We start from the raw sequence: 72,089 nt of genomic DNA, 5'->3' as shown, positions 1-72,089 counted from the left end.
TCTAACCTGATTTGGTTGATCACCTCAAAACTACCTTGGGTTGCTTATAGACTCTGTAACACTCATTACATTTTAAATGAATATAATCATGATTGAACATGTAGAAACTAGCATGTAACTTCTATGATGTATAACAGCTACAACAATATTGGATTCATTGTATTTTTAGAATTAAATCTTGAGAGGGGTGCTAAATTTTTTTTTAATGGAGGCTAATATAATATCTCTCTTAATTTTGGGTGCTCTCTCAATTTTTTCCCTATACCCCTTGATCTTATCTAAAAGAGGAGAAGATAGTGTTGGGACCGAGAAGTAGCTAGAGGGGGGTGAATAGCTCTTCGCGTGCTCGTCGTCGGCGTTGCTCGTCGTCGGCGTTGCTCGTTTCTTCAGAGATATGCAGCAGAAATATAAGAAACAAAAGCATACAACGCTAACAAGGATGGTTTACTTGGTATCCACCTCACAAGAGGTGACTAGTCCAAGGATCCACACCTACTCACGCACCCTCCACTATGAATAACACTCCTTTATGGTAACTACCAAAGGCGGAGAAGACCTACAACACTCTCAATACAAGAAGAAGAAAGGTAAATACAAGATAAGCAAAAGCTTACAAGATGTGCAATAAAAACCCTAACCCTAACTTCTTCTTCTTGCTTTTGATCCGCCTCTTGACTTGGGAAACCTCCAAGAACCTTCAAGAACTGGCGATCTAAGCTTGAGAGAAGTGTGGAGAAGTCGCTGTGTTGATCTGAGATGAAATCGTGAAGTTCTGCCGAAGGAAATGAACGCCTGCGGCTTAAATCGACGCCAACGGTCGGATCCCGATCGATTGGATTGCTCCCAATCGATCGGGGAGGCTTTGGATCGATCCACGGATCGATCCAGAGCGCCTCTGTGCTTTCTGGAATAGCCTGGATCGATCGGTGGATTGATCTAGGGCTTATCGCGCATAAACAGCAGCTCCCAATCGATCCACTGATCGATTGGGACCTCTGGATCGATCCACCGATCGATCCAGAGGGGTTCTGTTCGCGGGGACTCACCGGATCGATCGGCCGATCGATCCAGATCTGCTGGATCGATCCACTGATCGATCCAGATCTGCTGGGTCGATCCACTGATCGATCCAGATCTGCTGGAAATGAACGCCTGCGGCTTAAATCGATGCTAACGGTCGGATCCCGATCGATTGGATTGCTCCCAATCGATCGGGGAGGCTTTGGATCGATCCAGAATGCCTCTGTGCTTTCTGGAATAACCTGGATCGATCGGTGGATCGATCCAGGGCTTATCGCGTATAAACAGCAGCTCCCAATCGATCCACTGATCGATTGGGACCTCTGGATCGATCCACCGATCGATCCAGAGGGGTTCTGTTCGCGGGGACTCACCGGATCGATCCACTGATCGATCCAGATCTGCTGGATCAATCGGCTGATCAATCCAAATCTGCTGGATCAATCGGCTGATCAATCCAGATCTTGGTTTTTGCCCAAAACCAAGTCCAAAGCCCCCTAAACCAACATCTAGTCAACCATGACTTGTTGGTACATAAGACCTAGCATCCGGTCACCCCTTGACCAGCTAGGACTCTCTCATCAAGTGTCTAGTCAATCCCTTCGACCCACTTGGACTTTTCTCTTCTTGCCAAGTATCCGGTCAATCCCTCTGACCTACTTGGACTTTTCTCTTCTTGCCAAGTATCCGGTCAATCCCTCTGACCTACTTGGACTTTTCTCTTCTTGCCAAGTATCCGGTCAATCCCTTTGACCTACTTGGACTCTCACCAGATGTCTGGTCAACCTTGACCCATCTGGATTTCTCCTGCATAGCTTCACTCACCAGGACTTTCCCAATTACCTAGCTTCACTCACTAGGTCTTTCACCTGGCTTCACTCACCAGGATTTTCCTCCTGCCTAGCTTTACTTACCAGGACTTTCACCTAGCTTCACTCACTAGGATTTTCCTTCTGTCTAGCTTCACTCACTAGGACTTCCTTCTGCCTGGCTTCACGCACCAGGACTTCCTTCTGCCTGGCTTCACTCACCAGAACTTTCAGTCAAGTATCTAGTCAACCTTGACCTACTTGACTTTCCTTCACAATCTTAACTGGTCAACTTTGACCAAACGGAAATTGTATCAACAATCTCCCCAAATGAACAACTGCACCTGCATTGTCCATATCATCTAAACCCAATATATTGTCAAACATCGAAACCCAAACCAAGACTCAGGCTTGGTTAACTAGGTCAACCTTGACCTAGGAAATATTGCACCAACAATCTCACCCTTTTTGATGTTTGACAATACCTCTTGTTAAGTTAGGAAATTAGGCTACTCCCATAGCCTCAACTCCCTTCATGCCAATATATGAATCCATAAGTTAAGCCCTTCATTCTCCCCCTAAGAGGGCAAACTCCCTCTAGGTAATGAAATCCTAACTTACTCCCTTAAATTCTCCCCCTATTGGCACACATCAAACCATGCCCCATTTTTGGGCACACATCAACAAATTCACTTGTTGAAAACTCTCCCCCTGAAGAGTTGCTCATCATTGTTCACAACTTCACTCGTTGTGATCAACACGATAATGAAGGTCTCATACCCTTCATTATCCTTAACCCTACATTCTCCCCCAATGTAGGTAAATGCCCATCCTTGAGCATTATCCACTTGAAACCACTTGAACAATGAGGACATTCACTCCCCATTAAAGTTCAAACGCTCAACCTTGAGCATGTTCTTAACGGAAGGTTAACCACCTTCCAAGGTTCATGAAAAATAATTTTCATGTCTTTAAAGAGTCCCTCCCCCTAAAGAAATGGTGGTAACTGTTGGAACCCCGAGGTGTTTTGATGTGATCAAACAAGTTAAGCTAGGTCCTGCGTAGTTTAACCCTTGTATCTAAGTGTGCAGGAACTTAGGAACACAGGAAGTCGAGAGGAAGACGCGGCTAGCGAGAAGGACGGCACGGGAGAGAGCCGACGGGCTCGGTGCGTCCGAGGGACGAGGTGTCCGCGGAAGAGTACACCGGTGGACGAGAAGAACGTGCGCGGCGTTCGAGGGACGAGAAATCGGGAAGGAAGGCTGCTCGAGGAGAAGGCCGGAACTTGGGTTCGGGTGAGCTAGCCGGATGGCCGAGATCACCCAAGCTAGCGAGACTGGAGCGAACAAGACCTGGACCAAGGAGAACTGAATTGGAGCAAAGAGCCCGGGCCAAAAGTCAACTGTGTTGACTTTGGGATCCGGGGCGCCCGGAACAGTCCGGGGCGCCCGGAGCAGCCCGGGGTGCCCGGAACCCTTCCGGGAGCCCGGAAGTTGATTTTCGAGCAGATCGAGCTTTGACTCGATCTGAACGTTGTGGATAAAATTTATCCCCCCCAGGGCGCCCGGAACCCTTCCAGGCGCCCCGACCAAGGCTATAAATATAGCCTTGGTCTAGAAGCAAGATTATTAATCAAGAACAACTACTTGTAATCCAGTACTTTCATTTGTTATTTCTTTCTGTGCTTTCAACGCTGTAAGAGGCTACTCCGCCCAGAGGAGAATCAATTAGTGCGCCTTCTTTGCCTTGGATTAGCAATCCTCTGATTGCAAACCAAGTAATTCCTCTGTGTCTATTTTCTGTTTTAATTAGTCTCTGCCCTTTTAATTACAAGTTCTTTTAAGTTAGTTGAATATCCGAGAAGGGTTTTTTTGATTTTATCTTGTAGGGCAATTCACCCCTCCCCTCTTGCCGGCCTCCAAAGGGACCTACAAGTGGTATCAGAGCGAGGACGCTTCAGGAGGACTAACCGCCAATCGAAGTAACAAGATGGCCGGACCAAGTATCGTCCCACCAAAATTCGAGGGGAACTTCGCAGACTGGAAGCGTCGTATGGAGGTATTCCTAAAAGCAGATTTTGAAATTCGGTTTATTATGAAATATGGTTTTATAGCTCCAGTAGATAAAGATGGAAAAGAAAAAGAAGAGAGCGATTGGACAAAGAAGGAGCAGAATGAGTCGGTAGCAAACAGCCGTGCGGAACATCACCTGCTGAGTGTGTTACCGCATCGGAAACTATGTGTCTGCTAAAGAACTTTGGGAGAAGTTCTTGGAACTCCACGAAGGCACGTCCGAAGCAAAGCTCGCTAGAAGGGACATCCTCCGTAACAAACTGATGAACATCCGTCTGGAAAAAGGTGAGAAAGTAGCCAGTCTACACGCGAAGGTAAAAGAACTAATTACTAGTCTCGAGAACCTCGGAAAAAAGGTATCAAATCGGGATACAATACGCTACGCGCTCAACGCATTTCCTCAAACTCCGGAGTGGACTTCAATCATCGACGCCTACTACATCTCAAAAGATTTGGAGGTAAGTACATTAGAGGAATGTTTTTCTACCCTTGAATTATACGAAACTAGATGTGCAGAGACATCAAGGACACAACCCAGACTATGGCGCTAAACGCAACCAACAAGGATGAACCCGAGTCAGACTCCGAAGACGACAAAGAAGCATACATGGTAAGAAACTTTAAAAAGTTTTTTAGATCTAATAAATTTAAAATGCAGAATCAAAAGAATTAAAAAGGTAGAAGAAAGGTGCGGTGCTACCAGTGTCAAAAGGAGGGACACCTAAGGGAAGACTGCCCAGAACTCAAGAAGGTCAAAATGAAGACACCCAAGAAACACAACCTAAAAGCAACTTGGGACGACACTTCTTCATCCGAATCAGAAGCTCAAGAATATGCTGGGATAGCGCTGATGGCAAGTTACGAAGGGCAAAGCTCGTCAAAACCTAGCATCGATGAAGGGGGAGCGACCTCAGATGAGAGCAGCGAAGCAGGGGGAGAGTCTGATATGGTAAGTGAGGTATGCCTCTTACCCCATGATCAACTTTACTCTGGCATTAAGGCAATGACTAAATCCATGTATAGATTAGAAAATGAAAATACCAAATTAAAAAATGAAATTCTGGAAACAAAAAGAATTTTAGCAAAATCATGTCTAATAGAGGATTTTGATAAATTGAAATTTCACAATGAAAAACTAAAAGAAGAGATAGAAAGATTGAAAAAATATAAAAGTTCAAATATTTCTACTTTTAGAAATTATAGAGGTTTAAATTGGTATTATAGATTTCATCAAAGTCAAATTAGAAATATATCAAAAATCTATGTACCTAGGAAATACTTGGTTAACCCTGTAGGTAGGAACCTCTACTGGGTTCCAAAAACCTGTTTAATTTAACTTAGCATTTTCAGCAAGGAAATTAAACGACTAATTTCATTATGAGGCTTTGTCTAAGGAAGTGGTTGTTGCTCCAATAACCAAGAAGGCCTAGTGCCTCGCCACGACCTGGAAGCCAAGTATCGAAATGAAAAGTTTAATTGACTAACTGAAAAATCATTAATTTAATTTACCTAATGCTTTAAAAGAGTTATTCAATTTATATATTTAAAATTAATTTATAATAAAATTTTTTTGTGGAAATTAAATTTTTTTTAATTGACTTAGAAAATTTCTGAAAATTATTTACTTAGAAATTTTCTGAAAATCGACTTAGAAATTCTTTTTGGAAATTGACTTAAATCTTTTTAAATTAACTTAGATATTTTTTTAACTTAGGAATTTTTCTATGAATATTGTCTTAGACATTTTCCTTTGAAAATTACCTTAGAAATCTTTTATAAAAATTCACTTAAAAATTTTCTGAATATTGACTTAGAAAATTTTTTTTCACTTAAATTTTTTTTACCTTAGACTTGTTTAGAGAACCCCTATTTTTTTATGTGATCAAAGGGGGAGAAGTATGTTAAGTCTAGGGGGAAGTATACACTTATTAAATTGAAATATCTTTGGACTTAATTACAAATAAATTGTTTTTACTGCATCTGTATTACCCTAGCTTAACTTGGGTTGCTCACATCAAAAAGGGGGAGATTGTTGGAACCCCGAGGTGTTTTGATGTGATCAAACAAGTTAAGCTAGGTCCTGCGTAGTTTAACCCTTGTGTCTAAGTGTGCAGGAACTTAGGAACACAGGAAGTCGAGCGGAAGACGCGGCTAGCGAGAAGGACGGCACGGGAGAGAGCCGACGGGCTCGGTGCGTCCGAGGGACGAGGTGTCCGCGGAAGAGTACACCGGTGGACGAGAAGAACGTGCGCGGCGTTCGAGGGACGAGAAACCGGGAAGGAAGGCTGCTCGAAGAGAAGGCCGGAACTTGGGTTCGGGTGAGCCCTATTCCGGATGGCCGAGATCACCCAAGCTAGCGAGACTGGAGCGAACAAGACCTGGACCGAGGAGAACTGAACCGGAGCAAAGAGCCCGGGCCAAAAGTCAACTGTGTTGACTTTGGGCTCCGGGGCGCCCGGAACAGTCCGGGGCGCCCGGAGCAGCCCGGGGCGCCCGGAGCAGCCCGGGGCGCCCGGAACCCTTCCGGGCGCCCGGAAGTTGATTTTCGAGCAGATCGAGCTTTGACTCGATCTGAACGTTGGGGGATAAAATTTATCCCCCCCAGGGCGCCCGGAACCCTTCCAGGTGCCCCGACCAAGGCTATAAATATAGCCTTGGTCTAGAAGCAAGATTATTAATCAAGAACAACTACTTGTAATCCAGTGCTTTCATTTGTTATTTCTTTCTGTGCTTTCAACGCTGTAAGAGGCTACTCCGCCCAGAGGAGAATCAATTAGTGCACCTTCTTTATCTTGGATTAGCAATCCTCTGATTGCAAACCAAGTAATTCCTCTGTGTCTATTTTCTGTTTTAATTAGTCTCTGCCCTTTTAATTACAAGTTCTTTTAAGTTAGTTGAATATCCGAGAAGGGTTTTTTTGGTTTTATCTTGTAGGGCAATTCACCCCTCCCCTCTTGCCGACCTCCAAAGGGACCTACAGTAACTTCTGTCATTGCACCAACAATGACTTGGAATCCCTAAAACTTTAGAAAATCCAATTTTAGAAGTTTTGAGGTTCAAATATTCAAAATTTGAAACAAACCTCAACCTAAATTTCAACTTAGCCTTCCTTAACCAATCCATCTTTGTTTTCCACACGAAAATACCCTTTTTATGTATACAAATGTATTTTCAGGGGTTTGGAATGGTTACCTAGACTAAAATAGGTTCAAACATGCTGAAATCAGACCTTCGATCGATTAGAGTTGGGTTCCAATCGATTGAACCCTGCTGAATCGATCCACTGATCGATTCAGTCTTCTTGGATCGATCGGCTGATCGATCCAGCGAGCTTCTGCTCACGAGAAATGGCTTCTCAATCGATCGGCTGATCGATTGAGGCACTCCAATTGATCCACTGATCGATTGAAGGTCTGAAATTGCTGAAATTCAATTTCAGCCAATTTCAAAAACCCCTAGAAAATTCTACAAAATTCTAAAAATTGTAAAAATTTGTGTAGACATTATTTAGGGTATAATTTATCATGGAAAAATAGTTTTCTATGAAAATACATCATATTTTCAAAGATTGACACAAACTTGAGAACTTGCAAAAACTTTAGTGTTTTCTTCAAGTTTGTGTCTAACTATTCAATGGTGATTACTATCAAAAGATAGCCTTCACCAAGGTTTTCCAAAATTATTTTAAAAACATTTTCAAAACCAATATCCCACCACATTACTTGGGCTTAATGCACATTACTTGTACATTAGCTTTCTCAATGATGAGAAAACCCACAACTATATGTTTTGATGAACTTAAAACTCAAAAGAATGCACTAAATCAACATCTTGAGTTTTGTTCATCATCCTAACATCTCACTTGTATCTAATATGCACTAAAACACATACAAGTCACCTTATAGGTCTTTGTGAGATGTAAACTTTGGTTTTACCCTAATCTAGGGATCATGCATATCTATCTAGGCATTTTGAGTGATGAACATCCACCAAGGATGTTACTTGTTGATGATCAATTGTTGGTACCACTTGTTGGTAACCAAATGTTGATAAAAGCCTTTTATCCTTAATTTTAGGGAAATAAAGCGATGCATGATGATGTTATGGCATACATAAAAAAGAAACAGCTTTCAAAAGAAAGATTCCTGTAGCTACATGATGTATGTATGACATGACATGGTATTTTTGTATTTTTCATAATAAATCATGAATACAAAATACAAAACTAAATATGATGTCATGGCATATAATGGGCAAACAATCATGGAAAGGTTTAGCATTAATAAGATACCTAGATTACCTATCTAAGTATCCTAAAACCTATCTAAGTGCCAAAGCTTAATTTGACATTTCTAATTCTCTTGATTAATTTATGCCAATTAAGCATATTCCTCAAGTGTTGGCATATTTCATATTTCCACAAGAGTAGCACTTCAAATTAAGGCTTAAATTGCCTTGAATTTTCTAAGAACATACCAAAATCCCAACTTGGTAGTTCTTATGATTTCCCAATATGTGCCATTTTAAAATAAATCAATACTTCTCAAATTTTGGCACATTATATTCTTTCAACGAGTAAATGATAAATTTATTTCATTTTCAAAGGTTAATAATAACCTTGAAAATGCTCCTTGAGTGTCAATTTCTTTAAAGTTGGGTTAACTACCCTTCTTCTTAGAGTTGACACTCTCTAACCCATCTATGGGGTAGAGAAGATGCTCCTAGGAACCCAAAACCTATTGGTACTCCTTGGATGCTCTAGGTATTCACTAGGAATAACTTCCCTAGATACCTTCCTAGTGACCTTGTTTGACTTCTTAGAAGCCTTGGTCACTTTTTCTAGGTCAACCCTAGGGATTGCTTCCCTTGTGACCTTGTTAGTGACTTTCTTAGACTTCTTAGAAGTCTTAGTCACATTTATTGCAAAAATACTCTTAGGAATAACTTTCCTAATATTTTTTACTTGACCACAAGACCTAGGGTTGGTTCCATAACTATATGGAACCCTATGGTAAGAGGGCACATTCTTCTTAGCCTTGGGTTTGTGTCCCAAACCTCTATGGCCATTAGATGACCTTTGTGCTCCTAGACCTAGGCTATGCTCATTTTGCCCTTTTAGGATATTTTCCATCCTTTTTAGGGTCTTTTCCATTTTATCAAGCCTTGACCTCAAGACTTGATTTTCTATCATTAAATCCTTAGATTTTGATTTTTCATTACACCCATGAGCATTTTTGTTTCTAGGCTTATAACTATGGTCCTTAGTGTGATTGCCTAGATTTTTATCTATCTTCCTAATCCTAGGTGTGGTAGTCTTAGCATGATAAGCTACATGATTTTCTTTAATTTTATCATGCCTCCTATTTTCATGGTAAATAGCATTAAAATGATATAAACTTGAATTAGCATGCTTTTTACCATTATGCAAGCGAATAGGCTCAATGAAAGTTACCTTTCTTTTTACCTTAGAGGCTCCCCCTTGAATTGAGCTTCCTCCTTGAGCCTTGACCATCTTCTTCCCCTTGGGGCATTGACTTCGGTAATGCCCCTTTTGATTGCAAGAGAAGCATATAATATGCTCTTTGCTCTTCTTTGTATTGGGGATGGTCTCCTTGAGCTTCACCTTGCCCTTTTGTGCCACTTGGCCCTTCTTCTTGGCCAATTTAGGACATTTACTTTTGTAATGCCCATGTTCCCTACATTCAAAGCATATGATATGATTTTTTATCATTAATTGAAATGTTTATACCTTTGCTTGTAGGGGTGGCATCTTCTCCTTTTGATCCGGAGGTAGAAGCTTCCTCTTGATCCGAAGATATTCCTCCATTCGATTTTGCTTGACTTGCGGAGGTGGAAGCTTCTTCATCCTCATCTTCTCTTGACCCGGATGTGAAGGATTCTTCTTGCTCTTGATCTGGTGTCAATGAAGATTACTCCCCCTCAATCCTAGAGGTGGAGGCTTCACCTTCTTCTTCATCCTCTTGTACATGAAACAAGGAATATGCTCCTTCCTTGCTCTTTTGATTGCACTCCTTTAAGGATGAAGCTTCTTGGACTTCCTCTTCTTCGTAAGTTGAGCATCTCTCAACTTCGGAGTCCTCCTCTTGATCTTGCTCCAATGAGTCGCCCTCTTTGGATTCCTCTTGATTCGGTACAGTGGAGGGTTCTTCATGGATTGTTGCCAATTTGCTCCAAAGCTCCTTGGCATCGTTGAATTCTCCGATTTGAGCCAAAATGTGGCTAGGCAATAAGTTGACCAAAAGCTTGGTCACTTTATCATTTGCCTCGCTCCTTTGAATTTGCTCCAAGCTCCATTTGCTTTTCTTGAGAAGCTTGCCCTTGGAGTTTGTTGGAGCTTTGAAGCCTTCCATTAGAGCAAACCATTGCTCTATCTCCATCATAAGAAAATTTTCGATTCTTGATTTTCAAGAATTGAAGCTTGTGGATGTGTACGGTGGAGCCACCCTTGTGTCAAATCCAAGTCCATCTTGGAATTGCATCTTGAAGTTGAGCTTCTTGAATTCTTTGACTTTGATGAATTTGCTCCAACTTCTTCACCCTCTAGCTTTGCTTGTTTTGTTTGCCCCTTCCGGCGATGATTCCGGTGAAGAGCGGCCTTGCTCTGATACCACTTGTTGGGACCGAGAAGTAGCTAGAGGGGGGTGAATAGCTCTTCGTGTGCTCGTCATCGGCGTTGCTCGTTTCTTCAGAGATATGCAGCGGAAATATAAGAAACAAAAGCATACAACGCTAACAAGGATGGTTTACTTGGTATCCACCTCACAAGAGGTGACTAGTCCAAGGATCCACACCTACTCACGCACCCTCCACTATGAATAACACTCCTTTATGGTAACTACCAAAGGCGGAGAAGCCTTACAACACTCTCAATACAAGAAGAAGAAAGGGAAATACAAGATAAGCAAAAGCTTACAAGATGTGCAATAAAAACCCTAACCCTAACTTCTTCTTCTTGCTTTTGATCCGCCTCTTGACTTGGGAAACCTCCAAGAACCTTCAAGAACTGGCGATCTGAGCTTGAGAGAAGTGTGGAGAAGTCGCTGTGTTGATCTGAGATGAAATCGTGAAGTTCTGCCGAAGGAAATGAACGCCTGCGGCTTAAATCGATGCCAACGGTCGGATCCCGATCGATTGGATTGCTCCCAATCGATCGGGGAGGCTTTGGATCGATCCACGGATCGATCCAGAGCGCCTCTGTGCTTTCTGGAATAGCCTGGATCGATCGGTGGATCGATCTAGGGCTTATCGCGCATAAACAGCAGCTCCCAATCGATCCACTGATCGATTGGGACCTCTGGATCGATCCACCGATCGATCCAGAGGGGTTCTGTTCGCGGGGACTCACCGGATCGATCGGCCGATCGATCCAGATCTGCTGGATCGATCCACTGATCGATCCAGATCTGCTGGGTCGATCCACTGATCGATCCAGATCTGCTAGATCAATCGGCTGATCAATCCAAATCTACTGGATCAATCGGCTGATCAATCCAGATCTTGGTTTTTTCCCAAAACCAAGTCCAAAGCCCCCTAAACCAACATCTAGTCAACCATGACTTGTTGGTACATAAAACCTAGCATTCGGTCACCCTTTGACCAGCTAGGACTCTCTCACCAAGTGTCTAGTCAATCCCTTTGACCCACTTGGACTTTTCTCTTCTTGCCAAGTATCCGGTCAATCCCTCTGACCTACTTGGACTTTTCTCTTCTTGCCAAGTATCCAGTCAATTCCTTTGACCTACTTGGACTCTCACCAGATGTCTGGTCAACCTTGACCCATCTGAATTTCTCCTACCTGGCTTCACTCACCAGGACTTTCCCAATTGCCTAGCTTCACTCACTAGGTCTTTCACCTGGCTTCACTCACCAGGATTTTCCTCCTGCCTAGCTTTACTTACCAGGACTTTCACCTAGTTTCACTCACTAGGATTTTCCTTCTGTCTAGCTTCACTCACTAAGACTTTCTTCTGTCTGGCTTCACTCACCAGGACTTCCTTCTGCCTGGCTTCACTCACCAGGACTTTCAGTCAAGTATCTAGTCAACCTTGACCTACTTGACTTTCCTTCACAATCTTAACTGGTCAACTTTGACCAAACGAAAATTATATCAACAATCTCCCCAAATGAACAACTGCACCTGCATTGTCCATATCATCTAAACCCAATATATTGTCAAACATCGAAACCCAAACCAAGACTCAGGCTTGGTTAACTAGGTCAACCTTGACCTAGGGAATATTGCACCAACAGATAGTGTTGGCTACGGGGGCTAGAGGTGGCTTCGATGTTAATAGTGTGAAGACTAGGGTTGTAAATGAACCAAACATTCGTGAATAAGTTTGGTGTTCGGCTTGGTAAGAGCTTGTTTATGTTCATTCAATATACATAAGATTAATTAAACAAACAAGTTTGAACAACTCATTAAGCTAAACAAATTAACAAGCTTGAACACATATGTATTCAGCTCGTTAACGTTCGTGAACAATGTTCGTGAACAACGTTCATAAACAATGTTCACGAACCATATTCATTAATAAAATTCTTTTCAATATGTTAAATAAACAATAAAATAAAATAAATAAATTTAAATTATCAAGCTCAATAACCAATCAAACAACTAAAAGTTTCAAACAATCAAACAAGCTTGAATTGAGAGCTTGATAACATCTAAACGAACCAAGCTCAAGTCAAGCTCTAACCAAGCTCAAGCCAAGCTTGAATTGAGAGCTTCATAACATCTAAATGAACCAAGCTCAAGTCAAGCTTCAAACAAGCTCAAATTCATAAAAAATAAACCAAGCCAAGTTTGAACATGCATTTCAAAAGCTTGGTTCATTTTAAGTTCAACTCGGCTTGGCTTGGCTATCTTATCAAACAAGCTTGAACACCCCAAAGCTCGGCTTGGCTCGGCTCGGCTTGTTTACAGCCCTAGTGAAGACTGTGAGCTGAAGTAAAGTGACACCAAGCAAACCTACGAAGCAGAGATAGGAACTGGAAAAAGGAAGCATTAGTTATCGGGCCAAGGAAGGGATCCCTGGCGGAGGCACTCCGACGCTCAAGTCAGAAGATTAGCAAAGCAAAATGGAGAAGAAGATGAATAATAGAATAGTAGAACAATGGTGCACATCCCTGTGTGGCGTATGCACGGATGCGTGGATGTTTCTGCATGTAAAAATGTACCTAGCTAACGGAGAGGATTCTCTTTTTATACTATCTCTCATACCTCCATAATAATGAGGACACAGAGAATGTCTGGTGTCAGAATATGTTGAGTGATAGAGTAGATACAACAGTCCTCCTTTAGGAAAAGAAATGTTCAATTGCATGGATATGCCAGAATAAGAGAATATTCTCTGATGAGTAGTTGTTATTCTCTAACAAGTTGTTACTCGATTCCTTGACAATGTTTTCTCTTAAAAGAGATCCGACCGGCTCTAAGACTGAGTGGAAGTAACTGGGAGTCGCGCCTAGGAGAGATTAGGAACTGAGCTTGGAGGTCCGACCAGCTCTAGTTCCAAGCGAATGTATGCTGAAAGACTTGCACAGGAGAGTGGGGAGTTGAGCCCCATATGCTCGTCCAACTATAGGGTCCAACCAGCTGTGCGCTGAGAACCTTACATTAGAAGAGTGGGGGAGCTAGGCACCATAAGTTCGACCAACTCTGTGGCCACTCGGCTGACTATATATTGAGAGACTTGTATAGGAGAAGTGGGGAGTTAAACCCTGTATGCCCAGCTGGCTATATGGCCTGACCATTTGTATGTTGAGAGACTTGCAAAAGAGAAGTGGGGAGCTAGGCCTCATATGCTCGATCGGATCTAGGGTTGCCTAGGTTTATGCTAGGAGACCTGCTTCTGAGAGGTGGTTCATCCTAATATATACACTCCTACCTTGACTACCACCTCACTTTGACTTTGACTTTAACACCTGACCTTGACTATGACCCCACCTTACCTTTGGGGTCACTTATAACATGTTATATCATAAGTCTCCCCTTCAAGTCTAGTTGAAGGAGGTGTGAGTCTGACTGACTAGACAGTCTATCTAAAAGTTTAAATCACTCCCAACTATAAAGTTAGACAGTTAGGCCCGACACATAACCTTGAGCAAGTTTGTTGTGGCGAGACCAGGAAAGTAGTAGTAATGATGTAGAGAGAGTAATGAAAGAGATATCAAACAAGCGATGATATGTGAGATATGCCAAGCGAGTGGAGATATATGATGGCTATCGATTGGCTAGAGATACGAGTTTACCAAGCGGGTGGCATTTGATGATGAGTGTCGATTGGTTGGGAGCCCTGCCCATGTAAATGGGTTCTAAGAGCCATGTCCAAGTGAATAATTTGTGTGAGCTATGCACTCTTATAACTTTATCAAGTGGCTCGAGAGTCTGGGGCATAGGTGTGAGGGCAGACTTACTTATTGTAGGTCCCGATGAGGTCAGCTAGAGGGGGATGAATATCCTACAAGTAAATGTAATACTTTCTTTAGCTTGATTCTTAACAATGAAAACATGTTAGTTAGTTAGAAAGAATAACATAAAATAAAGTAAGAGACACATAAGAATTTACTTGGTTACAACCGAAAAGGTTGTTAATCTAAGGCAGATGAACGTGCACTATCAACCTCCTTTGTTGGAGGCGGAGTAGCCTCTTATAGCGTTGAAAGTGTAGAAATGTAAACACAAAATTAGAAATGAAAGTACAGTGTTTGTAGACAAGTGTTGTGTTTAACTAAGAGGGTCAGGGCTCTATTTATAGCTCACTAGTTGAAATAGTCATTTGATGATGTGGCAGTCTCCAGCGCCTAGACCAAGTCCGAGTGCCTCCATTGGTCGCCTCAATCCTCTTCACAATGACTTTGTGGCAAGGCATTTATCCTTGCTAGGGCACCTGGACCAGTCCAGACACTTGGATTGGTAATAACGTGGACTCCAAAAGTTATCGTTGCCGCAATGGTCAAAAGTGGCATCTGTTCTAACCTAGGCTAGTCTGGGGGTCTGGACTGGTCTGGCCGCTTAGACAAGTCAACTCTGTGTTGACTTGGCCAACTACTGCTCCAGTCGCTTGGGTGATTCTGCTATCATCTAGAGTTGAGCTCACCCGAACCCAGCTTTGGCTTTCTCCTTGAGTAGTCTTCAGCTCCATCTTCTCGTCCCTCAAAAACACTGCACACATCCTTCTCGTTCGTCAGTGTTCTCTTCCGCAGCACCTCATCCCTCGGATGCATCAAGCACATTGACTCGCTTCCCGTGTTATCCTTCTCGCTAGCTATGTCTTCCGCTCAACTTCTTGTGTTCCTAAATTCTTATACACTTAAACACAAGGATCAGACACAACAAGACTAAACTTAACTCAGTTAATTATATCAAAACTATCCCAGGATACTTACACTTATAACTCAGTCGGGCGGCACGAGAGTCTGGGACATAAGCGTGAGGGTAGGCTTGCTTATAACTTAGTCGAGCAGCACGAGAGTCTGGGATAGGTGCGAGGGCATACTTGCTTATAACTTGGCCGAGCGACATGAGAGTTTGAGATATTAGCATGAAGACAAACTCGCTTATGATTCTATCAGGCAGCGCGAGAGTCTGGGACATTGGCGCAAGGGCAGACTCGGTTATAACTCGATGGATCGGCACTTGAGTCTGAGATATTGGCGCGATGACAGACTCGCTTATAACTTGGTCGGGCAATGCAAGAATCTAGGACATAGGCACAGTATGTGACCCGAATGCCTTGGAGAGTAAAAGCACAGTGTATGACCTGAATGCCTTGGAGCTTGAAGGCATATTGTATCACCTAAATGCCTTAGAAATTAGAGTCACAATATATGATCTGAATACCTTGGAGCCTGGAGGCATAGTGTATGACCTGAATACCTTAAAACATAGGAGCGAGGGTATGCTCTCTTATAACTCTATTGGATAGCACGAGAGTCTAGGACTTAGGCACAATAGTAGACTCGCGTATAACTCGGCCGAATGGTGCGAGAGTCTAGGGCATAAGCACGAGAGCATGCTTTCTTATAACTCGGCCGGTTGGCACGAGAGTCTAGAAGCATGATGTATAACCTGAATGCCTTGAAGTATGGAGGAACAGTGTATTGTTGGGACCTTGATGTTCGCTAGAGGGGGGAGTAAATAGCGTCTCACCCAAATCATTTGCTTCCTATAATGTTAGTGCATAGTAGAAGACAAAACAAACTAACAAATAGAAAACTAAATTAAAACAAGAAGAATGAAGACAAGAAAACTATAAAGACACACTCGTTTATGTGGTTTGGAGATAAAGCTCCTACTCTATGATTGTCCGTAAGGTGGATGATCTCAATCCGTCCGTGGACGATTCTCAAAAATCTTCTGGCTAGCTCACGTAGTTCCTTATGGGTGGAGAAACTTCATCACAACCTCGTACAAGCACGCTTGATCACTTGTGTACTTGGAGACTCTAATTAAAGTTAACCACCACTAATTTCGTCAACTTTGCCAAAGCACCCCGAGCTCTATTAAATAAAGCTCGGAAGGAAAACACCAAGTTGTTTCCCCGCCACCAATCTGTAGGGGATCGATGGCCAGCTAGAAGGGGGTTGGATAGACGGTGCCCCCAAATCGATTACTTCCTACGTAGTTGTTAGTACGCAAGCGAAAATACAATAATAAATACAAATATGAATACAAACATAAACACGAAAGAAATGCAAACCAATACACGTCGATGTAACGTGGTTCGAAGATAACTTGCTCCTACTCCACGGTTGTCCGTAAGGTGGACGATCCCTCAATCCATCGGTGGATTAGTCCCCGAAAACTCCGACTAGCTCAAACCTTCTTGTGGGTGGAGAAACTTCACCACAACACTCACCAAAATACTTGGACACAAGGGAAACCTTGAGCACTTAGTGACTACTAATTAGACTTTAACCAAGTCTAATTTCGTCACCTTAGCCGACCATCCCAGGCTCCTACTTATAGACCTTGGAAGAAAACAACATTGTTGTTTTACCATTACCAATCGACCGGTCCTTACACCAGTCGACTGGTGCTAGCCCAACGGATCTCTACCAGTCGACTGCTATAGTGCACCAGTCGACTGCTATAGTGCACCAGTCGACTGCTAAAGTGCATCAGTCCACTGCTACTATAACTGTTACAGTGTTGTTGACTGCTACAGTATCCCCGTTGACTACTACAGCCCCCCCCCCCCCGGATTTTTTCCTGAGTTCAATCTCTCATGCACTCGTACCCTCACGACTCACTTGACTCTTCTTTGCAACCTTGACCTCTTGCCTTCAAGCCTACTTCCTTTGGCTCTCGTCCCTCGGATGCATCCAAGCCCGCGACTCATCCCCAATGTCATCATTCGTGTATGCCTCGAAGTCGCTTCCCTCAGCCCTTGTCCTTGTCCATGGTCCCTCGGATGCTCCATCCTTCACCGGACCTGAAGTCATAAAGCTGAGTCATGTGTATCCTGCAAACCTACCCACTCATATACACATATCAAATAACAAAAGTAAACCTAACTTAAACTCTTTGCCCAAACACCAAAACACATGGTCGCACGGACCATTGGGATTGCTCCAATAATCTCCCCCTTTTTAATGTTTGCCAATACGTTTAAGTTAGGGAAAACATATAGCAACTAAACATGCTAAAAAGAAATAATGGACTTACGTTGCCAAGGCTACACACTTGGACTTACACCGTCGAATGGACTTACGTTGCCAAGGCTACACACTTGGACTTATACCGCTGAATGGACTTACGTTGCCAAGGCTACACACTTGGACTTATACCGCTGAATGGACTTACGTTGCCAAGGCTACACACTTGGACCTATACCGCTAAATGGACTTACGTTGCCAAGGCTACACACTTGGACTTATACCGCCAAATGGACTTACGTTGTCAAGGCTACACATTTGGACTTACACCGCCAAAACAAAATGCAACATGCATTGGAACCTATCCCAAGGCTCCCCCTACACCTAAGATCCCTAATGAGCTAGGATTTTACCACAGGGATATTTAAGAACCTATCACAAGGCTCCCCCTACGCAAAGACACTTAAGGTTCTCTCAACTAAACCTTACTTCTCCCCCTTTGCCTAACATCCAAAAAGTTTTCCAACAATATCTCAATTGTTGAAAACTTATCGTCCAAACTGACCCTAAACTCATGTATTTGTCCCCCATGGATCCCATACATCTAAATGAGTTGACATGATCAAAAACAACGCTGAAAAATAAGTTCAGGCTGGTATCAGTCGACTGCCCCTTGGTACCAGTCAACTGATCCTCTCGACACAACCTTACAAAAACATTCTGTGGTCAAAAAATATTATTACCAGTCGACTACGCTCATCAAAATAAGCTTACAGAGACATTCTGTGCTCAAAAATACTGTTACTAGTCGACTGGTATCTGCATTAGTCAACTACCAGTCGATTGGCACACTATTTCTGAAGAAATCAGCTTTTTTTTGACCAACTTCAGAAATGCACCAGAAATTCCACAGACCTCCAAAAATTTCTAAATTTTGTGGAGAGATCTATTTTACTAGTGTCTACTTGAAAAAAATACATTACAAAATGTATCTATCACTAATCCCAAAATTGACACAAAATCTAAAACTAGCTAAATGGTTCAATTGAACCTTGACCTAAAGTCCTAGTTTTGACTTCCTCTTGATGTATTTGCCCATACCAACTCATACTGCATTCCTAGCATTGGTTTATATGACATCTATATATCCAACCCCAATTATCATGCTATATGACCCCAAATGTCATATTTCTTGCATGAAACACGAACTATGTGTGCCAAATCCCTAGGTTAGAGACTCAAGTCCGTCTCCAAACCATTTGGTACTCTCCATGGCTCCTCTAGACTCCCAAGTAGTAACCACCTGAGATCCATTTGTCATGGGTCCCAAATTGACTCTTTGAGCTCCCCCTAGAGCCCTTAGCCTTACCCACCTCCCTAGGTGACTCATCCACAATCGCTAAGTCATATCGGTGCACCTCCGGTGACACTTGGCCTACAAAACTAACCTTCTTAACCTTGGACACCTTGTCCTTGGTTAATTTAACCTTACCTTTAAATGACTTTCACTTTCCATTTATTGGCTTCTTCTTGCTATAGTCATATGCAACCCTAACATAAGACTTTCCCTTAGCATTGGAGACACTAGATCAGTATCCTAGACTCGATCTATCATTGTTGGGTCCTTGACTACCCAACACCATACCTAAACCCTTAGATCCAACATTGAATATTTCTAGGATTTTCTCCAACTTATCAAGCTTTGACTTCAAAGCTTGATTTTCCTTTTCTAGGTTCCTAAACCTAGAGTCAACATGTCCACCATGGGAATTCCTAGACCTACCCATTTTTCTAGGCATATGTCTTCTCTTCTTTAGATTTTTGCCTAGATTCTCCTTAGGTCTATCATGCCTAGATTTATCATGAATGGTTCTCCTAGGGTTATGATCTACAATTACCCTATTCCTATCATGATATTTAAATCCAAAAATTTGCATGGGCATACTTTGATTAACAAAATCATTTCTCCTAGCATGCATGGAAGAATGAAAATTTGAATTATAATTCAAGTTAGAGTATACCTCCCTTACCTTTGAAGCTCCCCCTTGATTTGAGCTCTTCTTCTTCTTCTCCCATTTATTTAGATGCGCCAACTTCTTAAGTTCTTTCTTCTTTGAGCATTTGGTGTGGTATACTTCTTAAGCTCTTTATTTAGAAGCATCTAATGTGCTTCTTCTCCTTCTTCTTATTGACATCATCATTCCTACAACCCACATTTGTATCTAAAATAATTTGAGTAGGTTTAGGAGTTACCTTCTTCTTACCCATTGGACACCTACTCTTGTAGTGTCACTTCTCATTGCATCCGAAGCAAATGATGTGGTCTTTTGACTTCACTTCGGTGGAGATGCTCACTAGGTTAGTTTCCAAGACTTCTTCTTCTTCACTTGTCTTGGAATCTTCTTCAATTCTTGAGGATGTAAATGATACTTCCTCATCCTTCTTCTCCTCCTCGGATGTTGAGCATGGATCAACTTCCGGTTGCTCCACCTCCTCTCCTTGAGCAATTGGACTCATTTCCTTGGGCTCTTCTTCTTCTTGTGTAGACATAGGTTCTTCCTAAGGAACCTTCTTTATCTTGCTCCACAAATCGTGGGTGTTCTCGTATTTTCCTACACAACTCATCACATTAGAAGGCAACATATCTATTAAAATTGATATTACCTTATCATTTACCTTCGATCGTGTGATTTGCTCCTCCATCCAATATCGTGGTTGGGGCTTCTTCCCTCTCTTGTTCTTCGGAACTTCGAACGGTTCCTTGATCACCATCATGGTGTCCCAATCCGTATCGAAGGAGACCTCCATCTTCATCATCCAATACGTGATGTCCCATAAGCCTCCTCCATCAAACTTCGGAGGTGCTATCAAGTTGGCCATCTTTTACTCCCTTAGCGATTAGTCCAATGGAGAGCGTCATCGCTCTGATACCACTTGTAGGGGATCGATATCCCACTAGAAGGGGGGTTGGATAGACGGCGCCCCCAAATCGATTACTTCCTACGTATTTGTTAGTGTACAAGCGGAAATACAATAACAAATACAACTACAAACATAAACAAGAAAGAAATACAAACCAATACACATCGATGTAACGTGGTTCGGAGATAACTTGCTCCTACTCCACGACTGTTCGTAAGGTGAATGATCCCTCAATCTGTCGGTGGATTAGTCCCCGGAAACTCCGACTAGCTCAAACCTCCTTGTGGGTGGAGAAACCTCACCACAACACTCACCAAAACACTTAGACACAAGGGAAACCTTGAGCACTTAGTGACTACTAATTAGGCTTTAACCAAGTCTAATTTTGTCACATTGGTCGCCCATCCCAAGCTCCTACTTATAGAGCTTGGAAGAAAACAACCCTGCTATTTTACCGTTACCAGTCGACTGGTCCTTGCACCAGTCGACTGGTGCCAGCCCAACAGCTCTCTCAACGACTATCTACAAGTCGACTGCTACAGTGCACTAGTCGACTGTTATAATGCATCGGTCGACTGCTACTGTAACTGTTGCAGTACCCCGTTGACTGCTACAACACCCCCTGAGATTTTTCCCCGAGTTCAATCTCTCATGCACTCGTACTCTCACGACTCACTTGACACTTTTTTGAAGTCTTGACCTCTTGCCTCCAAGCCTACTTTCTTTGGCTCTCGTCCCTCGGATGCATCCAAGCCCGCGGCTTGTCCCCAATGTCATCCTTCGCGTATACCTCGAAGTTGCTTCCCTCAGCCCTTGTCCTTGCTACCTTGTCCATGGTCCCTCGGATGCTCCATCCTTCACTGGACCCGAAGTCATCAAGCTGAGTCATATGTGTATCCTGCAAATCTACACACTCATATACACATATCAAATAACAAGGGTAAACCTAACTTAAACCCTTTGCCCAAACACCAAAACACATGGTCGCACGAACCATTGGGATTGCTCCAACATCTGGGACTTGGGTGCTAGAACAGGCTTGCTTATAACTCGGTTGATTGGCATGAGAGTCTGGAGGCATGGTGTATGGCCTAAATTCCTTGAAGCATGGAGGCACAATGTATGACCTAGATGTCTTGGAATATGAGCACGAGGGCATGCTTGCTTATTACTCGGTCGAACAGTATGAAAATCTGGGACTGGGCACGAGAGCATGCTCGCTTATAACTAGTCTAGTTGGCACGAGTGTTTGGAGGCACAGTGTATTACCAGAATATCTTGGAGAGTAGAGACAGTGTATGGCCTGAATGCCTTAGAACATGGGTACAATGACATGCTTACTTATAACTCGACCGAGCTACAAGAGAGTCTAGGACTTACGCGCAAGAGTAGACTCACTTATAATTCGACTGATTGGCATGAGAGTCTGGAGACACAATGTATGACCTGATTGCCTTGAGAGTGAAGGCACAGTGTATGACCTGAATGCCTTGGAATATTAGGGTGAGGGCATGCTTGCTTATGACTCGACCAAGCGGTATGAGAGTTTGGGACTTGGGCGCGAGAGCTAGCTCGCTTATAACTCGGTCGGTTGGCACGAGAGTCTGGAGGCACGGTGTATGACCCAAATGCCTTGGAGAGTGGATGCACAGTGTATGACTTAAATGCCTTGGAACATGGGCGCGAAGGCATGCTCGTTTATAACTAGGTCGGTCGGCATAAGAATATAGAGTTTCTACATTGCTAAAAATAAAGATATATTTTGAAATTTAAAATATAAAATTCAAATTTTAGACTTATATGTTGAGTTGGCCTGAGAGAATAATCTCAAGATACCACGCAAGGATGGATGAGCAGCTCGGTATGGCCAAGCTGCCGATTGAATTTACCACTCAGATTTTGATTGTCAATCGGCTCCTACTTGAGGATGCTAATTAGACTTTATGTGTAGATATCGATTGGACGTCTAATCCGAGCGTCTGCTAGGCCCTTCCTACTATGTTTTTAAAGGAGATCGTTGGGAGAAGAGTGAGGATAATCCTTTATTCTCTTCTCCTGACTCAGTCATTCGACGGAGCCTCTTAGCATACTGATGACATTCACTTGTAGCATGATGAGGAGATTGATGGTAGTCACAAAAATGTATGTGTCGTATAGGTAGTGACTGATCCACTTTCCGCATTGCTCTTTCTTCCTAGACTAGCAGAAGATTCGGGCAGGAGTTTCTAGGGAGTACCGAAGGTGGTGGTGGTTTTCAACCAACTTGACCAATAGAAGCTGTAACAGTCACCTCCTTCCGAGCAATCTAGGCTTCCTCTATATTAATGTATTTGATTGCTTTCCCCTGCAGGTCGTCGAAGTCTTTTGGAAGCTTTCTAATGAGGGCACGGAAAAGTTCTCCTTCTGAAAGACCTTAGGAGAAAACGCTTATTAATATCTCGGAAGTGGCGGGCGGAACATCTAACGCCACTTGGTTGAATCGCCTGATGGCAAAATGGTGCAAGAAGACTTTTGCAAAAATCTTTGAAACAACAAATGGACTCAACCAGGAGTCGACTGAACCATCTTTGCCTCGAGCTGGAGAAGGTGGTAAGGAACACTCAACACTTAACGCCATCCGTGTATTGATGAAGGATAACTATGTTTTCAAATTTAAGTAGATGATCTTTTGGGTCGGTTGCTCCTCCATATTCTCCTATCATTAAAGGGAAGAAGTGACTCGGCGGTCTTTCTAAAATTTCTTGAGAGAACGATACACTTATTAGTTCAAGGGGAATACTGGCCATCGACACTTTCTTCTTTCGAAGGTCCTGAGCGGACGTGCCTCCAGAAGATGATATTTGGGGCCTTTTTGCTCGTCACATATCGTCACATGGGGTGTGAAATAGTGCTCTATGATACGCGATCGGGGAGGGAGGTATAGGTGGCAAGCTACTCAAGCTGAGTAGGCGCTTGCACAAAGTCTGCCAAAGGAGTAGGAACTGATTGGAACCCCATTGGGCCTTCCACTCAGATCCCTCGTTCAGTGTGAGGGTCCAATATTGATATAGTAGGGTTTGTTCCGTAAAGGACATCCGGCTATTGCCTCTTGTTGTTATACTAACCTCTGTGCTTGAGTAGCTATTAGCAATTTCAAGTCTTCTTGTGACAAGGTAATGGTAGTAAGTCTTCCAGCCTCTTCCATCTCAGTGTTTCAGATTCAGGTGAAGTTCCCACAAATGATGTCAAATTTGATCCTATCTGAAAGCGAGGGAGATGATGTGTTAGCTACAGGGGCTGGAGGTGACTTCGATATTGACCATGTGAAGATTGTGAGCTGAAGTAAACTGACACCGAGCGAACTTGCATAGCAGAGACAAGAACTGGGAGAAGGAAGCGTTAGTCACCAAGCTAGGGAAGGGATTCCTGGCACAGACACTCTGACGCTCAAATTAGAACATTAGCCAAGTGAAATGGAGAATAAGATGAACAATAGAATAGTAGAACAATGGTACACATTCCTATGTGTGTGTATGTATGGATGTTTCTACATGTAAAATGTACCTAACCAATGGAGATGACTCCCTTTTTATACTGTCTCTCATAACCTCCATAATAATGAGGCAGCGGAGAATGTCTGGTGTTAAAATATGTCAGGTGATGGAGTATATACAACAACCCTCCTCTAAGCAGAGGAAGGTTCAATTGCGTGTATATGCTAGAATAAAGGAATATTCTCTAGTGAGTAGCTATTATTCTCTGACAAGTTGTTACGATTACCTAACAATGTTGTCTCCTAGAGGAGATCCGATCGGTTCTAAGACTGGGCAGATGTAACTGGGAGTCGCGCCTAGGAGAGATGAAGATCTAAACTTGGAGGTTCGACCGACTCTAGTTCCAGGCAAATATATGATGAGAGACTTGTGTTGGGACTTTCGGACCGCAAAAACCACTTTTTGCGTTGCGGAAACCCCGAAGTCTTACCATGGATCCGTGCGAAGATATAAAGTTTTTCATGTACATGTTTCCTATCCTAGATCTACACTAGATCTACAAGAAAGTGAGTATACCTTTGAAGCGAAGTCCTTCGCAAATCCCGCTAGTCTAAGGTTCTTCGGATCTCAAGTGTGTTCAAGTGTACACACCTCTAGAAGTATCCACACGAACAAAAAGGATGGAGAGGAAAAACACTTAGAGTGTGCTAGCACTCTTAAGGTGTTTCGGCCAAGGAGGAGAGGGAGAGTAGAGAAGAAGAAAGGAGGAAGAAGATGGAGTTACACCAAGCACACACAATGCACTAAAGTGGTCGGCCACTTAATGAAAGGGGTTTTATCTGCATGTAATACCAAGAGTCAAGACTCTTGGTATTCCTCATGAGGTGGCATACCATGAAGTAACCTTGATGATGTGACACATCATCATTGACCGGCCCTATGCCAAGTCACCATGACATGACATTTGGTCAAGTCAAGGTCAAGTCAAACTTGACTCTTCATCTTCCCTCTCAAGTCAAACTTAACTTAAATTCTCCCATGGTTGATCAAATCTAACCATTTGATTCGAACCAATTTGATTTAATGAATCTCTATTCATTAAACTAAATTGATTTAATGAGTCATAATCTAAATTAGACTTATTGGACACATGAATCAAATTGAGTCCAACTCAATTAGTTTAATTTGGATTACTCTTGATCCAATTTGGTTCATCACATGAACCTAATCCTCTTGGTTCATCATATGAACCTAATCTCCATCTAATTGCCCTTTGTGTGTGACCCTATAGGTTCTTGTAACGTTGACAATGCTCCTAAACCCATTTAGAAGCATAAGTAATGAGCGGTGTCTAGCAACACATCATTACTACCCAAGTTATAAGAATGTTGAGATCCAATATCACCTTGTGACTACTAATTGTGACCCTCACAATATATGATAATGTCCTTCTATTCTTGACATCTAGATTGATTAAATTGAGGCATAGACCGTGTCATCCTCTAATTAATCTATATCTTGAACTCTAAGTAGACTCACTCTAAACAAATGAGTTCAATATCTCATATTGACTCAATTGGGCATGGTCATACACTTAGTGGTCTCACTCTATCAAGAATGATGATGTCACTCCTGTCATATAGGAGGGATAGATCTCATCTACATCACTCACATCCCTCCGCATAATTTGTTACATACTCAGTAATCGCCTTTATAGTCCACCTAGTTACGGGTGACGTTTGACGAAGCCAAAGTATGTAACTCCTTATGTAAGGAACCATGGTGACTTCAGGTCCAAGGACTGATAGTCATACTAATAGTCACATGAGAAAGTATATGATACTCATATAACGATCCATGATACTTTCTCATGGTGGGCCATTCAGTATACATTCTCCAATGCATACTCATGTATCAACTTGATATCTCTATATCCATGACTTGTGAGATCAAGTCATCGAGTTGACCTACATGCTAGTCTCATCGCATTAACATTGTCCCTGAATGTTAATACTTGATTAGGAATGATTAAGAGTAGTGTTCTCTATATCATCTCACTATCGATTCAACCAATCGATTGATATAGATAAGAACCTTCTACTCAAGGACGCTATTATACTTTGTTATTCGGCACCAATACAAGTAAGTATAATAACCATAAAGAAATGCCTTTATAAACATATAGGAATATGATACATCAAGTTCATACAACAATCATCACATGATTGACTCTAGGACTCTAACTAACAACTTGTACATGAGAATGGGGAGCTGAGCCCCGTATGCCCCGTCAGCTGTATGCTGAGAACTTTACATTGGAAGAGTGGGGGAGTTGGGCCCCGTAAGTTCGACCAGCTCTATGGCCACCCGACCGACTCTATGATCATCTGACCGACTATTTACTGAGAGACTTGCATAGGAGAAGTGGGGAACTAAGCCCCGTATGTCCGGTCGACTATATGGCCTGACCAGCTATATGTTGTGAGACATGCACAGGAGAAGTGAGGAGCTGGATCCCGTATGTTCACCTGGATCTAGGGTCGCCCGAGTTTATATTGGGAGACCTGCTTCTGAGAGGTGATTCGTCCGGATACATACATCCTGGCTTTGACTACTATCTCATCTTAACTTTAACCATCATATTAACTTGACTCTCGACCACACCTTACCTCTAGGGTCACTCACAACGTGTCATATCGCCCCTAAGATATTATACTAAATTATATAACTATTAATACCGAGTACTAAATTTGGAAGTATTTTTCTTAAGTTGGAAGTGGCCAAATTGAAAATTTCCATAAAATAAGACCCCCAAAAACGCCGCCCAATTATTTCCGCCGTCTAGTGCAGAAATAATTAAAAGCAAAGACTTCTATTTATTTTTTATTATTACCAGCCACCGCCTCCGCTTACCCAACTCCCGAGCCGACCGACCCATGGAGAAGGAGGGCGGCGACGGAGCACCATTGCGATCCCCGGCGACGACGGTTCCACCGGCGGAGGAAGAGATCCCGGCGGGCCTTACGCCTGAGGAGTACTCCGATCTGCGTCCCCGAGTGGCATCCCATCATCGGTACCATGTTGACCCGGCACAGTGCTCCTCCCTCCTCGCCCAGCGGATCCGCGCTCCCGCTGACATCGTCTGGTCCGTGGTCCGCCGCTTCGACCGGCCCCAGGCCTACAAGCACTTCATCCGCAGCTGCGCCATCAAGGGCGACGGGGAGATCCGCCCGGGCTGCCTCCGCGAGGTCAGTGTCATCTCCGGCCTGCCGGCCAGTACCAGCACCGAGCGACTCGACGTTCTCGATGAGGCCGGGCGGGTCACCGGCTTCACCATCGTCGGCGGCGAGCACCGCCTCCGCAACTACCGATCCGTCACCACCGTCGACGAGGTGTGCCCCAAGGGCGAGGGGGAGGGCGCGCCCTGGGCGGTGGTCCTGGAATCGTATGTGGTGGACGTGCCGGAGGGGAACACGGAGGAAGACACTCGTCTCTTCGCCGACACCGTCGTCCGCCTCAACCTCCAGAAGCTCGCGTCCCTGGCGGAGGCGATGGCCGCGGCGGAATCCGAGGAGGCCAAAGCCGCCGCGGCGCCGCCGCCCTCGGCGAAGTGAGTTGCCTCCCCGACTCTTGCTTTGGGGTTTCTGATGTGATGTTGGTAAAATTACCAAAACCACCTCCTCATTTTGTTAATTGCAAAGCATGAACACTTATCCAACCAATGTCATTGTTGTTCACTAATCCTTCTTCTTCTTGTTTGTATTGTTCAAAATTGTATCTTGTAAAAGTGATCAGAGCTGGTGCTTATGCTTATGGAGAATGAAAGGTACAATATTTATCCCCATCTCCTCTCATTTATTGCTGTCTAATTGTTGTTGTGACTATTAATTTCAATTCATGTCATGGCTCTTCATAATTGCATTTTTTTCTCCAGTTCCATCCTCTGTTTGTTTTGATCTGGGTGCATTCAGTTCAACTGGTTAAACTAGGAATTCAAGGCCACTTCAATCTACTCAGAATTAGCATATATACTCACTTTGATTGGAATTTAAATTGGTTCAGTAGTGACACTGGCCTAATCTGTTGCCTGATTAGTTAAAAAAATTATCTTTCTCAAATTGTTAATCTATCTATCCTCTTCCTTTAGGGAGATAGGGGCTACCTTTGATATTCTTGTGGATTGTTATTCTTTCTTTCCCTGGTTGAAGCTTTATCTGAGCCCTTCCTTCATCTTAACCTTCCAGTACTGGTCTCTCCTTGTGGGGAAGACCCTTCATCTTCCATTTGAACCAACTGTTGGTTGGCTGATTGAGTTCCCTTGGGCTTTTCCCCCATTTTGTTAGTAGATGAAATATGACGAAGAGCCAGTGCCTTTACAGCAATTGTCACATGAACAAAGTAAGGAAAGGGATCAACTTACAAAAGAATCTAACTTATGATTGTACCAAATTTCTCACTGAATCCAAGTTCTCTCTCACTTGTTATGCCAAACTACTTTCCCTTCTCTAGCAAGTTGTTTCACCAAACAACTCAATAAACTATATGTTGTACCGAAATTTCACCATAAATTGACCTAGATAATATCAATGCACTTAAACATGAGGACTGATTGTCGAGATTGTGAAATCAGTAAGTTTTCAGTCCATCAACAATTTGATAAACAATATTTTTGTTGAAGCTAGAATGTTCATTGCACATTATTCCCACATTGTCCCCTTCAAATCTCCATCTCAGTTTATCATGGCATGAGAATTAGGTCTGTACTCTTAGCATGATGGGTGTGAGGGAGATGTTGAAGTTAGGATAACCCACATCCATTAGTCTTGCATTGTCGAGTGAGATGATTTGTTATGTCTATATCTTAAAAAGGCATTCCTCTTTCAAGTGATTAGTTATGTTGGGATGGAACAAACTCCATTTTGATTAATTTATGTTAAAATCGTAAAATCTAGCCTATATACCCATACTCTCATACATTTTAAATTATGTGGCAAAAAATGATTTGCTCGCCTCCGGTGCCCCCACTCAGACATTTTAAATTATGATTTCATAACTAAAGGAGAGATTGACAAAAGTGGGAAATTGACAACCCATCAAACCACTTCTTGGAATAGTTTGATATATACGATAGGCGGTGGAGAGGCCTAGTTGAATGGTTTTGTTAAAGCCGAGTAGATAGCTCAATCCAACTTAAAATGTCAAGGAATATTTCTTAGTAACTAAATACATTATAAGAATTGAAAGGCTAGTTTCTCCTCTTACATCCTACTCATTTCATCAGTTTGCATATAGATCACCAACTGCCCAATCAAATTTGCCCTATCTTAGTGGAGGGGTGTAAAAGCAAGGTAGATGGAGTGTCAACGTTAAGGGATCTGCGTCTGCACCTGCATCTGCTAAAACAAAAAGCAGTTCAGCGATGGTGACAACCTGACTGGAGATAAGGGGGGAAAAAAGATAGAAAGAAAGGGATAAGGCCGATAAGGGTTATCAGGAATTTAATATGGCAGATAGAAACTTTTTCTAGGTCTTGCAGTGTCACGAAAAGGATCCAAAAGGATTCGGGAAACAAGATCAAAAGCTTCAGCCTATCCCCAAGGGAATCTCTCTGGACCATGCATGCAAAAGCAAAGTTTATTGCATGGCAGAAAAGTTGAGAAAATGAGAAAAATGAAAATACTAATGAACTCCAGGAGACTGTAACTCCCCTTTAACACTACCTGATACATATTCAGGTAATCTTCTGGGAAGAAGCCGGGAATAAGATAAGCTTGTTTATGTTACTTTGAAGTTATCAGTGCCACTGAATACTTCAATGAACTGAATAGATTATGGTAAGGGCCATATTTTCTCAGGTATTCATAATTATTCGATAATATTGAAAATTCCACCAGTGATATAACTGTACTTTTGGCTGTTATATAAGAAGTGGCATCTTGGCAATAAGATAGAGATCTTTGAGGTGTCTTTATATTAAGCAATGTAGGGGAGCACTTTGATAAAGCTGATGAATATTTGGGGTATTTTGTAAATTAACATTGAAAATGATAATAAGGGAAAGGATATGGATGAGAATAAGATGTACTCAAGCTTTGTTTGTATTGAAGAGGATGGAACATTATATACTATTGGATTTAATTTAATTTTATATTATATTTTAATTTTATTTAAATAAATTTTATTATTGTTAATTAAATCTTCTTTATTAGGATCAGACAGAGATGGGATATTTTATGATGGAATATTATATTGTAGATATTTCTTGATTAATAAAATTAGATCAAATGACACTTGCCCGTATGATGATGGGATATTTGCGACATTTCCATCGATAAGATTACTATCCCTATGGATGTTATATGTTGTATACTGTTAGTAACAGTGTGTTTACAAGAGAATGACTTGATGATGTGGTTGCAATCAAATGATGCTCTAGTTTGAGAGAAATGATGAAGATGTGAAGATTATTAATGATGTGATCGGCGAGGAGTGAAGATGACGAGGATGCGAGCCCTAAAACCTTCCACATAATTGACCGCAACTAGAGTCAACTTGTCATAAGCTTGCTGTGAGCTACGGCTAGGTTGCAATCTGCTCACGCCATGGGCTCGTGGTGAAGCCATGGCTGCGAGCTTTTTTTTTTAGTGGACAAGATTAATCCCGGATAACCAATCTTACGGAAGTTTTTGTTTGGTGGATTAAATTGGGAAGGTTTCATAATGGATGACTCATCAATCTAATTTTAGGTCAATTATCCATTAGAGAAATTTGTATGTTATTTTTTAGGCCAATTATCCATTAGAGAAATTCGTATGTTAATTTGCTGAGGTTGAGATTTAATTTTTAGATGCACGAGAAATTGAGAAGATATTTTTTCCTGTTTATGGTAGGCAGTGACACAGGAAAGAAAATGTTTCATCTAATTGAGGGTGAAAGAAACAACTGAATAAAATTGATCCACAAATCAATTTGAAATTGATCCTTTCCCTTTCATGTCAAATAAACAAAGAAAACTATTTATACTTTTTTTTCAATCCATCCATTCCTACTATGTTTTTGATAATTTTAAACTAATTAAATGACTAATTTTTATGTTTTGTTGAGAGATTTACAATATAAAACACGTCTAAGGGATTTTTTTCTTTTTTGTTATATTAAAATTCTCCGTGAATGACCCTTAAGTTTTGACAAAAATATGAGGATGGGCGGCCTTTACCCCTACATGAACGACGCCGTTGATATTATATGAATGGTGTGACACGATTAAAATTATTTTTTTTATTTCTCTCTCATGTATATATAATTTTATTCACTCTCCTATGTTGTAAAAATGTGGAATCGTCACCTTAGCGGCCCCCTGGTCCGGTCCCACAGATATCCAGAGGGGGTAAATTATGGTTAAGTTGGGCAGGAGGGGTGACTGGGGGTCGAGTGGAATTTAAAGCGCAGTAGACCGAGGTTTTACGCCCGTGTACAACTGACGACCCTCGACCCCTGAACCTCCGTTGCAAGCGTCAGGCATCCTTCCAGCTGATTCAGCCCGTGGGACACACACACAATTATTCACTCTCCTATGTGGTAGTGGTAATGCTGGTTTTTATAAATCAGTATTAAGGTATAGTTGATTTTTAAAGATCATCTTCAATATGCTAGCTTTTAAAGACCAACGTCAGCATGTTAATGTTGGTTTATACAACTAGTCAACAGATGCTGATCTTAAAAAGCGGCACCAACAATAGTACTGGTTTACGCAAACCAACATCAATAATAATACTAGTTTATACAAATCAACATCAATAGTAGTACTAGTTTGCACAAACCAGTACCGATGTGATTGGTGTTGGTTTACATAAACTAATATTAACGTTATGCTGGTTTGTACAATTGGTCTTTAAAGACCAACACCAACATGGTGCAAATCAGCATCAACTTTGGGTGTTGATATGTAAAAATCAACACCATGTTGATACTGATTTGTACAAATCAACACCAACATGTTGTTGATTTTCATAACTGGTCTTTAGTTTAAATCAACACCAACATGGTGTTGATTTTCATAACTAGTCTTTAGTTTAAAAATCATCACCAACAGTGGTGCTAGTTTGCACAAACTAGCACCAGTAGTTGGTGTTGGTATGCACATTGGTGCTACTTTGCACAAACCAACACCAGTAGTTGGTGCTGATCTTTAAATATCAGTTCTACTTTAGTATTATTTTGTAAAAACCAACATCACCTTGCAGGTAGGAAATAGACTTGCATGTAGGAGAAAGAAGAGAGATGCATATAGATGTGAGAGGAAAATAAAAAAAATCAGTTTTAGTCGCGTCAGATCATCCACGTTGGATGTCGCCCACCATCGCTCAAGTAAGAGTGGTTGTGCATGACTGTGCATGACGCTCGACTCCTGTCAGCGTGCCTCACCCCCGTCACACATGTCGCACTTGCCTGCTACCACCAGTTGCCCACCCGGCCGCCTACTCTGACCCAAACTGTAACATGGGGGAAGTTGAATCCAGGGGATCGTGATTGGATTCTGACCACGATCGCAGTCAAAATCCTACCATTGTTGGACCTCGACCAGTTCGCAGTCAGATTGCGGCCAGAATTTGACTACAATTGGTCGGGATTCTAGTTGTGATTTCGTCGGAGCCGAACCCTGAGCGGTTCGTGGTCGGATTGTATCTGTAATCCGACCACAATTGCTCATGATTCGGTTGCGTCACTAGCGGTCGTGATCGCGACTAGATTCCGACAAGATTTCGTTCGGGATTCTAGCTGTGGTCTAACCGGAGCCGAACCCCAACCAGTTTACGGCCTGATTACTGGGGTCTGGCCTGGGGAGATTTGCCGGCATCTAATGACAACTAACGGCGAGGTGTAAGCGAGAAAATGTTGAATTTTAAAAAAGAAAAGAAAAGAAAATCAGACACGCGTGCCACATTGGCCCGGCACGCACAAGTGCGTAAATGGAGTCGCGTAGTATAACAAATTTGTGTGTGTATATATAGTGCTCAACTCGTCGTTCGTGCATGTTTCCGTGATTGAGACAACTCGAGGTGCCTCAAACATTTAAGGTCTCAGTCGTAGAAATACGGTGTGTGTGTGTGTGTATATATATATATATATATATATATATATATATGAGCCGCATTTAGAGTTTGAATTATAGTATAAAAACAAATATACAGTGTTCATACGATGAGAATCATAAGGTAAATAAGGTATCAAGAGTTCACCCTACTTACTTTATAATATTCACCTTATAAGCACCTTGTATAATTTTTTTCTTTATTTTTTTTTTTAGAAGTTAGAGTTTAGAATCCAGCGTTTAGTGTGTATATATATATACCCTTATATGGACGACCATGAGTGATAGTATACGTGGCATGGTGATGCGGTATTAACTTGATTTTTTTTAATCTCTCTCTTCATTCACGCAACTTATTTGTTCTCGTCCTTCACTACCTCTTTTTCCTAAAACGAAAGTCATAAACCCTCTTCGGCGCTCATTTGCTCCTCTCTTCCTCCACTTCCAACCCTAGATATAGATCATCTTCTTCAACTCTCAACTCGCGCCAAGTAAGTTAGGATTTTCGCTCACAACTAAACAGTTGGTTATCTCCCTCCTCTCCTTTTTCTACTCATGTCTCAAAATCTACATTCCATATCGACTTTATGAACTCCAATTGTTGATTTTTAAGTTTCCAGCACAAATGTTGAGTTGGTTTTCTTTCAAAACTAGCACCAATGTGGTAGTTTTAAAGGGCCAACACAAGCATTGAGCTACTTTTCTTTCAAAACCAGCACCTACGTGATGTTGGTCTTTCAAAACCACCACCACGTTAGTGCTGATTTTCTTTTAAAATCAGCACTGACCAACATTACATTGGTGTTGGTCTTTCAAAACCAGCATCATATTAGTGCTGATCTTTCAAAACCAGCACCAACTACCAACAACGACCAAAACCACATTGGTGTTGATCTTTCAAAACTAGCACCAACTACTAGCACCACATTGATGCTGGTCCTTTAAAATCAGCACCAACTTAGTGCTATTTTTAAAAAATTAACACCACATTAGTGTTGATTTTTTAAAACTAGTATCAATATAGTGGTGATTTTTTTTTAAAAAAAAGACAATATATCCAAAGCAACAAAACCATTACATATGAAACTACCAAATAACACTTAAAATTTTAGCTTCTATGCCCTACTATCAATCAACTACAAAATTAACTATGAAACATGGTGAAAAATCAACTACAATATTGGTGTTGGTTTTGCAAAACTATCAATACGACGTTGGTGCCAATTTTTGAAAAACAGCATCAACGTACCTAATATTACAAAGTAATTTTTTTTTTGGATTTTGCATCATTATTATTATTATCATAATCATTTTGTAATTTACAATGACTTCTACAGTATTCTTCTCTTTCTTGGCTGAACAAAGAAATTTACAGGAATACTACATTTTGCATGAGATTCTGATTGCGGTGAGCTTCAAGAATCATGCAAGAAAATTGTTGCTTGACTTATAACTATCCAGTAACTGATATACTATTTGTGCTCCTACTAGTACTATTGCTCGATTTTTTGAATCAGACATTCTACATTAATGGCAGAAAATCTCTGTGGTGATCAGCTATATATTCCCTAAGTTGATGATGATTGAAAGCTAAAATTTGGGATGAAATTTGCATCACTGGAGGAGGTATTTTCATTCTATAATCAATATGCATGAGAAGCCGGATTTAGCGCAAGAATAAGCAATAGCCAAAAAAATAAGAAAACTAATGAAGTAGATTGGAAAATTTTATATACTTTAAAGGGCATACATGTGTTCAACGGAATATGTAGACACAAGGTGAAAAAAATCAAAAAGACAAGAGTACGTGGCGAAGTTAGAACTGGATACAAGTCAAATATTTCATTAGTGAAGGAACAAACTTGATCTAATTGGGCTATCACTAATTTCATTGAAAGTCATAATCATCTACTCTCATCTTCGACAAAAGTGTATTTGCTACGCTCACATCTTAGTCTTTCAGTAGCAAAGAAAGCATTGACTCAACAATTTCAAAGGCTAATGTGCCGGCCTATCAACAAGATTATTGAATATAGAGTATGGAGGCTCTGACCATGTAGGTTGCACAGAAAGAGTATTAGAAACTTCGAGAAAGAGCTAAAGGATAAACAAAAGAGTATCGATGCTAAAACACTAATTGAGTTATTTGCCTGAGAAAGAGAAAGAATAAAGTTTTTCTTTAATTATGATACTGATTCAAATACAAATTTGGTAGGTATGTTTAGGCGGATTATGTATCAAGGAGGACATATCATGTATTTTGTGATGTAATCGTATTTGATATGACATATAACACTAACAAATATAGATTAATTTTGGCATCATTTGTAGGAGTTAATCATCATCAGACAATTATTTTTTGTTGTGGGTTTCTAAATGATAAAAAAATTCAGTCTTTTGTTTGGTTGCTTAAGAAGTTCATAGAAGTCATGTCTAAAGGTGCACCAAACGTGATCATCACTGATTGAGATCTTGCTATGATGAAAGTTATTGCCCAAGTTTTTCCTCAAACAATCCATTAATATTATTTGTGGCATATGCTGAACAAATTCTCAGATAAATTACACCATTTGACTTTTTGAAACCATTATCTAAGATTAAAGAATTTCATTACAAATTCTACAACACCGGATGAATTTGAGAAGTCATGGCAAAAGGTTACCAAATGTGTTAACTTAAAAAAAAATGATTAGTTGTCGTTGATATATGAATTGCGACACAAGTGGACGCCAGTTTATTTTAGGCATATATTTTCTGTTAGAATGTCAAATAGTAAGAGATCTGAGAGCGCACATTTTTTTCACAAGGTATGTCTCAAATAAGAACTCATTAATGGATTTTATCACCTGTTTCAATAGGGTATTAAAACACCAAAGACACAATGAGTTAGTTACGAATCATATTAATATGAATGAGCAACCTAAGATTAAGATAAGTTAGCCAATAGAAATTCAAATGGTTAAGTTGTACAAAAAAAAATATGGCTAGAGTTTCAAAGTGAAATTAGTGACAGTCATGGTTATTGTGTACAACAATCATCTACATTAATTGACTCAGTGATTTGCCATGTGGTGAATTTTTAAAGTTGTTCTTCTTCCAAACCAAGAGTGCTCACACATCACCAATAGAGGGACTACATATCCTATAGTTGTATGAAATTTGAGTTCGAGGGTATTTCATATAGGCATATGTTAGTTTATTTTCATACCAATCAAGTGTTTTATTTGTCTAATAAGTATATATACTCAAACGATAGGCATGAGATGCAAAGGTTGGTACTAGTTTTTCTTTAAGGAAGGATAATATAATCAATGATCCAGAAAAATTTTTGATGACAAGACACTCAAGATTATCCTTTAAAGCTTCAATATTAATTGATAATTCATCTTTAATAGATAAGGGTACAAATTTCTTGGATCAATTAGTAGATTGTATCTATAGCAAAATTCAAGAGATGAATATTAGTAAAATATGTGGTAATGAAAGTCAAAGAAAAAAAAAATCCATGGATGAGATCTTTGGTATTGTTGATGTTGGGATGTATACTATAAGCTTACCTTTTGTATGAACATCTGTTTTGAAATATTTTGAAATGAGAATCACTTTGGTCAAATGTTTGCATTTTATATTTATATATATGTCAATGCAGTTGTCCATTTAATTTATATTGTAGATAACATGATGTGTGGTGTCACACAGAAGATCATGTTATCGGTTCCTTATAAATTATAAATAGTAGCTCACAACCAAGATAGATTGGAGCAAACTATTGGAACGGTTGTAGTGTAATTTGGTATTAGTCTGTCTTGACTATAAAATTACACTAGTACACTATGTGTGTATTGAGTAGGACCGTTTGAGGTTGTTCGATTTATACTGACTATATAAAAGAACAGAACCTCTGTTATTATAGATGTGCGTTCTCTTAATCCCCATATAATAACAAGCACGTATACTTAGTATTTTTTTCTTTAACTTATCAATGAGTGAGATTTATTCGTTAAATCAATAGGCCCGATGAGTTGGGAGATAATATTATTTATATGGTGTGTTGTTGATTATAGAAGGAATTTGTGCCCTAATTATTTAGGTTGATGGTGTCCCCTTGAGGAGCTCATAAGGATTATCATATACACCCTGCAGGTGGACTTAGTTCGGCATGATAATAAAGTTGAGAGGTACTACTCTTGGAATCAGATGTTAATTAATTGGGTTGTCAGTAACTCAATTAATTAACGAACATACGATATCTTAAACACGGGGAGATTAACGCACTCATAATAAGAAGGAGCCCATATTGTAATATGGGATTGGTGCGGTAGTTCAATAATAACCCTTTAGTGGTATGAGTTATTATTGATGGACTTGGGTTGGGTGTTCGGGCCAAACACAGGAAGCCCAAGCCCATCAGGAGGCCTAAACCAATTCCTCCTCTAGGTCACTATTGTAGTCTCTATATAAAGCTTTGCATCCACCCATCCATAACTTGGTTTGGTTTAATTGGGTTTGGTCTAACTTGGTTTGGTTTAACTTAACTTGGTTTGATTTAACTTAACTTGGTTTGATTTAACTTGGTTTGATTTAACTGGGTTATAGAAAGAAAGATTTTTTCTAAACAGAATTCGATTTAGAAAGAGATTTTTTCTAAACAGAATTCTGTTATTTTTTCTTTCTTTGTAACCGACGGCAAGCCTATAAAAAGGAGTAGGTGGTGGCCCCTAAAACCTAATTTTTTTCTCTTCTCCTCCTTGTGGTCGGCGTCCCTCTTCCCTTGCTAGGGTCGGCGGCACACAATTCCCACAAGCCTCCTCCATCTTCCTAAGGGTTGGCGCCCCCTCATCTCTCCTTCCTTAGGGTTGGCGCCCCTTCCTTGCTAGGGGTCGGCGGCTCTTGCTTATCCTCCTTGATAGGCGGCGACTTGGACAAGAGGAAGAAGAAGAGAAGGAAGAAGATTAGAAGGTGCCCCATCCTAGAGCCACCTTTTGTAGCCGGCGATTTGAAAACCGAGAAGAGGAGGGTGGTGTTGCTTGGTAGATCATCGCCCACACGATGTCCAAGAAGAGGAGAGGAATACGGCAGAAGATCAAGAGGTTTTTAACTATAAAGAAAAGGTACAACTAGTTCTTTAATTCCGCTGCGTAATTAGTTTAAGTTTTCTTTGTATCGATTTTGAATACTAACACAAGAGGCCAGCGATCTTGTACTTCGATCAAGGTGTGCTTTGATCCGTCAAGGACTTGCTTGATTGATCAAACACATGTTTGATCGAACATGTGGGTTATTAGGAATAGTTCTGTACTTGTACAATTTTTGTACAGGGAAATTTAAACAGAACGGAATTCTAGCATCTTCAGTTGATTCATCTTTAGTAAGAACAAAGAGATGTGAGAAGAGACTGAAATCATCTAAAGAGAAATCAACCTCAAAATTTAGGCTATGTCGTGGATGCGAGCTTCGAGGTGTGTTACATGACAAGCGCAACTGTCCAATTTTGCAGCAAGGGTTTGCGTCAATTAATTCTACATTTGTATTATAATTTTAATTCTCAATCAATTAGTTTTATTAATTTTTGTAATTATGAGGATGTGTTGATTTTAAGATCAATTATTGATAATCAAAATGTAACAAGTGATGACGACACATATGAAGAAGATTTACCATATATAGTCGATATTATCAAAGTTTTTTTTATTAAATTTTAGTGGTTGATTAAGAAATTTAAGTTAGTAATTGTCATTATTGTTGTAGGTTCAAACAACATCTTTAGGATGAATAAAGGTTTAGTATCTTTCTTGTATTTGTATTCTTGATTTTGATATTGCTACATCATCTATGTTATTTGTATTCTTCAACATGCTTACCAATAAAAGGTTTCATTAACTAAATTATAACTTAAGAATGGTGACGTAACTACTTTTAATTTTTGTCTAGATGAATTAAAGTTCATATCTTGTAAAGATTTAGAAAGCTGATGAGAATGAGGACCTACAGTTGCATGTTGTTATATCTTGTTCGCCAATCACAATGTTAGATTTCAACTCTATATTTAAAATATTTTATATTCCATTTAATAGTTATAAGTTATTGCTAGTTATATTTCACAAATTGAAATATATTATGATTTTTTCTATATGCTATCTATCCTGAATCTGAGTTTGTTTCAGTTAGATAGGATTGCTAACTTATTTTGTTCATACAAAAATAGAACATTCTCAAGTTTTATGATTACACAAAAAAATAAATCTTTTACTAGTTTAGAAGTATATTGGTTTAAGCCTTTTATGATTTATTTTATTGTATCCGAATATAAATATTTCCATGCTCACAAAGGATATAGACTTGGAAAATTCATTCTGTATAAACCAACGTGGTTATTACAATTTGCTTATATTGATTTGCATCACACAGGTTTATATATGAGGACTGGACATGCCTCATACCCCAGCCAATTTGAAGTTCCCTTAGTATTGGGAATAGGAATGCTTCCTTAATCTACAACTATGTGAGACAACGCATTTGGCTTGTTTGGCCTATGTAGACAATTTCCAAATATGAATTGGAATTTGTAATTCTTGGATGATATCATATATCTATCATATTTTTAACAAAAGTTTACATTTGTTTATGAAACTCGGTTCTACATGTGAATTATATCAATATTGACAATAAAATGATATGATTGGATAGAAGTCATTAATGCTGTCATTCATAAAAAATGATCTAGCAATTGAAACAAAATATTGAGATTGAAGAACCCAAGAGGCAACGTTGTTGTTGCTTTTGCAAGAGCAACACCAACATGGTGGTACATTTGCAAGATCAGCACCAATGTCCATGTCACTTGGCAAGTGACAATAGATTCTTATGTGAGTCTTAGAACCATGATTGGAGGGCATGTATATATTCTATACACTCACTCCTTCTATCACATACCAAAATTTTAAAAATCCAAGGTCGCTAGCTCAATCAATGGGTTTCGGTCAAAATCCATTGATGGACCCAAAAGACTCTGATCGGATCCATTCCAAGACATGTGGGTTCATATAAATCATAAGAGTCTGAGTTTGCTCTCATTTACTTTTTTTAGTAATTCCTAGCATTGTTCCAAACGATTTACATCTTTATATACATTGTGGTGTTGATATGAGAAGATCAGCATCACGTTGGTGTTGATCTTCGGAAACCAACACCAAGCTTGGTGATCGGAAGTCAAGATTATGTTGGTGTTGCTTTTGCAAGAGTGACACCAACGTGATGTTACTTTTGTAAGATCAACACCAATGTCTGTGTCACTTTGCACGCGGCAATAGATTATTGTGTGAGTCTCAAAACCATAGTTGAAGAGCATATATATATATATATATATATATATATATATATATATATATATATATATATATATATATATATATATTCTATACACTCATCCCTTCCATCTCACACCAAAATTTCAAAAATTCAAGGGCACTAGGTCAATCAATGGGTTTCGATCAAAATACATTGATAGACCTAGAGGATTCTAATCGGACTCATTCTAAGACATATGGGTCACATGAGTCTGAATATGCCCTCATTTACTCTTTTTAGTGTTTCTAGCGTTGTTCTAAATGATTTGCATCTTTATGTACATTGTGGTATGGTCTAAGAAGATCAGCACCACATTAGTGATGATCTTCGAAACCCAGCACCAAGCTTGGTGATCATAAGTCAAGGTCACGTTGGTACTGCTTTTGCAAGAGCAACACCAATGTGGTGCTGCTTTTGCAAGATCAATACCAACATTTGTGTCACTTACCACACGACCATAACTTCATGTGGGAGTCTAAGAACTATGCTTGGAGGGAATATATACATTCTATACACTCATCCCTTCCATCCCAATTAAAAATTTTAGAAATTTAATGGTCCTAGGTCAATCAATGGATTTCAGTCAAAACTCATTGATGGACCTTGAGGATTCTGATCGGACTCATTCCAAGACTTATGAGTTCATATGGGTCATAGAAGTCCAAATATGCCCTTATTTACTCTTTTTAGACCTTCCTTGTGTTGTTCCAAACTATTTGAATCTTTATGTACATTGTGGTGCTAGTCTGAGAAGATCAACACTACATTGGTACTACTAACAAGCTCTAAACCATAATAATAATTTAATGATCACTTATATAATTTAAAAATATTGAATTTATGGATACTCATCAATTAATTAATGGTGACCTACCTAATTTGGTTGATTGATTCATGACTTATCCCCTCAAGGTAGTGCAGTGGTTGAAGTATGGGGTGTTGTCACATGAAGTCTTGGAGTTGAAACTCGGAGCGTCCCCCATACCTTGGTCATTTACACTAAAGACTAGTAACCACCCGTGATTTAACTCTTCTGTGTTGGTCCAGGGACAAGTTGGCGAGGGTATTGGAAGCGAGTGAATCACCTTTCGCCACATGATTGATCCGTGACTTCGATACAATGATCACTCATAGCTGTCATAAAGCATACGACCACTCATACCTATCATAAATCATGGCACGTGAATACTGGCAAAATCCGATTTTATCAGAAGGGCAACTGTGAGCTCGTTATATACCTATTCTAGATTGAATAGTTATAGCGCCTCTGTTTTCTTATGAAACAGAGGGAGCCTTCTTTCATGACATTCAAAGGTAAACGAACAGCATAACTATGGATTGTCATCATCTTCCCGACGCCACCTTCGTCATTCCTTTCATTGTATCCAATATCTTTGTCCGAAATCTTGTAGTATTTCTTCCTCCCAAAGCGGTCATGTTGCCTTGTAGTATTTGTTTAGCAAGCTTCTGGTTTTTGTCTTTCCTCTCATGGGAGACTTTTTTATCACAAACCTTTCTTTTTATGTAGTTAGTGATGGTCCTAGATGCTCTAACTTGGATATTTTGACATCCTTATGTAGTTGAACTATTACACCCTCATGTTACCTTTTTCATATATAACATTGTCCATATCTTTTTTCACCTCTTCAACGTGATTAAGAAGTTGTTGATTTTCTTTTTCCTTCTCAAACATGATGTAGGAGCAGTCTCTTTTAACCTCATCCACACATTGAAGAAGATCTTTAATTTATTTATCCTTTTAAGAGATTATAAGGTCTTTTTCTTGGCAATTTATGCAAGTTTATTTTTCAAAGTTGTGCTGTGAAGTATTAGAGAACTGGTGTGAGGCTGATACAACAACATTTTTAGTTTGTTGAGTTGGTGGAGCAATTTCTGATAACAAATAGGCATTTGACTTTGCTGGAATCAAGTTAATCAGCACATAATCCGGCGACAGATGGTCTATCATCCTTTTAACATTGCTTATGTGAGAGGGAGATTGTCCATCTCAACAATTTGGGATACACATTCGGCTGTTGTGGATTCATGATAAGGACATGCTCATACATCCACACCTACAACATGATGATAATATGTAAACAAAATAATAATAGTAATACTATGAAAAAACATTCTAACTTACCGCCAATAAAATTGGAAATCCCTTCAGTATGGGAAACGATGTCATACCAACTAGTGTCTATGGTTTTGGCCTCGATGTTACTACCAACCCAATTGACTCTATTTGAAGAGTTACATAACTATAGAGCGCATGACACTAGTTATACTGCCTAGATTGTCAAAATCATCTCGGCAGTCTATTAGCGATAGCACAAGTAACTTAGGAATGCTGCTAGTAGTCGGAAAAAAAACACATACAAAAAATATAAAATAATTAGCTAGCAATACAACTTGTCAGATATTGGATTTTTTAGGGGATCATGAACTCCTTATAAGTTTTTCCGGCTCCTTGCATGTACAACTTTTATCCTTGAAATACTGCAAATACAATGGTCTGGAGGCATCATCTGATTCCATTGGTACTGGTTCACCTTAGTCGAGTAACCCAAGAATGATCGTCACATTAGTCTTTGTAAAGTTCAATTTTTTCACCCCATGAAAAATGAAGGTCTTTTGCTCAGCATCCCAATTATTAAACATATTTTGAACAGGACATCTAATATATGGATTCAACAGGATGTCCAAAACCCAAGCAAAGGGGAGCTTCGGATCAACTCTGTTTGTTCAATACTTGGGGGCACAGATGCAATCAATTTTCTGAATTGGGAAATGTTGATTTTCCAATCCATTCTCTTCATGCGGCCTCTCATAAGACGGCTGGTTCAAGCAACTACTGCATTAGATGAATCTGAAGACATCTCGAACTGTAAAATCATAAATAACTAGTGATTATGTTGTATATAGAACATGAGAGTCCAAGTTTTAATGCAAAGACTTCCTAAACTCTTAGACTTAGATTTAGGAAATGAATAGCAAACCCTATACTCCTATCGACATAAACCCTAATCCACCAATATTAGAAAATATATTGAAAAACATAGGATACACCATCAATGAAATCAAACTAAAGTAGCATAGAAGTTTGAAGGAGAGTCAGGAGACACTCAAGACGAAGACCACCAAATTTTAGTGTTGTGACAGACACTTCAAGAAAAACAACACGTTGGTGCTATTCTTTATGAAGTTAACGGGTTGGGTTATGGATCGAGTATTTATGAAGTTAATGGATTGGGTATGAAGTTAACGACCCTGGTGTTGATCCCCTAAGAACATCACCATGTTGGTGCTGGTATTTCAAAATTAGCACCACATCGGTGCTGATTTTTCAAAATCGGTGCCATGTTGATATTGATCTTTCAAAATAAAAAAATAAATAATATTAGAAATAAATAATTTTATTAGTAAAAATTTAAAAAGGATAATTTTGCATGTGGTCAAATAATATTTTCGCAATCAAAAATTCAAAATCATTCAATTAGGTCTTGTAGCAATAATATTATTATTTTTATTAGTTGAATTTTAAAGGACAATGAGAAAGTATTATTATAAAAAGAATAAAATTTACAGAAAATTAATAGTAAATAGTTAAAATATTTTTAATTTTATATAGTATTTTATTAAAAAAGCATCAATTACTAATAAATATATTTAATAAATAAATTACAATGAGGGAGAAGAAAGAAACATAACATGATAAAATTTATAATTAACATCATCTGTCGAAGAGTGTTATCATAATTCAAAGCGTTGCATAACATTCCACTATTTTGCTTATGTTTTCGAGGGGGTAAGGTAGCTTTTCCTTATAGTAACTTCCCATCACGAATGGACAAGACTTTCATAGTTTCTTTATAAATGTATATCCAAGACCTTCTTCCACATCCACTTCTTAACGTTTTATTTATTCACATCTCTTCTACGCCTCACTCATTTCATTGTTTGTGTGGATGCATGGCACAAAATAGTAGACAGACGAGACCTTGCGAGGGGGGCGTTAAAATACCCTTGTCTTTGGAGGAAACCTCTTCGAATTCCTAGTGATATCTTACTATTCTTTTCTTTACCATCTAACCAATTTATTTTGTTCGCGACGCATACATTTGGTTTCTGAATCTTATGCTCAATCTAGATATGTTAAATGAAATAGGATCTCTAACCAAAAGCCTGAACAAGAGGTGGATCGACTCGTATAATGTTCTTAACGTAGGAAAGAGACCAGGCAGGAAGGGAACTAAATACTGCCTTGGGTATGGAGAGAGTACTCAAAGCAAAATTTGATTTTCTAGGCCAAATTGATTTGAGGAGCTGGCACTAGAAGATGCTGTTAACTAGAGGACCAAAGTCGGCAAAATGGTTGAGCTAAGCCAAAGTCAAATAGTAAGTATAATCAGAGGATCAGTCACATTAAGGAAAAGATGTATCATCCCATTTGGATAACGGTAGAAAATGATGGCTCAAATCATAATAAGGGTTAGGAGCTCCCCTTTGGAGTATGTTCAATGCATGACAATTTTGTCATAACCGAAAATGTGAAAATGATAATTTTGTCTGTAAATTTTATTTTGTTTATAATAATACTCTCTCATTGTCCTTTAAAATTCTACTAATATAATTAATAATATTATTGCTATGTGACCTAATTGATCATCGATTTCGAATTTTCGATTACGAAAATATTATTTCACCACGTATAAAATTGTCCTTTTATAATTTTACTAAAAAAATATTTGTTTCTAATATTATTTGTTTTTTTTATTTAGTGAGAGCAGCACCAACGTGGTGCCGAACTTACAAAACTAGCACCAACGTAATGTTAGTATCTTCTCATACCAGCATCACAATATACATAAAGATACAAATCATTTGGAACAATGCTAGGAAACACTAAAAAGAATAAATAAAAGCATATTCAAACTCATGTGATACATATGAACTCATAGGACTTGGAATGAGTCTAATCATAGTCCTTTAGGTTCATCAATGAGTTTTGATTGAAATCCATTGATTGACCTAAGAGCCTTAGATTTCTGAAATTTTGGTATGTAATGGAAGGGGTGAGTGTATAAAATGTGTATATGTCCTCCAACCATAGTTATGAGACTATAGCACAACAATACATGGTTGCATGTCAAGTGACACAAATGTTGGTGCTGCTCTTACAAAACCAGCACCAACATGGTGTTGCTCTTGCAAAAACATAACCACATTGGTGTTGGTCTTGCAAAAGTAGCACCAACGTGGCCTTGGTTTCTCATCACCAGGTTTGGTGCTGGTTTCCTAAGATAAGCACCAACGTAGTTCTAATCTTCTCAGACCAGCACTACAATGTACAAAAAGATTCAAATTATTTGGAGCAATACTGGGAATGCCTAAAAAGAGTAAAAGAGGGCATATTTGGACTCCTGTGACCCATATAAATCCATAAGTCTTGGAACGGGTCCAATCAGAATCCTCTAGGTCCATTCGAAACCCATTGATTGACCTGGGGGTCTTGGATTTCTAAAATTTTAGTATGGGATGGAAGGGATGAGTGTATAGAATACATATATGTCCTCCAATCATAGTTCTGAGACTCACACAAGAATCTATAGTCACCTGACATGTGCTACTCTTACAAAACCAGCACCACGTTGATGTTGCTCCTGCAAAAATAGCACCAACATGGTCTTGGCTTCTCATCACCAAGCTTAGTGCTGGTTTCCAAAGATTAGCATGTGGTGCTAATCTTCTCTAACCAGCACCATAATGTAGAAAAAGATTCAAATCATTTGAACCAACATTGGAAAGGCCTAAAATGAGTAAATGAGGGCATATTTGGACTCCTGTGACTCATATGAACCTATAGGTCTTGGAATGGATCCGATCGAAATCCTCTAGGTCGATCAATGGATTTGACAGAAACTCATTAATTGACTTAGGGACTTTGGATTTCTAAAATTTCAGTACGGGATGGAAGGGGTGAGTGTATAAAATGTATATATGACTTCCAACCATGGTTTTAACATTCACACAAGAATCTATGGTCGCGTGTCAGGTGGCATAGATGTTGGTGCTTCTCTTGCAAAACTGGCACCACGTTGGTGTTGTTCTTGCAAAAGCAGCACCAACGTGGCCTTAGCTTCTCATCACCAAGCTTGGCGCTGGTCTCTGAAGATCAGCAACAATGTGGTGTTGATCTTCTCATACCAACACCAAAATGTAAAAAAAGATTCAAATTGTTTGGACCTACACTATGAAGGCCTAAAAAGAGTAAATAAGGACATATTTAAACTCCTGTGAGCCATGTGAACCCATAGGTCTTGGAATGGATCCGATTGTAATCCTCTAAATCCATTAATGGGTTTTGATCGAAATCCATTGATTGAACTAGGGGTCTTAGATTTATGAAATTTTGGTATGGAATAGAAGGGGTGGGTGTATAGAATGTATATATGCCCTCCAACCATTGTTCTGAGACTCACACAAGAATTTATGTTTGTGTGCCATGTGATACGGACTTTGGTGCTACTATTGCAAAACCAACACCAACGTGGTGCTGCTCTTGCGAAAGCAGAACCACGTTGGTACTTGTCTTGCAAAAGTAGCACCAACATGGCCTTGACTTCTCATCACCAAGCTTGGTGCTGGTTTCTGAAGGTCAACACCAATATAGTTCTGATCTTCTTAGACAAGCACCACAATATACAAAAAAATTCAAACTGTTTGAACCAACTCTGAGAATGCCTAAAAATGAGGGCATATTTGAACTCTTGTGAGTCATGTGAACCCATAGGACTTAGAATGGGTCCGATCGGAGTCTTCTAGGTCCATCAATTTGTTGGTGCAACCTTAGGTCAAGGTTGACCTAGTTGACCTGACTCGAGTTGACCTGACTCGAGTTGTATTTTGATGTTTGACGAGAATAGAAAAGCTCTATTCTGATGTTTGACGAGAGTAGAAAAGTTGTATTCTGATGTTTGACAGAATACAAACTTGGGAGATTGTGGGTGTAATCTTTGGTCAAGGTTGACCTGGTTGACCCGAGGTGAGTCGACCTGATTCGGAAAATCCTGGTGAGTGAAGCCAGGTGAAAGTCCTGGTGAGTGAAGCCAGGCAAGGGAAAGTCCTGGGAGTGAAGTCAGGCAGTTGGAAAGTCCTGGTGAGTGAAGCCAGACAGTTGGAAAGTCCTGGTGAGTGAAGCCAGGCAAGGGAAATCCAGATAGGTCAAGGTTGACCAGACATCTGGTGAAAAGTCCAAGTATGGAGACTTGGCACGTGAAAAGTCCAAGTATGGAGATTTGGCACGGGAAAAGTCCAAGTATGGAGACTTGGCACGGAAAAGTCCAAGCAGGGAGCTTGGCACGGGAAAAGTCCAAGTATGGAGACTTGGCATGGAAAAGTCCAAGCAGGGAGCTTGGCACAGGAAAAGTCCAAGTATGGAGACTTGGCACGGAAAAGTCCTAGCAAGGAGCTTGGCACGGGAAAAGTCCAAGTATGGAGACTTGGCACGGGAGAAGTCCAAGTATGGAAGCTTGGCATGGGAAGTCGGAGAGGGCTCGGCAGCTCGTTCTCCGGACTAGGTCAGAGAGGGCTTGGGAGCTCGTTCTCTGGACCAGACGAAGTCGGAGAGGGCTCGGCAGCTCGTTCTCCGGACTAGGTCAGAGAGGGCTCGGTAGCTCGTTCTCTGGACCGAACGAAGTCGGAGAGGGCTCGGTAGCTCGTTCTCCGGACTAGGTTGGGTTTAGGGCTGGGAGCTCTAAACCTGGATCGGTCTGGTGACCGATCCATGATCTGTTGATTGGTGATCGGTGCGGTGACGATCGGTAATAACGATGTGTTTCGCGTGAATTACAGATTGGTGCGATGGCCGATCGAGCGAAGATCGAGAGAAGAAGAGGGGATCGGTGCGTGAACCGATCCACGATTCTGATCGGTCCACGACCGATCAGAGGCGAAACCGAGAGAGTTGGGATCGATCTGGGGACCGATCAGCCTAAGGCATGATCGGTCCCAAGACCGATCAGGATATGGTGTGCTGATCGGTCCAGCCCTAGCCGTTGCGACACACTAGTTTATCTGTCTTCTTCTTCGCAGGTTATATATCAAGGTCGAGGGCCTCTACAGAACAACTCTTCTTACCTAGCTGACTTGAGCTTTCTTGAGCTCGCTTTGAAGCTTGGCGTGAGCTTCGTCTGGGTTTGCTTTCTAGGCGCTTGGGAGCTGCTGCTTCATCAACGGACTCCGACGAGAAGGCAAGCAAGTGTGTTTACAATTTCTATTGTTCTTGTTTGTTTCCTCTATTGTTGTACTTCTCTGTTTTGCTGTTGCAAAGACTTTGTGGTGAGGTTTCTCCACCCAGAAGGAGTTCATATTAGCCGGTTATCCGGGGTTTCATCCACCGACGGATTGATAGGCTTCGTCCACCTTACGGACACGCCGAGGAGTAGGAGTTTCATCTCCGAACCTCGTTACATCGCTGTGCTTGAGGTTTGATTTCTCCATTTACGTTTCTGTTGTTATTTTTCCGCTGCGCTAACTTGATTTGTAGAAAGAAACCCGAATTTGGGGTCGGCTATTCACACCCCCCTCTCTAGCCGCTATCCGAAGGTCCTAACAAGTGGTATCAGAGCGAGGTTGCCCTTCGTCGGATTAACACCTGGGGGAGTACAAGCTAGAGAATGGATCGACTCGGAGAAGACATCACGATTCCACCCTTCTACGAGTGCTGTGACTTCGCGTATTGGAGGGTAAGAATGAAGTATTTTCTTATGACTAACCTAGCAAATTGGAATTGTGTACCAGTAGGTTTTATTCCTCAAGTGGATAGAAAGGGAGAACTTCTCAAGGAAAAGAAGTGGACGAAAGAACAAATCCACCAATCCACAATCAACGACGAGGTAACGAAAATCCTTGAATTTTCATTACCTAGTGATATCTTGTGTAAGATAGGTAGATACAACAATGCCAAGGAGTTGTGGAACAACTTGGCTAAGTTCCATGAGGAGAGCTCCAATTCAAGTCATGAAGAGGAGTCAAGTGAGCCAAGTAGCTCACATCATGGAGGTAAGGAATTAGAAGTTGAGGGCTACTCAACATCTATGGAAGAAGAGGAGGAGAGTTCTTCTTCAAGATTGGTGCAAGAAGAAGCTTCTACCTCCGGAAGGGATGAAGAAGAGAGATTACATCCATCCTCAACCGTAGGTAACTCAAGCGATTTAATTTCAAGTAAATTACATATAATGTGCTTTGAGTGTAGGGAATATGGGCATTACAAGAGTAAATGTCCAAAGATGATTAGGAAGACTCCACCGACACCAAAGGTCAAGGAAGCCGGAGTCCCGAAATGCAAGGGCAAGGAGCACGTGGTGTGCTTCCAATGCAAGCGAAGGGGACATTATAGAAGTCAATGTCTGAGGGGGAGGCAACCTCACAAGGACAAGAGACCAAGCACATCTATAGGGGGAGCTAAGGCAAACCCTAAGGTATCCTCTAAGGTACATTCTTGCAATTCTAGTAGGATGCATGCTAGTAGCCTTATTGCTATTGTCAATAATAATAAGCATGATAACGATAGTAATCGATACATGTGCTTAGGTGCCAAACATGTTAGCCTAGATAAGGACAATACTAGAAAAATCAACTCTAGAATTAACTCATCTAAGGTTAAGGAAAACCTAGGTAGGAATCCCAAAACAACTAGACATATGCCTAGGTATACCTCAAAGAAAAATGACAAATTAAAACTTGAGGTATTAGAAAAGGAAAATCAAGTCTTGAGGTCAAGACTTGACACCTTAGAAAAGACCCTTAAGAATTTGGAGAAGTCAACTCTAGGGTCTAAGGGTCAAAAGCAAAAGCCCAAGGACATGAGAGGTTTGAGTCACAAACCTAAGTCTCAAGTGGTCAAGCCCACTTATCATAATGTTCCATTCGATTATGGAACAAGACCTAGGGTTAGGAAGACAATCAACAAGGTCACAAGGGGAGTCACCCCTAGAGTTGATCTTGATGACTCCCAAATGGCCAAGGTTTTAAAGCCTAAGAGGGTCATTAGGAGGGTTACTAGGGAAGTCATCCCTAGTGAATATTTAGTGAACCCAATGAGCTCAAATAGGTATTGGGTTCCTAAGAGCGTGATTCCATCACGCTAGATGGTTTAGGGTGTGCCAACCTTACTTGAATAGGTAGTTAACCTAATTATGGCAAAAGGTGGCACTTTAGGAATTTTCAAGGTGTAATCAAGCCTTGAAAATGAAATGGAAAGTTATTCCTAAGGTGATTAGGATGTGCCAATCACATTTGAGGAGTTTCCTAGAGTCAATCTAATTGGCACATAGTGATCTAAAAATCTTTAGTATATGATTTTAGGTCTATTACACTTAGGAATATGGAATTTATCGCAAAATGATCAAAATTATCAAAAATGGCAACTAAGGCTAGAATTAGGTATTTTCTATACCTTTATATATTATTTACCATGTATTGTTTGTCATATGCCATGTTATGACATCATATTTAATTTATTATCATTTGAAATGTCATGATAATACTTAGGTTAGCTATATGTCATGTCTTATTTAAGTTTCATACTTTATGACATGACATCATGACATTGACACATGTTTCCACTTATGATATTATTTTATGACATGTTATCATCTCTTGCATTTATGATCAATTAATTTGATTTAAGGATAAAAACACAATTTGATATGGAGATCAAATTGTTGTTTAGAAAATGCATGAAAACTTAGCCTAAGATGACCTAAACCCATATCTCACATCAAAATTGACTTGGATGTGTTTGATACACCTTAGATGTGTGTGAGATATTAGGATTATGAGTTAGGATCAAGGTGCATAGCTCTTGTACCTAGATGAGCCTAATTCTAAATGGAGGATCATAGGGAAAGCTTGCGTACAAGTCATGTACACTTAGCCCTAAGATTGTGGTCCTAAATTGAATGGTTTAAAATCATTTCAAAATTGATTTGAAAAACCTTGATGAAGCTTTTCTAGTGATAGCATTCATCATTGACCAAGTTGATACAAAGTTGAGGTAAATTTGAACTATTTAAAAGTTTTTAAACTTTGTATCAAGATTTGAAAATGGAAGTTATTTTCATAGAAAACTATTTTTCCATGATAGTATATGTTATGAGGAATGTATCCTCAAAATTTTATAATTTTTGGAATTTTCTGTAATTTTGTAGGGGTTTCTGAATTTCGGGAGGAAGAAATTCAGAAATCAGACATGTGTGACCGATCAGGAGGTTCCCTGATCGGTCCAGGGGATGCTGGATTGGTCACTGGACCGATCCAGGGATCTCCTGATCGGTCTGGTGACCAATCGGGCGTGCCAAATTCTGAAATTTCTGAAATATGCTGTCTGAAATTTCTGAAACTTCAGCTGAAAGTTAAATGAGCACCAACATGGTCTTGGAATGGATCCGATTTGAAAATAGCACCAACATGGTCTTGGCTTCTCATCACCAAGCTTAGTGCTGGTTTCCAAAGATTAGCACCAATGTGGTGCTAATCTTCTCTAACCAGCACCATAATGTAGAAAAAGATTCAAATCATTTGAACCAACATTGGAAAGGCCTAAAATGAGTAAATGAGGGCATATTTGGACTCCTGTGACTCATATGAACCTATAGGTCTTGGAATGGATCCGATCGAAATCCTCTAGGTCGATCAATGGATTTGACAGAAACTCATTAATTGACTTAGGGACTTTGGATTTCTAAAATTTCAGTACGAGATGGAAGGGGTGAGTGTATAAAATGTATATATGACTTCCAACCATGGTTTTAACATTCACACAAGAATCTATGGTCGCGTGTCAGGTGGCATAGATGTTGGTGCTTCTCTTGCAAAACTAGCACCACGTTGGTGTTGTTCTTGCAAAAGCAGCACCAACGTGGCCTTAGCTTCTCATCACCAAGCTTGGCGCTGGTCTCTGAAGATCAGCAACAATGTGGTGTTGATCTTCTCATACCAACACCAAAATGTAAAAAAAGATTCAAATTGTTTGGGCCTACACTATGAAGGCCTAAAAAGAGTAAATAAGGACATATTTAAACTCCTGTGAGCCATGTGAACCCATAGGTCTTGGAATGGATCCGATTGTAATCCTCTAAATCCATTAATGGGTTTTGATCGAAATCCATTGATTGAACTAGGGGTCTTAGATTTATGAAATTTTGGTATGGAATAGAAGGGGTGGGTGTATAGAATGTATATATGTCCTCCAACCATTGTTCTGAGACTCACACAAGAATTTATGTTTGTGTGCCATGTGATACGGACTTTGGTGCTACTCTTGCAAAACCAACACCAACGTGGTGCTGCTCTTGCGAAAGCAGAATCACGTTGGTACTTGTCTTGCAAAAGTAGCACCAACATGGCCTTGACTTCTCATCACCAATCTTGGTGCTGGTTTCTGAAGGTCAACACCAATATAGTTCTGATCTTCTTAGACAAGCACCACAATATACAAAAAAATTCAAACCGTTTGAACCAACTCTGAGAATGCCTAAAAATGAGGGCATATTTGAACTCCTGTGAGTCATGTGAACCCATAGGTCTTAGAATGGGTCCGATCGGAGTCTTCTAGGTCCATCAATGTGTTGGTGCAACCTTAGGTCAAGGTTGACCTGGTTGACCTGACTCGAGTTGACCTGACTCGAGTTGTATTTTGATGTTTGACGAGAATAGAAAAGCTCTATTCTGATGTTTGACGAGAGTAGAAAAGTTGTATTCTGATGTTTGACAGAATACAAACTTGGGAGATTGTGGGTGTAATCTTTGGTCAAGGTTGACCTGGTTGACCCGAGGTGAGTCGACCTGATTCGGAAAATCCTGGTGAGTGAAGCCAGGTGAAAATCCTGGTGAGTGAAGCCAGGCAAGGGAAAGTCCTAGGAGTGAAGCCAGGCAGTTGGAAAGTCCTGGTGAGTGAAGCCAGGCAAGGGAATTCCAGATAGGTCAAGGTTGACCAGACATCTGATGAAAAGTCCAAGTATGGAGACTTGGCACGTGAAAAGTCCAAGTATGGAGACTTGGCACGTGAAAAGTCCAAGTATGGAGACTTGGCACGGAAAAGTCCAAGCAGGGAGCTTGGCACGGGAAAAGTCCAAGTATGGAGACTTGGCATGGAAAAGTCCAAGCAAGGAGCTTGGCACGGGAAAAGTCCAACTATGGAGACTTGGCACGGAAAAGTCCAAGCAGGGAGCTTGGCACGGGAAAAGTCCAAGTATGGAGACTTGGCACGGGAGAAGTCCAAGTATGGAAGCTTGGCATGGGAAGTCGGAGAGGGCTCGGCAGCTCGTTCTCCGGACTAGGTCAGAGAGGGCTCGGGAGCTCGTTCTCTGGACCAGACGAAGTCGGAGAGGGCTCGGCAGCTCGTTCTCCGGACTAGGTCAGAGAGGGCTCGGTAGCTCGTTCTCTGGACCGGACGAAGTCGGAGAGGGCTCGGTAGCTTGTTCTCCGAACTAGGTAGGGTTTAGGGCTGGGAGCTCTAAACCTGGATCGGTCTGGTGATCGATCCAGTGATATGCTGATTGACTGATCGGTCTAGTGACCGATCAGTAACCAAACAGTGTGTTTCTGTGAATTACCTGATCGGTCTGATGACCGATCAGAAGCGAAGAAGATCGGGAGAAGAAAGAGGGGGGATCGGTCTGTGGACCGATCCACCTGAGTCCTGATCGGTCCACAGACCGATCAGAGACGAGGCCAACTCTCACAGAGAGTTGGCTGATCAGTCTCAAGACCGATCAGAACACTCCTGGACCGATCAGGAGTGTGCCTGATCGGTCCAGGCCCTAGCCGTTGCGACACAACGGCTAGTTTATCTGTCTTCTTCTTCGCAGGTTATATATCAAGGTCGAGGGCCTCTACAGGAACAACTCTTCTTCCTCCTAACTGCGACTTGAGCTTTGCTGAGCTCTCGGTTTGCTGAAGCTTCGCGTGAGCTTCGTGCTGGTTTTCTAGCTGCTAGAGCCGTGAAGCTGTTGCTTCATCAACGGACTCCGACGAGAAGGCAAGCAAGTGTGTTTACAATTTCTATTGTTCTTGTTTGTTTCCTCTATTGTTGTACTTCTCTGTTTTACTGTTGCAAAGACTTTGTGGTGAGGTTTCTCCACCCAGAAGGAGTTCATATTAGCCGGTTATCCGGGGTTTCATCCACCGACGGATTGATAGGTTTCGTCCACCTTACGGACACGCCGAGGAGTAGGAGTTTCATCTCCGAACCTCGTTACATCGTTGTGCTTGAGGTTTGATTTCTCCATTTACGTTTCTGTTGTTATTTTTCCGCTGCGCTAACTTGATTTGTAGAAAGAAACCCGAATTTGGGGTCGGCTATTCACACCCCCCTCTCTATCCGCTATCCGAAGGTCCTAACACAATGGACTTTGACCTAAATACATTGATTGACCTAGGGGGCTTGGATTTCTGAAATTTTGGTATGGGATGGAAGGGGTGACTATATAGAATGTATATATACCCTCCAACCATGGTTCTGAGACTCATATAAGAATCTATGATTGCATGCCAAGTGGCACGGATATTGGTGATGGTCTTGCAAAACTAACACCAACGTGGTGATGCTCTTGTGAAAGCATAACCACATTGGTGCTGGTCTTGTAAAAGTAGTACCTGTTAGGATCTTTCGTACTCGGCTAGAGAGGGGGGGTGTGAATAGCCGACCCCAAATTCGCTTTCTTTCTACAAATCGAGTTAGCACAGCGGAAAATACAAAGAAACGAAAGAGAAGAAAACCAAACCTTAACACAAGGATGTAACGAGGTTCGGAGATTAGGGCTCCTACTCCTCGGCGTGTCCGTAAGGTGGACGAGTCCAGTCAATCCGTCGGTGGATGAGCCCCCGGAAAACCGGCTAATAGATACTCCTTGTGGGTGGAGAAACCTCGCCACAATAACTCGCAACAGCAAGATAGAATACAAGGAATACAAGAAGTAAATACAATGAATGTAACAATACAAGCTTGCCTTCTTGTCGTCGACTGAAGTCCTGGAAGCAACAACTTCACGGACGAATGCCAACAAGCAGCTCAGCCGAAAGAAGCTCACGCGGGGCTTCGGAAGTGAGCTCAACAAAGCTCAGTCGAAGCTCAAACTTCAGCAGCAGAACAGAAGTTCTAAGAAGGAAAAAGAAAGAGAGATCACAGAAGATGCCTCGTCTCCTTATACCTACGAAGAAGAAACAACGAAGAAACTAGCCGTTGCGTCCACAGCTAGAACCTGATCGATGCGTGGACCGATCGAGCAACATCTGATCGGTGCGCAGACCGATCGGGAAGAAGCCTTCGCTCGTCCTCGATCGGTCCATGGACCGATCGGGAACCTCTGATCGGTCCACGACCGATCGAGAACTCTGATCGATGCGGGAGGAACTTCACGATCGGTGCGGGACCGATCGAGCTTTGTGCGATCGGTCCCGCACCGATCCCTCTGCGCCTCGCTCTGTTTGGCTTCGATCGACTCGATCGGTCACGGACCGATCGGTTATCACATGAGCTCGATGTGTTCGCGATTGGTCACCGACCGATCGAATATTCGAGTATCCTTTGGATCGATCACCGGATCGATCTAGTTCATGGTTTTCGCCCAAACCAAGTCCAAACCAACATCCGGTCAATCTTGACTTGTTGGTACTTCATTCCTAGCATCCGGTCACTCCCTTGACCTGCTAGAATTCTCCGCCAAGTGTCCGGTCAATCCTTTGACCTACTTGGACTTTCCTCAACACCAGATGTCCGATCATCCCCGATCCATCGATTTTCCTTGCACAGCTTCACTCACGGACTTTCACGGCTTCACTCACAGATTTCCACCGCCTAACATCCAGTTAGGACTTTTCACCGGCTTCACTCACCGGGACTTTCCAACCGCCTAACTTTTAGGACTTTCCCCTCGCCCGGCTTCACTCACGGGACTTTCCAACTGCCTAGCATCCCAGTTAGGACTTTCCCACTGCCTGGCTTCACTCACCAGGACTTTCCACACTGCCTAGCATCCCAGTTAGGACTTTCCCACTGCCTGGCTTCACTCACCAGGACTTTCCACACTGCCTAACATCCCAGTTAGGACTTTCCCTCGTGCCAAGCTCCCTGCTTGGACTTTCCGCGTGCCAAGCTTCCTGCTTGGACTTTTCCCGAATCACGGTCAACCAGGTCAACTTTGACCTAAGGTTGCACCTACAATCTCCCAAACACCTATTCTTGTCAAACATCAAGAATACAACTCTCTTCTCGTCAAACATCGTCAAATATCAAAACACAACTCGAGTCAGGTCAACTCGAGTCAGGTCAACCAGGTCAATCTTGACCTAAGATTGCACCAACAATCTCCCCCTTTTTGATGTTTGACAAAATCCAAAATCAAGTTAGGTTAACCCGATAACCTAACTTAGGTTTTCCAATGTTCTTCCTTGAACATTCTTCCAAAACCTACACTCTCCCCCTTGGGACATCTCTCCCCCTTTTTGACACACATCAAAAAGAGGGAATCAAGGTCAAGAGTTTCTTCCTAATGAAAGTCCCATACCTTTCATTGAAACCCTTAATTTCCCCTTGAAACTAAACTCAACACTCAATTTAGTGATAATCCCATATCACTAATCCTCGAAAGTCTTAAGGGTAAAACTCCCCTAAAAGTCAACTCCCCTTGACAATTAGGTAAAACTCCCCTAAAGGTCAACTCCCCTTGACCATTGCACCAACAATGTCTTGAGAGTTTCAAACCTTTAGAAACCCGAAACTCACTCCCAAAACTGAAATTTCGGACACTGCTGAAAATCGAAGCTGGCACGTCGGTCCTCGGACCGATCGAAGTCCCATGGATCGGTCCCCGACCGGTCCACGCTTCATCGATCGCATTTGCACGCCCGATCGGTCACCGGACCGATCAGGCCTTCTGGATCGGTCCGATGACCGATCCACCTCTGAAATCGAGATTTCGATTTTCTCTCCGGAAGTTCGAAACTCACAGAAAATTACAGAAAATTCCAAAAATTACGAAACTTTGAGGATACATTCCTCATATCATACACTATCAAGGAAAAATAGTTTTCTATGAAAATAGTTTCCATTTTTCAATCTTGATACAAAGTTCAAAAACTTTGAAATAGTTCAAGTTTAACTCAAGTTTGTATCACAATGTTCAATGATGAATGCTATCACTAGGAAAGCTTCATCAAGGTTTTTCAAATCAATTTTAAAATGCTTTTAAATCCTTTAATTTGGGACCATAATCTTAGGGCTAAATGTACATGACTTGTACACAAGCTTTCCCTATGATCCCCCATTTAGAATTAGGCTCATCTAGGTACAAGAACCATGCACCTTGATCCTAACTCATCATCCTAATATCTCACACACATCTAAGGTGTATCAAACACATTCAAGTCAATTTTGATGTGAGATATGGGTTTAGGTTAGCTTAATCTAAGTTCTCATGCATTTTTCTAAAACAACAACTTGATCTCCATATCAAATTGTGTTGTTTATCCTTAGATCAATTTCATTGATTATAAATGCAAGAAATGATGACATGGCATAAAATGATATCATACATAATAACATGTGCCAATGTCATGATGTCATGGCATAAAGTATGAAACTTTAACTAAGGCATGACATATAACTAACCTAAGCATTATCATGACATTTTAAATGATCATAAAATAAGTATGATGTCATGACATGGCATATGGCAAACAATACATGGCAAATAGCATATAAAGGTATAGAAAATACCTAATTCTAGTCTTAGTTGTCATTTTTGATAATTTTGATCATTTTGCCATAAATTCTATATTCCTAAGTGTAATGGACCTAAAATCAAATACAAAAGATTTTTAGATCACTATGTGCCAATTAGATTGACTCTAGAAAACTCCTTAATTGAGATTGGCACATCCTAATCACCTTAGGAATAATTTTCCATTTCATTTTCAAGGCTTGATTACACCTTGAAAATTCCTCAAATGCCACCTTTTGCTATGAATAGATTAACTATCTATCCAAATAAGGTTGGCACACTCTAATCCATCTAGCGTGATGAAATCACGCTCCTAGGAACCCAATACCTATTTGAGCTCATTGGGTTCACTAAATATTCACTAGGGATGACTTCCCTAGCAACCCTCCTAATGACCCTCCTAGGCTTTAAAGCCTTGGTCATTTGGGACTCATCAAGATCAACTCTAGGGGTGACTCCCCTTGTGACCTTGGTGATGGTCTTCCTAGCCCTAGATTTTGTTCCATAATCGAATGGAACATTATGATAAGTGGGCTTGACCACTTGGGACTTAGGTTTGTGACCCAAACCTTTCTTGTCCTTGGATATTGGTTTTTGACCCTTAAACCCTAGAGATGACTTCTCCAAGTTCTTAAGAGTCTTTTCCAAAGTATCAAGTCTTGACCTCAAGACTTGATTCTCCTTCTCTAATACCTCAAACTTTAATTTATCATTTTTCTTTGAGGTATTCCTAGGCATATGTCTAGATGATTTGGGATTTCTACCTAGGTTATCCTTAACCTTAGATGAGTTGATCCTAGGGTTGGCTTTCCTATTGTTATCCTTATCTAGGCTCACATGTTTGGCACCTAAGCATGTGTATCGATTTTTATAATTATCATGCTTATCATTATTGTCAATTGCAATCAAACTACTAGCATGCATCTTACTAGTATTGCAATAATGAGTCTTAAAGGTTACCTTAGGGTTTGCCTTAGCTCCCCCTATCGATGTGCTCGTCTTCTTGTCCTTGTGAGGTTGCCTCCCCCTCGGACATTGACTCCGATAATGTCCCCTTCGCTTGCATTGGAAGCACACCACGTGCTCCTTGCCCTTGCGTGTTGGGACTCCGACTTCCTTGACCTTTGGCGCGGTGGAGTCTTCCTAACCTCCTTGGACACTTACTCTTGTAATGTCCATACTCCCTACACTCAAAGCACATTATACGTAATTTACAAGAAATTAAATTGCTTGAGTTACCTAGGGTTGAGGATGGTTGAACGCTCTCTCCTTCATCCCTTCCGGAGGTAGAAGCTTCTTCTTCTTGCTCCAAACTTGAAGAAGAACTCTCCTCCTCTTCATCCTTAGATGTTGAGTGACCCTCAACCTCTAAATCCATGCCTCCATGATGTGAGCGACTTGACTCACTTGACTTCTCTTCATGGCTTGAAGTGGAGTTCTCCTCATGGAACTTAGCCAAGTTGTTCCACAACTCCTTGGCATTGTTGTATCCACCTATCCTACACAAAACATCATTAGGTAAAGAAAATTCAAAAATTTTCAATACCTCATCGTTGACGGTTGATTGGTGGACTTGCTCCTTTGTCCACTTCTTTTTCTCCAAAAGTTCTCCTTCTTTATCCAATGGAGGAGTAAAACCTAATTGAACACAACTCCAATTCTCAAGGTTAGTCATAAGAAAATATCTCATTCTTACCTTCCAAAACGCGAAGTCGTCGCGATCGTAGAAGGGTGGAATCGTGATGTCTTCTCCGAGTTGATCCATCTCAAGCTTGTGCTCCCTCGGATGTTAATCCGGCGAAGAGCGACCTCGCTCTGATACCACTTGTTAGGATCTTTCGTACTCGGCTAGAGAGGGGGGGTGTGAATAGCCGACCCCAAATTCACTTTCTTTCTACAAATCGAGTTAGCACAGCGGAAAATACAAAGAAACGAAAGAGAAGAAAACCAAACCTTAACACAAGGATGTAACGAGGTTCAGAGATTAGGGCTCCTACTCCTCGGCGTGTCCGTAAGGTGGACGAGTCCAGTCAATCCGTCGGTGGATGAGCCCCCGGAAAACCGGCTAATAGATACTCCTTGTGGGTGGAGAAACCTCGCCACAATAACTCGCAACAGCAAGATAGAATACAAGGAATACAAGAAGTAAATACAATGAATGTAACAATACAAGCTTGCCTTCTTGTCGTCGACTGAAGTCCTGGAAGCAACAACTTCACGGACGAATGCCAACAAGCAGCTCAGCCGAAAGAAGCTCACGCGGGGCTTCGGAAGTGAGCTCAACAAAGCTCAGTCGAACTTCAGCAGCAGAGCAGAAGTTCTAAGAAGGAAAAAGAAAGAGATCTCACGGAAGATGCCCTCGTCTCCTTATACTGCGAAGAAGAAGCAGTGAAGAAACTAGCGTTGCGTCTGGCGGCTAGAACCTGATCGATGCGTGGACCGATCAGTATCCGATCGGTGCGGACCGATCGAAGAAGCTTCGCTTGGTCCCTGATCGGTCCATAGACCGATCAGGAACTCTGATCGGTCCACGCCGATCAGGAACTTCGATCGATGCGGGGACCGATCAGCTGATCGGTCCCGGCCGATCAGCCCTCTGCGCCTCGCTCTGTTCGATCGACTCGATCGGTCACCGACCGATCAGAATATTCGAGTATCCGGATCGATCACGGATCGATCTAGTTCATGGTTTTGCCAAACCAAGTCCAAACCAACATCCGGTCAATCTTGACTTGTTGGTACTTCATTCCTAGCATCCGGTCACTCCCTTGACTGCTAGAATTCTCGCCAAGTGTCCGGTCAATCCCTTTGACCTACTTGGACTTTCCTCAACACCGGATGTCCGATCATCCCCGATCCATCGAGTTTTGCCTTGCCAGCTTCACTCACGGACTTTCACGGCTTCACTCACGGGATTTCCACACCGCCTAACATCCCAGTTAGGACTTCTTGGCTTCACTCACGGGACTTTCCAACTGCCTAACTCCTCACCTAGGCCACGCTTCACTCACCAGGACTTTTCACACTGCCTAGCATTCCAATTAGGACTTTCCCACTGCCTGGCTTCACTCACCAGGACTTTCCACACTGCCTAGCATCCCAGTTAGGACTTTCCCACTGCCTGACTTCACTCACCAGGACTTTCCACACTGCCTAACATCCCAGTTAGGACTTTCCCTCGTGCCAAGCTCCCTGCTTGGACTTTCCGCGTGCCAAGCTTCCTGCTTGGACTTTTCCCGAATCACGGTCAACCAGGTCAACTTTGACCTAAGGTTGCACCTACAATCTCCCAAACACCTATTCTTGTCAAACATCAAGAATACAACTCTCTTCTCGTCAAACATCGTCAAACATCAAAACACAACTCGAGTCAGGTCAACTCGAGTCAGGTCAACCAGGTCAACCTTGACCTAAGATTGCACCAACAGTACCAACATGGCCTTGGCTTCTTATCACCAAACTTGGTGCTATTTTTCAAATATCAGCACCAATGTGGATATGATATTCTAAGACCAGCACCATAATGTACAAAAAGATTCAAATTGTTGGAACCAATGCTAGGAAGGCCTAAAAAGAGTAAATTGTTGGTGCAGTGGGGTCGGTAAGAAGGGTGAATTGCCTATGTGAAAATCAAACAAATCTTTCTCAGTCTTTCAACTCGAATTAGTAGCAGTAGCACAATTATAATAAAATAAATGAACAACTTTTAAAAGAAAAGAGGCAAAAGAGTTACTTGGTTACAACGTAGGTGGTTGTTAATCTAAGACAAATAAAAGCACTAAAAAAGTTTCCTTCGGTGAAGGCGAAGAAGTCTCTTACGCTCGTTGAATGCTCAGAGAGTTACTAAGAAATGAATACTAGAGTTGATAATGGCTAGCGAAGGCGTCTTCAAAGGCTGGAAGGCACCTTCATACTGTTCATCAAAGGCGCCTTCCAGCCGTGGAAGGCACCTTCCACATGGCAACTCAGCTCAACGCTGATCTCTTTGTGTAGTTCTTCACGTAGGTGATTCTCCATCTAACCGGAGTTGAGCTCACCCGAACCCAAGTCTGACCTTCTCCTCAAGCATGCTTCCTTCCTGGCTTCTCATCTCTCGAACGCCGCGCACATCCTTCTCGTCCACCGGTGTACTCTTCCACAGCATCTCGTCCTTCAGATGCACCGAGTCCATTGACTCCCTTCCCATGTCATCCTTCTCGCTAGCTGCGTCTTCCGCTCGACTTCTTATGTTCCTAAGCTCCTGCACACTTAAACACAAGGATCAAATATAATAGTACTTAACTAAACTTGGTTGACCACATCAAAACTACTCCGGGTACAACAATCTCTCCCTTTTTGATATGCAGCAACCCAAGTTTAAGTTAGCGCTAAAAATGTAAAAAAATAATATAGTAAAGTAATGAATTAAACAAGTTAATTGTAAAAAAATACAAGGATAAAAATTATGGGAATTATCCTAACTCCCCCTTAATCCCTCTTAACTTTTACTTATTTCTCTTCCTTTTATCACATCAAAAAAATCAGGAAAAAATAAAGTAAACTCTTAGAAAAATTTGAAAATCTTTTCGAGGGGTACATTACAACGATTACCAGTAAGCTAATATATTTCATAAATAATTTTTTTTAAAAATATTTTTTAACTCTAAAAATTCTATTATTTTTCTTGGATGTATGTGATATATTATTTAACTATAGAAAAATAAAATTTTCAAAATTTATATTTTCTTGAATTTTTAATGTTAACAATTATCTTTTTCAGGAAATAATTTGTAATAAATCAAATATTATTCAAATATATATATATATATATATATATATATATTTATAAGGATAGAGAATATTATTTTTTTTTATCACAGAAAAATAAGATTTTTAAAATTTAAGTCTATAAAATAAATTTAAATTTTAATGTATGATTTTCATTAATAATTTATAAAAAAATAACTCAACAGTAAACAAAATATGAAAAAATTTCTATTTATAGATTAAATCATCAAATAGTATAGAAAAAAATTTCAACTCGAAATACAAATAGAAAATTTTAAAACATATATATATTTCTAATTGAGACAATTTCTATCCTAATAATTAAAAAAAGTTGAGTTTAATCTAAAAAAGATTTTAGAACTCGATATAGGTTCCTGCATACTGAATTTACTAAAAAATTGGGAGGTATATAATTTTTAGGAATTTTCTTAATTTGGCCTTGGTGATTTCTAATGTACCAGTTGATTCTACTATAATCTCTAAACTTCGGTTGAATGTAATTAGAACATGCATGGTAATCTTTCAATTTTTCTATTTATGCTTTTATTTTTTTTTTATTTTCTAATTTTAAATTATCAAACAATTCTAGTGGGTATGCATAAGTTAATTAACTTTTTAAATCAATATTTTCTTTTTCTAATTTGCACATATTTTTAGAAATTATTTTGATAAATTCAAAAGATTACTTAGGAGATAGCGCACGTATCTCACTTACCTCGTGTTCGATACTCCCCCTTCATTGCAACTTTCCTCTAATGATCTTCCCCCTTCATCGATGCACATCTCTGAGCTGCTTTCATCTTCTCCTTAGTGATCTGCCATTAGAGCTAGTCTGGCATAAACTTTAATCTCGGACTCAGAGGACAATTATTCATCTCATGTAGCTTTCAAGATCTTGTACTTCGATCTTGTTGGTCTTTTGCCCTTGTTCTTCTCCTTCTTCTTCAATTCGAACCAGTCTTCCTTGATGTGTCCTTCTCCTTGGCAGTTGTAGCATCGGACATTTCTTTTGCTCTGAATGCTTTTTCGCCTACGACTTATTAAATTTTCTTACCAATATGCCGCTTCATCTTCGTCAATTGATTCTTCGAAGTCTGGATCTAGTTCGCCTTTCTGGTTGGCCTTTAAAGCTATGTTGTGGGTTGTATTTTCTTCTTTATTTCGTAAGCCTACACATCTTGATTCGTGAAATTCAAAAGTGGAAAGTAGATTTTCTAATGAACTAACTTCGTAGTCTTTAGATATATAAAACAAGTCGACTATAGATGTCCACTCGGGTGTCTTAGGAAATACATTTAAAGCGTACCTTAATAAATCTCGGTTCGTTACCTTTTCTCCAAGATTCATGAGTCCGGTGATGAGTTCTTTGATCCTCGAGTGCAGATGTGCAACTGTTTCACTTTCTTCTATCCAGAGGTTTATCAGTTGATTTCGGAGTAAGTCTCTTCTCGCGAGCTTTGCTTCGGAGATTCCTTCGCATAGCTTTAGGAATTTCTCTCAAAGTTCCTTTGCTGATTCGTAATCTCTGATCTGATTGACTTCCTGGGGTGGTGCACGCTGAGCAGGTGGAACTCGGCTCATCCATTTGCTACGAAGTCTCCTTGCTCCTTCTTGGTTCATTGGTATTCTTTTTTTTCATTTCCTTGTGGATCTTTGGGAGCTGCAACATCATATTTTATAATTAAGAGAATCTCAAAGTCTATTTTAAAGAATACCTCCATCCAACATTTCCATTGCACGAAGTCTCCTTCGAGCTTCAGAGGATAGATTGTCGGTTCGGCTATCGTCTCGGTACTTCAATCGATGGTTAGTCCTTCTGAGACGTTCTGGCTTTGATATCAATTGTTGGTGCAGCGGGACCGGTAAGAGGAGGGTGAATTGCCTATGTGAAAATCAAACAAGTCTTTCTCAATCTTTCAACTTGGATTAGTAGCAGTAGCACAATTATAATAAAAATAAGTAAACTTTTAAAAGAAAAGAGGTAAAAGAGTTACTTGGTTACAACCTAGGTAGTTGTTAATCCAAGGTGAATAAAAGTACTAAAAAAGTCTCCTTCGGTGAATGTGGAGATGCCTCTTACACTTGTTTAATGCTCAGAAAGTTGCTAGGAAATAAATACTAGAGTTGATGATGATTTCCTAGGTCCAGGGGTATTTTTATAGCCTCTAGAAAAAGATATCCGCAGCTTGAAGGCGCCTCTAAAGAGGTCCAAGGCGCCTTCCATCGGATAGAGTTTATCTGCCGAGGATAATACTTTATCCTCAACTAACGGCTAGCGAAGGCGCCTTCAAAGGCTGGAAGACACATTTGTACTGTTCATCGAAGGCGCCTTCCAGCCATGGAAGGCACCTTCCACAGGGCAACTCAGCTCAATGATGATCTCTTCGCGTAGTTTTTCACGTAAGTAATTCTCCGGCTAACCAGAGTTGAGCTCACCCGAACTCAACTTCGACCTTCTCCTCAAGCAGGCTTCCTTCCCGACTTCTCGTCCCTCAAACGTCGCGTACGTCCTTCTCATATGTCGGTGTACTCCTCCGCAGCATCTCGTCCTTTAGATACACTGAATTCGTCGACTCCCTTCTCATGTCATCATTTTCGCTAGCTGCGTCTTTCTCTCGACTTTTTGTGTTCCTAAGCTCCTGCACTCTTAGACACAAGGATCAAACACAACAGGACCTAAATGAACTTGGTTGACCACATCAAAACTACCCCGGGGTACTAACAATAATGATGGTATATTTAAACTCCCATAAGCTTATGTTAACCTATAGGTCTTAGAATAGGTCCGATCGGAGTTATCTAGGTCCAACAATGGATTTTGACTGAAACCCATTGATTGACCTAGGGGCCTTGGATTTCTGAAATGTTGGTATGGGATGAAGGGCCATGGATGTTAGTGCTGCTCTTGCAAAAGCAGCACCAACATGGACTTGGCTTCATATCACCAAGCTTAGTGTTGGTTTCCAAAGATCAATGCCAATGTGATGCTGATCTTTTTAAACTAGCACCACAATGTATAAAAAGATTTAAGTCATTTATACTAATGTTGGGAAGACCTAAAAAGAGTAAATGAGGGCATATTTGAACTTTTATAAGCCATGTGAACCCATAGTGTTGGTGCTAGAAGCACCAGCTAATTAAACTTGTGTTTTGATATTTGGCAAAGGTTCAAAGTTAAGTTGTATTGTGTTCTAACAAGTTTAACTAAGTGTGTAGGAAAAGTCCTAAGTGAGCTTAGGCAAGTGAAAGTCCTAGTTGAGGCTAGGCAAAAGGTGGAAAGTCCTAGTTATGGTTAAGCAATGAAGTTCTAGTCCGAGGGACTGGGCAAAGTCTTAGCGGATCGAGGACGCTGGGTGAAATCTTAGGGTCAAGGACGCTGGGTGAAAGTCGTAGGGGTCCCGGACACTAGGCAGAAGACTAGGCGGGTAAGGGATCAAACGTCTAGCGAAAAGTCCTGGTGTCTCGGAGTTGAGCAAAAGTCTAAATGGTCTGAAGGACTGGTTTGACAAAAGGTAAATTCTCCTTGGAAGAATAGGTGAGGGCATGCTCTTCAAAGAGAGAATAGTAGGTGTTAGTCCAACATAGAGTTTCAGGGAAACTCAAAGTCAGGATCGGACTATTTGGATATTGTCAGAATTTACCTTACTTTATATATTATTTTTGCTTGGATTAACCTGTGATGCAGGATAAAGATTGCTAGAAAATAGGCCTCCAGGTGCCCGAAGCTACCCCAAGTGCACGAGCAAGGTGCTTTGAAGCAGCACCCGAGCGGCACAGCAGGCATCCTGAGGGTCCGAGTTCTTGGAGCATATCTAGGCGCCCGAACCAGCAAAGTTCATCCAGAAGCTGACTTAGAGCGTGTCAACTAGGCGATCTGCGTCACGGTCCAAGCGCCCGGGGGTGGTCCAGGCGCTTAGAGATGGATGAGTTTTGCCAAATTAGGTTTCGATAAAAGATCGCCACGTCAGCACACTCCAAGCGCCCGGGAGAGGATCCAGGCGCTCGGACGGGGCTATAAAAGGAGGGTTCAATTAGTAGCTTCAAGACAATAATTTGAACGACCTTCTCTCTTGCGCGATGCTCCAGACATGACTGTGTGACGTTGAAATAATGCTCCATCGACAGAAGGCACGATTCTTCAAATATGTAGTTGTCGGTACATTTAAATTATTATAGTTCTTTAAATATTGTAAATATCTACTTGTACTTATTCAAATTGATAATCATTGTCTAACAAAAGTGATCGACAATCGTGAGCCTTGTAGTAGGAGTCGTCATAGACTCCAAACCAAGTAAAACTTGGTCGTGTTAGCATTGTTTGTTTTTCTTTTCTATCTTTATTCAGCTGTGTTTGTCTCTCCGAGTTTTAAACGAATGTGAAAGCCACAATTAGTATCAGAACGGGACCACTTTGAATCGGTACAACATCGTTCGAGCATTCTTGTTCATTACTTTTTCATCTAATTTTTGGTAAAAATAAATTCTTTTGCCTTTTTTTATTTTCAAATTTTTACTATAAGTTAGAATTGGTCTAATAACCTCTCTTGACAAATTTATCAATTCTTCGAATTTTATCAAAATTGGTACAAGATCATTCGAGCCACCTTTTTTCACCTTATTCTCTTCCAACACTACTAATCCAAGATCAAGTCTTGGAACATTCTGTTGGTGCAATCGACCCAAGTTTGATCGGTACGATCATGGTTTTGATGTGTGTTTCAAATAGTTTAAGTTAGGCTTTCATATGTGTTTGATATGTGTTTGAGTCTTGCAACACTTGGTGAAACACATGAGGAACTTGGTACAACCAAGATTGGAAAGCTCATCCAAAGGCTCAGATCCTTGAGTCGGTGAAGGATGGTGTGGAAGACATCTGAGGGACCGCCGGACGAGGAGCAATGGAGTGGAGCCGAGGGAAGTGGACTTCAAGACAATGTGAAGGATGGAACGGAGAGGAGCCACGGGCTCAGGTGCATCTGAGGGACGAAGGCCGAGGAAGAGGACTTGAAAGGTGACTCCGGAAAGGATGAGTGTGTGAGAATGTAATCGACCAGTCAACTGGTCATGGGACCAGTCGACTGATCCAATTTCACAGAAAGCACAGAATGCTTCTGTGCTCATCGACTAAGGGGACCAGTCGACTTGTCCCATGACCAGTCGACTAGTAAATGGTTGTTGGCAGAAGATGGCTTATATAGAGAGTTGTTGGATGTGTCTAACGGCTACATCAATCGACTAATGCATGAACCAGTCGACTGATGTCGGGGTTGAGTTGATATGATGATCAACTCTCTCCTTTTATTTATAGAAAGTTTTGGGGCATGGAGTAGGTTACTCATGCTTATTGAATAACTCCTAGTCTTTGCACAAAGCTTCCAAGTCTACTCTCTTCCTCCCAAACCTAAACTTCATCATTGTAAAGAGGAAGAGATCCTTTGTGAGAGGTTTGCTCTATCGAGAAGGAGAAAGCTCTAGCTGGAGATTGCCGGGGATTGATCCACCGAAGGATCAAGGGTTCGTCCACCTCAAGGATATGTTGTGGAGTAGCAGCAAGCAATCTCCGAACCACGTTACATCGAGCTTGTTAGAGATTTGGTATTCTTTCTTTATTGTTTTCATTAGTTAGTTGTATTTCCGCTTGCGCACTAACTTTGTAGGAGAAGCAATCGATTTGGGGGTGACCTAGCTATCCAAGCCCCCTTCAAGCCGACCACTGATCTTCTACAATTGGTATCAGAGCGAGAACGCCTTCAACGAACTAATCGCCGAGAAGAGCACTATCAAAATGGCCGGTTTAAGCATTCATCCACCCAAATTCGAAGGAGACTTCTCTTTGTGGAAGAAGAGAATAGAGGTATTTTTCGAAACCGACTTTGACATTATGCTAATCATAGAAAATGATTTTAAGATGCCTAGGGATCAAAATAACGAGTTAATTGAGAAAGTAAGATGGAGAAAGAAGCAAAGAGAAGAGCATGTAGCAAACTCAAGAGCAATGCACCATCTCTTGAGTGTTCTTCCTAAACAAGAAGTAACTCGGATTGGGAACTACACAAGTGCCAAGGATTTGTGGGAAAGACTCATAGAGCTTCATGAAGGCACATCGGAGGCAAAGTTAGCAAGAAGATACCTTTTCCGAACTCAACTCAACAACATTAAACTTGAAAAAGGAGAAAAGGTATCTTCACTTCATGCTAAAATTAAAGAAATTTTAAGTGGACTAACAAGTGTAGGTGAGAAACTCTCCAACCGGGACATTATGATGAAAGCCATCAATGCTTTCCCAAGAAACTCGACATGGAGCTCAATTATAGACTCGTTCTACATTTCAAAGGACCTAGAGAAGAGCTCTCTAGATGAATTCTTTTCAACTATGGAGCTTCATGAGACACGAGTTGAAGGGCTAGATGGAGAAAGATCAAGAGGAGTAACCCTTGTGGCAAACAAGGGAAAGGGGAAGAAGAAGAAAGTTCCATCTCAATCATCTTCCGATTCCGAGAAGTCAAGTGTCTCAATATATAGCGATCAAGAGGCATATATGGTAAGGAATATGAGAAAAACATTTAAATCTTTTTCTTCTAACAAATCTCGTGCTAGGAAAAGCTCAATAAGCAAAAGTAGGACAAGGAAGATCATTTTCTATAATTGTCGAGGAGAAAGACACATAAGAGATGATTGTCCTCTCTTGAAGAAGAAAGAAGAAAAGAAGAAGGAAGAGAAGAAGAAGTCAAAAGAAAAAGGGAAGAAAGTCAAAACCCTAAAAGCAACATGGGATGATCCATCATCATCGGAGGAAGAAGAGCACCATGTTTCTCATTTTGCACTAATGGGAATTGATGACATAGCCTCCACCTCATCCTAAAGAGAAGAAGGAAGGAGTTCAAGTGAAAATGAAAAAGGAAGCTCAAGTGAAGGGGCAGGTCAAACTTCAGATTTGGACTTCTCAATAAGTGAGGTACATAATCTTCCTCCCCGTATTTTAATTAAAATTATTTCAAGTACAAATGATGATTTGTTTAAGGCAAAAAGAAAGAACAAATCTTTGAAAAATGATATTTGCATGCTTAAGGAAAAATTAGAATCCATGTCTGTTAAGGATAATGATATGCATGCTTCTTCTCCTAGTTCGAATGATTCATGTTTAGAAGAAAAAAAATAGGAAATTAAGGGAAAAGGTAGAATACCTTAGAAATGCCCTTAGAAAATTTGAAATTGGCTCTAAACCCCTAAATATGATTATTGGGAGCCAAAGAACAAGTTTTAAGAAAAATATGTTAGGATATAATGAACTCAACAATGAAAAGATCTACCATTGTCTACTTACTAGAGGGCAATCAAAAACTAAAACTATAGATAGAAATTGGATCCCAAGGAATATTTGGTTAATCCAATTAGAAAGAATTTCTATTGGGTGTCAAAGTCAATCCTCAAGGGTTAGAGGATTTTGGGTTAGTCAACCATTAAAATCATAATTCAAATCTTTGAAATGGTTGATTTAAGACCTTAAGGGGGAATACTTAGCCTTGATAGAAATTCATGATAAAGAAGGCTAAGTAGAGGTTACCTTATTTCATCTCACAATGACTTACATTAGTTTCAAAATATAAATGTGAGATGATAGGATGATACTTATAATTCACTTATGTTTATGACATTTTGATAAGTTATGAAATGTATCAAATGTTTTAGTAATCATAGACCAACTATGGGGAAAACAAATGTTTAATTAATGGACATCCTGTCCATAGATCATAGTTGAACATTTTAAATATTTTGAAAATAATTCTATGTTTTATTTACAGTGAATAGTTATTTTGAAACATATGATTGCAAAACTGGGGTTAAAATTGATACATAACTTGCATGTTTTGTGATTTTTGAGATTTGGTCAAAATTTCAAAAATACTTTGAATTTTCATGAAAACATATTTTCCCTAGTTAAAAGACATTTCAAGAAATATGTTGTCAAAATTTCATGATTTTTCAAATTTTCTGAAATTTTTTATGCATTTCTGAAGTTGGCTGCAAAAGGCTGAAAATTCGGTATCAAAACGTACCAGTCGATTGCATCAGTTACCAATCGACTGGTACCAGCTTTCTAGCATACTGTTGTTTTCTGAAATCAAATTTTTGGTCAAAATTTGGTCATACTTGATGTCATATAGTGTATGATTGTTTGGTACAATTTTTTTTTATGGTGTCAAAGGGGGAGAAATGTGTGGGTTTAAGTTAGAAACTTTTATTCTCATACTTGTGTGCAAAACTTGAAAATTAAGGAAGAGAGCATATGTTTAGGGGAAGTTTGGTTTTATGCTTCATGTTTACATATTGCTTGTAATTTTCAAAGTTATTATTTATGTCTAACTTAAACATATTGTCACACATCAAAAAGTGGGAGATTATTGGTCCAATCGACCCAAGTTTGATCGGTATGATCATGGTTTTGATGTATGTGTCAAAAAGTTTAAGTTAGGCTTTGATATGTGTTTGAATCTTGCAGAACTTAGTGAAACACATGAGGAACTTGGTGTAGCCAAGATTGGAAAGCTCATCCAAGGGCTCAGATCCTTGAGTCGGTGAAGGATGGTGTGGAAGACATCCAAGGGACCGTCGGACGAGGAGCAATGGAGTGGAGCCGAGGGAAGTGGACTTCAAGGCGACGTGAAGGATGGCACGGAGAGGAGTCGCGGGCTCGGGTGCATCTGAGGGACGAAGGCCGAGGAAGAGGACTTCAAAAGCGACTCCAGAAAGGATGAGTGTGTGAGAATGTAATGGACCAGTCGACTGATCCAATTTTCACAAAAAGCACAAAATGCTTCTGTGCTCGTCGGCTAAGGGGACCAGTCGACTGGTCCCATGACCAGTCGATTGGTATATGGTCGTTGGCAGAAGATGACTTCTGTAGAGAGTCGTTAGTTGTGTCTAACCGCTACATCAGTCGACTGGTGCATGGACCAGTCGACTGATGTCGAGATTGAGTTGATATGATGATCAACTCTCTCCTCTTATTTGTAGGAAGCTTTGGGGCATGAAGCAGGTTACTCATGTTTATTGAATAACTCCTAGTCTTTGCCCAAAGCTTCCAAGTCTACTCTCTTCCTTCCAAACCTAAACTTCATCATTGTAAAGAGAAAGAGATCCTTTGTGAGAGGTTTGCTCCATCAAGAAGGAGAAAGCTC

General features: G+C 40.7%; 1 protein-coding gene across 3 annotated transcripts; it reads left to right on the top strand.

Annotated features, from left to right (window-relative positions):
• Positions 1-26,737: 26,737 nt before the first annotated feature.
• Positions 26,738-43,071, top strand: LOC121981044 (abscisic acid receptor PYR1-like). Of its 3 annotated transcripts, none has more exons than XR_006111727.1 (3): positions 26,738-27,577; positions 27,708-27,745; positions 39,419-39,570. XR_006111727.1 is itself a non-coding variant. In XM_042533376.1 (2 exons), exon 1 carries the CDS (start codon positions 26,856-26,858, stop codon positions 27,531-27,533), a length of 678 nt encoding a protein of 225 aa, XP_042389310.1. In that variant the 5' UTR covers positions 26,790-26,855; the 3' UTR covers positions 27,534-27,577; positions 27,708-27,761. The 3 variants fall into 3 exon arrangements, 1 of the variants encoding a protein (XP_042389310.1); XR_006111728.1 differs by lacking the exon at positions 39,419-39,570 and adding an exon at positions 43,055-43,071 and having other exon boundaries at positions 26,790-27,577; XM_042533376.1 differs by lacking the exon at positions 39,419-39,570 and having other exon boundaries at positions 26,790-27,577; positions 27,708-27,761.
• Positions 43,072-72,089: the final 29,018 nt, after the last annotated feature.

The sequence above is a fragment of the Zingiber officinale genome, chromosome 5A (genome assembly GCF_018446385.1).
Source record: "Zingiber officinale cultivar Zhangliang chromosome 5A, Zo_v1.1, whole genome shotgun sequence".
NCBI classification, from domain to species: domain Eukaryota; kingdom Viridiplantae; phylum Streptophyta; class Magnoliopsida; order Zingiberales; family Zingiberaceae; genus Zingiber; species Zingiber officinale.
The sequence above is the reverse complement of the archived record's forward strand: the minus strand, read 5'-3'. Positions and strand labels throughout refer to the sequence as shown.

Coding starts and splice junctions, on each gene's coding strand:
- LOC121981044 (XM_042533376.1), top strand. CDS start 26,856: ATGGAGAAGGAGGGCGGCGACGGAGCACCATTGCGATCCCCGGCGACG.